At 35.2% G+C, this 72,089-nt stretch overlaps 4 protein-coding genes across 8 annotated transcripts in view; 1 reads left to right on the top strand and 3 right to left on the bottom strand.

Moving 5' to 3' along the window:
- Window positions 1-2,137, bottom strand: part of LOC140981070 (probable NADH kinase) — a 4,099-nt gene extending 1,962 nt beyond the window's left edge. For 3 of the 4 annotated variants that reach the window (XM_073447316.1, XM_073447315.1, XM_073447314.1), the window contains exons 1-3: window positions 1,972-2,137; window positions 1,371-1,616; window positions 1,148-1,228 (exon numbers count right to left, since the gene is read on the bottom strand). In XM_073447316.1, the coding sequence (XP_073303417.1) occupies window positions 1,148-1,228; window positions 1,371-1,616; window positions 1,972-2,064 (420 nt within the window). In that variant the 5' untranslated portion in view covers window positions 2,065-2,137. The remainder of the gene's footprint in view (window positions 1-1,147; window positions 1,229-1,370; window positions 1,617-1,971) is intronic. The other variant, XM_073447317.1, reaches the window with a different exon arrangement.
- A 29,925-nt stretch (window positions 2,138-32,062) lies between these two features.
- LOC140981348 (uncharacterized) lies at window positions 32,063-33,970 on the bottom strand. Its single transcript, XM_073447721.1, has 4 exons — window positions 33,855-33,970; window positions 32,850-32,955; window positions 32,527-32,603; window positions 32,063-32,335 (listed from the first exon to the last, which is right to left on the bottom strand). The coding sequence occupies exons 2-4, from the start codon at window positions 32,948-32,950 to the stop codon at window positions 32,196-32,198; spliced, it is 318 nt and encodes a 105-aa protein (XP_073303822.1). The 5' UTR covers window positions 32,951-32,955; window positions 33,855-33,970; the 3' UTR covers window positions 32,063-32,195.
- Window positions 33,971-39,063: 5,093 nt separating this feature from the next.
- On the top strand, window positions 39,064-41,285 carry LOC140980208 (uncharacterized). Of its 2 annotated transcripts, XM_073445920.1 has the most exons (3): window positions 39,064-39,854; window positions 40,611-40,728; window positions 40,817-41,285. In XM_073445920.1, the coding sequence occupies exons 1-3, from the start codon at window positions 39,151-39,153 to the stop codon at window positions 41,030-41,032; spliced, it is 1,038 nt and encodes a 345-aa protein (XP_073302021.1). In that variant the 5' UTR covers window positions 39,064-39,150; the 3' UTR covers window positions 41,033-41,285. The 2 variants fall into 2 exon arrangements, with proteins under 2 accessions (XP_073302021.1, XP_073302022.1); XM_073445921.1 differs by lacking the exons at window positions 40,611-40,728; window positions 40,817-41,285 and adding an exon at window positions 40,046-40,603.
- A 597-nt stretch (window positions 41,286-41,882) lies between these two features.
- Window positions 41,883-55,557, bottom strand: LOC140981737 (polyadenylate-binding protein-interacting protein 9-like). Its single transcript, XM_073448155.1, has 10 exons — window positions 54,834-55,557; window positions 53,052-53,162; window positions 52,923-52,967; window positions 51,273-51,345; window positions 51,075-51,187; window positions 50,592-50,651; window positions 50,278-50,325; window positions 50,123-50,191; window positions 42,178-42,239; window positions 41,883-42,106 (listed from the first exon to the last, which is right to left on the bottom strand). Exons 1-10 carry the CDS (start codon window positions 55,158-55,160, stop codon window positions 42,049-42,051), a joined length of 966 nt encoding a protein of 321 aa, XP_073304256.1. The 5' UTR covers window positions 55,161-55,557; the 3' UTR covers window positions 41,883-42,048.
- Window positions 55,558-72,089: the final 16,532 nt, after the last annotated feature.

The raw sequence follows: 72,089 nt of genomic DNA on the forward strand, positions 1-72,089 counted from the left end.
GGGTACATTCGCAAAGGCACGCTCGATTCTCTTCTTTTTCATCGATCACATCATAATATGTATTTGAATTGTATTTGCAGGATATAATAGAGATATAGTGTTATGCATTAGTTTTGCTTGGTTTTATGCGAAAACGTTGGACTTTCTTGGATGATTCTCACGTTTTAATCAGGTTTTGTAAGGGGCTACCATGGCTCGAGAGATAAGAGTGATCTACAGCATGTTTACCATGGATTTAGATGGAAAGTTGAGCTAGATCCCGTTCCTGTAGGTGGCCGATCGGGTTTCCTTGTTCTAGGGCATATGACGGCTTGATCGGGTGAAGGGGGTGAGGGCAGCGTGCATGGGCTCAGTCTGGGCCGTGGTTCAGACCCTGGTGGGTCCGTGTCGGGGCTTGGGACGGTACATGAGCCGCTGGTCGCAGGGTTTGGGTTGGATCAAATGCTTTGTGGCAAGCTAGGTCGCGGGTTAGATGTGTTCGCGTGATCTCAAGTGCAGGGGCTGTAGGCGTGGGTTAGGACGGTCCACTCTGGTGCTTATGGGTTGATCTTGTTCCTAAGTGGTCTAGTCAAGGTTAGGTCCAGGCCGGTTGAGCGTGGGGTAGAGTTTGGCTTCGATGATGGTTTGGTGTTTCTGGTCGCAGGGGGTGGCGCCGCGGCAGCAGCGCCGCGGCAGCTCAAGCGCCGCAGCGCTGGTGCTTGGTTTAATTAGGTCATGCGGGGTTTGGTTAGGAGTCTCCGAACTATAGTTAAGATTCGGGTTAAAACCGGGACTCCGGTCTAAGTTTTATCTCCCAGTTTTAACGAATTATAGAAGTTAATGCATGGACTCGAGTTTATGTCTAGGAAATAGTTATATTTATGTTTTGAGGTGTTTTTATAAGTTTGGTTGGCTTCGGTTCCAAATTTTTAGGTCCAGGGATAAAATGATCAATTATGGTTTTCAGGGGCAAAATGGTTATTTTGCATACGGAATCTCCACAAATCAGGAGTATCAGCTCACAGAAACTACAGGCAAAATCCCTGCTTATAAGAAAACACATTAACTAACCAGAGTTTAGTACTTCGCATATTCTAGAACCAAGCAACCAAACAAGTTTAAATAAATCCATTCCAACAGACAGACAAATGGCTGACATTAATTTCACCTGTTCAAAGTTGTTAGCAGTGGAGGCACAAAGATAACCAGTGCTCCTCGTAGCATCAAACTCTTCATTGAGTTGTTCCAGCTGAGAAGAATTAGAATTCAGTCTTTATGTCAGCACCAAAGTATTAAAAAAACATATTTCTTTGGTGTCGGGATTCGAAAAAGGGAGATGAATACAACTTCACATGTAATAATCCAACCAAGAGCATGGAAATGAACTGAACCTCTTCTGGTCGAGTGGGATCTGAATTCACTCCTAGAACTGGAATTCTATCATCCATGAAATGGCTTGCTTGTAATAGTGTGCCATCACCTCCAACTGTAATCACCAGATCGACATCACTGATTGCCTGGGATACATCGTTTCGAAAAACAACTTTCCAGTCTACGGGTTTTCTCTTCAAAATATTCTGGCAGAAGTTAATTGCATTTTTATGAACCAACATCCTGTCATTCAAATATCTAAATACCTGCAACATTTTTTTTGCAAAGAAACATTAATCACCGACTATTTGACTTTTGGATTAAGTGATTCACAACATCGTGACTTTTCATACCCAACTTTCCAAAATTAACTCAATCTATGTCATCACCGATCCATTAAATAACAATTCAATCCAATACACTGGACGAACTACTCTACTCTACTACTGTCATATTATCGAACAGATGGCATACTTAAACTACACGGGCTTCCCTACAAAACCTAGTCAAGTGAATCAGTACACTGATTCATTGGATAATCACAGCGTGAAACTTAACATCCAAATGCGTACTTTTTCCCAAAAAAAAAAATGGATCGAGTTCGTGTTGAGGTAAGGTTACCTTGAGGCTGTTGGAAGAGGAGATGACGGAGGGTTCATGAGACGGGTAGACGTCGAATGGCTTCAACAGCAACAGCAATCGCTTCCGCACCATTTTTTTTCCTCCGCCGAGATTATCAACGTTTTCATGTATATCAGTTAACCGAGTACTGTGTGTTCATGGCGGCGTGAGTTTTAATAAGTTATGTGATATTCATCATTGTTTTTTGAAAATTATATTAAAAGATTCAAAATGTCAATAGATTTCTAATGACTACATGAAATTTTTTTAAGTACAATTAATACGTAAGATACAATTATAAATGGCAAAAAAAGTTTTTTGATTCAAAATAGACATTTGGATGAACATTTAATTGACAAATATCTCAAACTTACATACTCACTTTCATTTCTATTAAAAAAAATCAATAAATACACTGACTAATTAATTTTTTCCTTCTCAATAAAAATTATTCATGTTCAATTGTTAATTCAAATAAATTAAAAAAATGGCAATAGTAAATTATAAAATATATAGGTTCTATTAAATTTTTTACAAATGTCAATAAAAGTTTTGTAAAATAAAACTAATTATGTGAAAATATTTAGGAATTAGTCAGATTATACAAAAATAAGTAGAAATCTATCAACTCCACAAAATTATGTTATTTAAAAAAAATTAGCAAATCTCAGTAACGAATACATATCCCTAAATATCACTTTACATGTGCATTTTGATATTGTCAACTAACGATTACAGAAGTTTTGATAAAATATTTGAGAACACACGAAATCGTGTTTGAAATTATGAAAATCCCATATACATGAATATACAAGCTTGCAGTGCTTTGATAACATTTTGAAAAATATATTGTTGGATCAATTAAAATTTTGTTGTTAAACAAACATTAGGCAAAAATGAACTATGCTAAACTAAAATAACCAAGTCCACAAGCTAATCTGAATTAACTAGACTGGACTAAGTCAAGACTAAACTGAAGGGGACTAAAGTTTATCAGTTTACCAAGTGTATCAGTAGAGGAAATCTTCATACATTCTCAAGGACATCATTTTATGTCTACAAAAGCTAAACTGATGTTCGAATAAGTTTTTCTATACAAAACTGACCTCAGCAGTGTAAAATTGTTATAGAATGTTGACGTGGACAAAAGACAAGCCAACAAACATTTTTTTTGGAACAGATCTTTTTTGAAACCTGAGACCTTTGGATTCAGAGTATATAAATAGATAAGAAGTTCAGTTTAGTAAAGCTCTACAACTTTTACGAAAGTTTCAAGCATTCAAACTTTCAAGTAACTGAACTAGTCGAGCATACTTTACAAATAATTGTACATGATCATTGAAGATCAGTAAGTGCTAGGATATCATGGTATTATAATTCATTGTATTTGATAACAGTCTGTATATTGTTATTCATTCAGTTGAGGTGTATTAGAAGTTTCAGTTTGGCAGTGTTTAAGTCCAAGCTGAACTGAGATTTTGCAAGAAAATTTTTAAAGCTCCAACAGATGATCTTATCAAAAGAAGGAGTCAACCGATGACTCTAATGTCTGTTTCAACTTTGGCAAGACAGATCACTTCATAGCAGACTGCCCTACACCAATGAAGGATAATATGAAGTCATCTGAGAAGGGCAAAAGATATTTTGACAAAAGGATATCTAAGGATGAGAAGAAATCTTTCAAAAAGAAGCATGACCAGAAGGTGCTAGTGTCCGAGAAAAGAAATTCAAAATGGGCTGACTTAAACTCTGGGTCATCTGAATAAGAAGATTCAAGTACTAGTTTCAATGATGATGAAAAGTGAAGTGCTTGATGGCCAATGATGCTGTGCTGGAATCAACCAGCAAGCAGATATTTGATTTTAGCTCAGCTAATTTTTCACGAGAAGATTTTGTCAATGCACTTTATGACATGGTTAATGAGCACCAAAAACTTTCTCAATCATTCGAAGAAGTTAAAACAAATCAATTTGACCTGCTAGACAAAAAATCAGAAACTGATTGTTAAATGTTGAGTCTTAAAGAAGAGATTGCTAAACTAAAAACAGAGAATTAAATAATACAGGAGGAGAACCAGATGTTGTAATCTAAGAATATGAAGCAAACTGGACTAGTTTCATCCTGGAACAAGTTTTGAAACATCTACTATAAGTTTTTCTTTAAAATATACTAGAGAAATTTTTTTCTAACAAGCTTCGGCCGAAAATATTTATACATATATAAAAATACTTTGCAACATTTAAGAAAACTCACCAACTAATTATTTGAAAATCTAGAATATAGTGCAAGATATAAAATCGTAAACCGTCAAACCAAAACCTAAAACTAGCATTTTTCAAAAATAACATAAACTCTTAAATGCTCTAAAAAACCACTCAAAAGCAGAAAAGTCATAAAATCTTTAAAGTACTCTTAAATCATAATAGTGCGGAAAAACTAGCAATGCTCCTCAGGTTATATGCATCATCAGTCCAGCCAGTTCAAACATAAAGTTCTCCAATATTATCAAAATTATCCTCACCTACATCATTCATACCTAGTGAGCCTAATGACTTAGCAAACTTTAACCGTGATAAAAAGTAATACGCATACATTCACATGCAACAGTAAAAATACTTTTAATAAAATAGCTTTCGTGAATATGCATAACATTTAAAACTTTTTTCCTTTCATCATATACGTATACATTTCCTTTTTATTGAAATCAGATAATTAATTGTAACTTTCGTATCAGTTGTTGGTCGATTGATCAATCTTACATATTACCATGGTACCACACGGCGGGGACATCAGCAACACTCTCACCCATCAACTTAGCCTTAGCCTTACATGTCATCATATCCTTTCGTATTGGTATTCATATTAGTCACAATCAACTCTCCTCTTTATATCTTTTTATTATATCCATCACTTATAAAAATTTATGCATATAATATTTTTCTTTTAAACCAAGCATGCAATACATCTTTTAGCATATGTCGTTTTCCATCATAAAATTTCATAACATTTCCAAATAATCATTTTATCATTCATTACAGCATTCATGGTACTTAAAACCTTGTACCTTAAAACGACGCCCCGAATTCATCCAAACTTACCATAACACCTTAAAATACATCCATAAACATTTCTTAGGCGTAAATTTAAGCTCCTCGACTAATTTCGTCATTCATTTTTAAAGTTAAACCGAAGTCTCAGTTTTAACCCGAATTGCCTCGAAACTTAACAAAACTTTAACCATAACTTATTAACACCTAACTAAACCTTTTTCTTCCCAAATCAATCCATTTAAAACCCTCTAAAAAGCCTAGACAACCTACTAAATTTTCTTGCCCTTGATCGAAAACCCTAGCCCTAACCAACTTCAAGCCCATCGATCCTAGCCCTTAACCATCATGTCCAGACCCTAACCAACCCTCCTAGAACCTAGACCGAACCCTTAGGACTCTACTGGACAAGACCTAGCTAACCATGCACTTGCAGCCCTCAACTTGTGCCCCTACAAATAGGACCATGACTAGACCCTCTTAGGACCCTTGAACACGTCCTAACAGCCGCACCCAGCCTGAGCCTTTCTAGACACCAAAATCAAAACCCTAGCCCCTTAAAAACCCAAATTTTCGTTCAACCTATTTCCCTTCTTGTCCAGCCCTTAGCCATGCCTCTATGGAGCCTTAAACATACTGAAAAACGTCCTTTCTAGTAGCCCTACCTTGGCAGCCCCTTTTGTGCATCAATAAATGAATTTAAAAGCATGAAACTCAAGTTTTATCATGTATATACCATAAAAATGAAAATAAATATGAAGGCATCACATATTTCATGCAAACATATATAAACACACATAATATGATATGAATGATGAGTCAAGAAGATTAAGACATTCATTTGCGTGTTTCACGCACGAAAATTCAACTCTTGACGCATAGAAATGTTGGCGGAGAGGCGGCGGAGAACTTGCTGAAATCTCCTCTTCAAAACTCACGTGAAAACCTTCAAAAACTTGTGGTGTGTGTTTGTGTGCAGATGGAGAAAGCCCTAGGTCTCTAGGTAAAGTGTGCGTGAGTTATGATTCAAATTAGGGCTTAGGAGTCCTTTTTTAATATAAAATACTATGATACAAGTTTAGGCCCAATAACCATAGTATAATAAGCTCATTATGCCCATTATAATATAGGTAAAATATTTTGTTTAAGATAGTTTTCGAAAATATTAGCCGAGTTCCCAAAACATCCTTATTTTTGTCAAAAATCGATTACCGGTTTAAAATACGACTCGACATGTAAAAACTATCTCAAAAAACATCATTTTTAAAATTTCCAAATAAAATATACCATATATTAAATAATTAAAAATAATCATTAATAAAAATATTTTTCTTTTATGGTCCCCGGTCTCCGTTCTTCAATCGCGTTTCGAATAACCCTTAAAAACACAGTTTTATGCATTCTAAAAGAAAATCATACTTTAAACATGTAAACATACCTACCACCTTGAACTCATGCAATTAAAATAATTTAATTAAGAATTTTTTTATTTTTCCTAAATTTTCATGCAGTTGGATTGCGTTATCGCATTTTGGACCTTACAAATCTTCAGTTGCCCTAACCGAAATGCAAGAGTTGTAAAAACCCATTGGAGACAAAATTGGTATCGATTTAAGCAACAATGAAAGCATTCTTGATACACGTACTCGACCGAAACTAGATATGTGCAAACATAAATATATTCATTTTGTTAGATCCATTTTGGTATATGAACATTAAGAACTCGTCCCTCAAGTAGCAAAGCATGTTGAAAATATGAGTAAAGGCAGAAAGCTTGGTGTTGGTGTCTGAGAGTTCCAATTCTAAGCGAAAATGGAATCCTAATCAAACCAGTTTAGATATGCATAACTCGATGAAAGACAAGTCTAATCGATACTTTAACAGCAAGCTGTTCAGAAAAGATATAGGCTGACCAATGAAGTTGGAAAGGATAAACAACATATGGATTTTACTGCACATAGAACACACCACACATATTCTTATGCTCAACCTATTTGGAACACATCAAGTGGCCGGTCAGTTAAACTGATCCAAGTTTAGGACTCAAGTAGGTATGAGTATCAATAATTATTGTTCATTTGTGATTGCAGGGCACATGAATTGAACTAATCAAGAATTCAGTTTGATACTTGGACGATGGATGTTCTAGACACATGACTGGTGAAGCTAAACTGCTATCTAAATTGACTCAATTCACCTGATCTAAGATCATATTTGGAGATGCTTTTTAAGGTAGAACTATGAATAAGGGTAAGTTTTTAATAGTAACATTATCATTGAAAACATATTATTTGTTAAAAAATTTAAATATAATTTGTTTAGAATAAGTCAATTGTGTGATCATGACTATTCAATTGAGTTTAATAAGCATGTTTGTGCTGTAAAAATACTTCTTGATTCATTATAATGTCAGGTGACAGGTGTGGCAACATATACAAAGTCAGCTGGACTACTCAACCTAGTGAACCAGTGTGCTTCATTACTTCTAACTTACCAAGGAACTGGTTGTGGCATAAGAGGTTAAATCATTTAAATTTTAGTCATTGCAAATATAAGCAAGAATGATTTGGTCAGTGGTTTGCTCAAAATTGAATTTTCAAAAGAAAAAGTGTATTCAGCCTGTCAGTTTGGGAAGAAAATTAGGTCATCTTTAAAAAACAAAAGGTGTAACTCATCAACCTGAAGCTTACAACTATTTCACATGGACTTGTTTGATCATATCCCAGCCATGATCTTAGGAGGAATGAAATACACTCTAGTTATCGTTTATTATTTCTCAAGGTTCAGTTGGGTAATTTTCTTAAAGCAACCGATCAAACTGTTACTCAACAGAACAAAATTTTCAAAAGAATTTTGAATGAAAAATCAAAAGAGATTGACAAAATCAGATCAAATAAATGAACTGAATTTGTCAAACAAACTTTTTCTGCCCTTTCAGAAAATCATGGAATCAGGCATGAGTTCTCAGCAGCTAGAACACCTCAGCAAAATGGAGTTGATCAGAGAAAAAATATGACCATTAAAGAGGCAGCTAGAACAGTTCTTGTTGATTCTGAAATTTCTCAGAGTATTTCAGAGTTTATCAAATGGATGTAAATATTGCGTTCTTGAATGGAAAACTGCAAGAAGAAGTATATGTTGAACAACCACCAAGTTTTATCAACCATCTTTTTTCTCGATTATGTCTATCACTTAAACAAAGCTTTATATGGTTTAAAACAGACTTCAAAAGCTTGGTATGAAATATTGCCTAAATTTCTAATTTAACATAATTTTGTTATGATGCGATCATGGTAGGCCCAAGCTCGGAGGAAGGCGTGGAAAGCATGAGATCTTATTTGGGAGTCATAGGAACATTATTCAAGCAATAAATGAGGAAGATTCCTGAATACCATGCGCCCGTGCGGACAAAGGTTACCGCCCGATCGCCACACTTGCGCCTCGAGAGAAAAAAAATTCGAACACCTCACGCCCGGCGGACAAAAGATACCGCCCGAGCGCTAGCCAAGAAATTTAATTCCCGAACACATCGCGCCCGGGCGGACTAAACTTACCGCCCGAACGCGATCCAGCTACGAGAAAATCTTGGATTCCTTGTTTAGAATTCTAATTAATTTGGCAACTTATCTTTTTGATATCTTTTTTATTTTGTTAAAATATATGGAAGAATTTTGTAGACATTTTACAGATTATCATTGAATATTGAATTATTTTGTTTGAGTTTTCTCTCAAAACGTTTCAAGGCTTTTGCTTTGTATTCATCAAACTTATCAAGGATTCGTTCTTGTGGCATTTGTCGATTGATATCATGTGGATTTTCATGGACAAGTACTTTGAAGGTTCGTCTGATTCTTCAATTGTCTCAGTCGTGATTATTTGTTGCTAAGTTTTATAGCTTAGAGGTGAATATCACAAATTTATACTTGTTTCAAAAGATCGGGACAACATCGATCCTTGTTTGTTATTGAATCGAGGACGTGATTCCAATTAATCGTGTTTGCTTTTCGTTCGTAAGAGGATTCATATCATGTTATAAACACTGTTGATAAGACTCCATTTAAATTTACCAAAGTAAATCATATTTTATTAGTACAAATTTATGTTGATGATATTATTTTTGGGTCAACTAACCTCAAACTACGTGAAAAGTTTGTTTAACTAATGCAGGAAAAGTTTGAGATGAGTATGACAGGTGAACTAACATTCTTTCTTGGTCTGCAAGTGAAACAATTTGATAATGGTATTTGCATCAGTCAAACTAAGTACACAAAAGAACTACTCAAGAAATTGAATGAAAACATGTTCTGCAGTAGCAACTCCAATGAAATCATAACTTAAACTAGAAAAAGATGAAGGGAGAATATCAGTTGAGGTAACAATGTATTAAGGCTTAATAGGTTCTTTATTGTATCTAACGGTCAGTCGACCTGATATTGTATTTGTTGTCTGCATATGTGATCCTAAGCAATCTCATTAATTAGCTGTCAAGCGTATTCTTAAATATCTTAAAGGCACACAAAATGTGGGTTTATGGTATGTTAAAGACTCTTCTTTCAATTTTTTTGGATATCCAGATACAGATTATGCGGGGTGCAAGTTTGATTGAAAAAGTGTTAGTGGATCATGTCATTTTGTAGAGAATAGACTGATCTCTTGGTTTAGCAAGAAGCAAACTTCCATTGCAACATCCAGAATTGAAGCAGAGTACTTAGTTGCTGGAAGATGTTGTGCTTAATTGCTCTAGATACAACAATAGTTGAGAGATTATGGGATCATTGCACAGGAGTCGCCTATCTTTTGTGACAAAAGAAGCATCATAGCAATAGCCTACAATCCGATTCTACACTCTAGGACCAAACACATTGATTTCATGCATCACTTCATCAGAGATCATGCATTGAAGAAATACATAAGGCTGGAATATGTATCAACTAATCAACAAGCAGTGAATATTTTCACAAAACAACTACCAGAGTCTAAGTTTTTTTACTTTAGAACTATTTTATAGCTTATTGACTTATCTTAATGCTTAATTTTTTGGGAATATTAAGTTTTAAGATGTCAACTGATAAGACAGAAGTTAGTTTACCTTGAGCTCAACTAACAGTCAGTTTAGTTTCCTAAACTGATTCTTCGTACTTTTGGGCAAACTGAATTTATCATTTATTATACTGATACTGTGACGTCTACTACTAAAATACTACTAGAAATTTTTTTTGAAAGCTCTTTTCGAAAATACTCAAACACATGATGTAGAGCCCAAAATCAGTACACATAAAACTCATGTATTTATTAAATTGTTAAATTACTTATTTAATTTTAAAATGATTTTTAACGATGCATGATTTACGATTTTCACGTTATTTTAATTTATTACATGTTTAATTGATGCACGTCAAAATATTTTCTTGAGTTTTATGTTTCAAGCGAATATTCGATGCGGGATCGGGAAAAGAGACCGGCGACAATTTAGGCGATTTATGAAAATGCGATATTTTATTTCAAGTCAAGAAGATTGATATTTTAATTGATTTATGGAATTTCAAGCATTTCAAAGCCTAATTTAACTTATTAAGTGATTTTGAGATTTTAAACTTTTCAAAAATACTAAGTTGAGTAGTGGGGATTTTAAACCTTGTAAATTATTTTATTAAACCTTTGAGTGGGGTTAAATAATTAGATTAGTATTGTTTTTATTCCTAATTATTTAACTAAGCTTGTCTTTAGCCCTTAATTAATTAATTAAGCACAATTTTCACCTAAACCACACACACACAGAGCACACACACACGCGTTGGTTTTGAAGAGAAAACCTAGGGTTCTTGAATTCTTTCAGCAGCCACCCTTCCCCTTGCAAACTTCTGAATATTTTCACTCATTTTTGAGCAAAAACCGTGCTGCAAGTCGTCCCGATCGGTTCTCGCATCTCCTCGCTTCGTTATTCGTCGTTTCGTAAGTACAATCATCAAGGCATGTATATTCTTTCATTTTCTCATCGATCTTGTTATACTAAATATTTTGATACACATTTTATGTAAAAATCCGCATTTGTTGTAAAAAAATTTGAGCGTTGATGCTTGGAAATGATTTTTGGATCAAAATTTTTGAGCTCAAAACTGAAGCTGCTGTCATTTCGAGTATTGTGAATTTTCTGTCGAGTTTCTGGAAAAAATTTCAACATGTAAAACATATTACTTTTTGATACCTTCGATTTTACAGCAAATTTGTAATTTTTGGACAAGAAACGAGTGAGTTATGGTCATTCTCATGTGACTGCTCAAACTGTGATGTTATAAAAATGTATTTTCATGCTTTCTTGAGTTTATTTGCTTGCAGGCTTCGTGGGAATCACAGAGTGGTCATTGTTGCGTTTAGGTGTGTTGAGTGTAGAGATCATACGATATTTGGTGTGTCGTTTCGGGTCTCTAAGGGTGTGGTTGCATTAGAAGTTGTAGGGAAACTTTTGTGCAGATTTTTGGTTGGTTCGCGCAGGGTTAGTGTTGGAAACTTAATTTCGGCTGTTTGACAAACCATTTATCTATTAGACGAACTGATCAAGTATTCGTATTAAACAACTTGCCTAACTTAAGTATCACGTGAGGTATCAAGGCAACCGAATCCAGCTGAACTGAACTTTCGAAGTTAACTGACTGATCAGTTGAACCTAACTGGATTCCTGAAGACAACTGACTGATCAGTTGAAAACTGATCAGTTGATTCACTCAGCACAAGCATATCAGCTAATTTCATCAGCTGATCGCTCAGCCATACACGTCATCAAATGAAAGGGATGTTCACCCGACATCAGTACAAGCAGACTGCAACTCGTAGTTGAACGCCGCATTTCAGAGTCTACAGTGTACGATTGTCAAAAGAATATCTACGTGGCAATCAACGGATATAAAATTCAAATATTATATCAAGTTACCGTTGGAAGAGAAGCCTATAAATAGGCGAACAGAGCAGCTGAAGAAAATTAGATACAAGAACAACTATTTTACTCAAGCTGTTACTCTGCTGAAATCAAAAGCTCACTCTTACTAAGTTCTATCTGTAGCATTCAAGGCAACCTTCTTTGAGCTTGTTAGCACACTGTAATCTCTGTTATATTGTTAAGTTGTGCTAAGATCAGTCACGAACTGAAATCGCCTGTTGTAACTAAGAGTTTCAGTTGTGGCATTGATAAGACCAAACTGAAGTGGGTCAGTACAAACATTGTATTCGATCAAAGTCTTTTAGTAGAAATCCTATCTTCGTGATAGAAGGGGTGACGTAGGAGTTATTCCATTCTCCGAACATCCAAAAACAAATCGCGTGCTTTTCACTTTAGTTACCTTTTATTTTAGTTATTCTATCTTTCATTCAGTTTACTTCCGCAACTGTTTTCTCAGTTAAACTAATTGTCATCGACTAACGAGATATTAAGTATCAGTTTGTCATTAAACTGAACTCAACTTATGAAAAACGAACATAATATGTGAGTGTTTATTCAACCTCCCTTCTAAACACATTTCACCTCTTAACCGATCCTTTCAAGTGGTATCAGAGCGGTTATATCTCGTCTCAGAATATCTACACTTTCAAACTGATCATTATGTCTTCTTTCAACAAGATCCCTATGTTTTCCAGAGAGGACTTCGATGACTGGAAAATAAGAATGCAGGCTCACTTAACTGCACAAGATGATGACATGTGGTACATTATCACTAACGAACCGATGAAGATTCTGAAAGCCAATACAGCAGTGGCTATTACTGAAGGGGCACCTCACCGTATTGAAAAGCCCAGAGATGAATGGACAACAGAAGACAAAAAAAAAGCAAATCTGGATAATGTGGCAAAGGATATACTGTACAAGACACTGGACAAAGTAACCTTCAGCAAGATCAAGATGGGTAAGACAGCTAAGGAGATTTGGGAAAAGTTGATCCAGCTGTGTGAAGGAAACGAACAAACCAAAGAGAATAAATTTTCTGTTGCTGTGCAGAAGTTTGACAACATCAAGATGAGAACTGGAGAATCGATGCATGATTATGATGAGAGAGTCAGCTGCATCATCAATGAACTCAATGCACTTGGAAAAGTATATACCAACAAAGAAGTTGCATTAAAAGTAATCAGAGGTCTTCCCAAGGAGTGAGACGTAAAGACCATGGCAATGAGGGAATCCAAGGATCTGAACAGAGTTGAGCTTCATGATCTATTCGCTGATCTGGAAGCCTATGAGTTTGAGCTACGAACTCGAGAAGGAGAGCATTCTACTCCAGCAGTCACAACTGCATTAGCTGCTGTCAGAACAGAACCAACTGGTTCAGTCAAGAAGTCTGCTGATCAATTGAGCAATGATGCTATGTCATTGTTTATTAAAAAATTCGGAAGATTCATGAGAAGAAATCAAGGGAACTTCTAGAAGAATTATCAGAGAAATAATTCTAAAGAGGAATCAAATGGCTGCTACAACTGTGGCAAACCCGGTCACTTCATTGCTGACTGTCCCAAACCCAAGAAGGACAGTCAGGGCTTGACTGAAAGAAGAAAGAAGTCATATGAGCATAGAAAGATATCCAAGGATGATAAGAAGTTTTCCAGGAAGAAGCATGAGGTACTCTTAGCTGAAGAAAGTAAATCTAAATGGGCAGAAACTGACAGCGAGGAGTCAGAACCAGAAACCTCATGCAGCTCCAGTGATGGTGAAAAGGAAGTGAATTGTATAATGGCTGGTGATACAGAAGATGATTCAAGCAGTCAACAGGTATTTGACTTCAGCTCAACTGATTTCACTAGAGAAGAACTTATTTCAACTCTTCATGACATGGTTAATGAGTATCATAAGCATGACTTATCGTTTGAAAAGGCCAGAGCAAAACAAACTGATCCCATAGACAATAAAACTAAAACTGATGAATCGGTTGATGTGTTGAGTCTGAAAAGAGAGATTGCTGAGCTCAATGCTGAAAAGAACAGGAATCAATCAATGATTTAAAAGTTGACACTTGAGAATTCAAAGCAAACTGAGCTCATACAGACTTGGAACAAATCATCTGTTGCATTTACTGAAATGCAGAACTTACAGAAATCAGTTACTTATAAAACTGGTTTAGGGTTCAGCACCCAAGATGAAATGATTCCCAACGATACTCGACCAAAACTGAATATGGATAAAGGGAAATACATTCACTTTGTCAAATCAGTTATGGTACAAGAACAAGCTGAGCCAAGTAAACTGGTTGAACAGCCTACTGAAAGTACGAACAAAGCTAGAAGATATGGTATTGGTTATAGCCCAAAAGTTTTAACTGACTCACGTAGTCAGTTATCAAAAAGATTCAGCAGAAAATATTCAAATGGCTACTCTAATTACCATAACAGCAAGCCGGTTCAGAAAAGATATCGGCTGAACAATCAGTCAAACAAAGCTAAATCACATGTTGTATCATCTTCACACTACACACCAAACGCACACAAATTGAGAAAGACCATCTGGTATACAGCAACTGGACAGTCAGTCAGACAAATCCAATTCTGGGTTCCTAAAGGACTAATCAGCTTAGGACCCAAATAGAAAAGGGTACCAAAAATTATATCTTGTATGTGACTGCAGGTAACAGGTACAATTAAGGAATCAATCTGGTACTTGGATAGTGGATGCTCACGACACATGACGGGAAATGCAGATCTGTTATCTCAACTGATCACGTACAATGGACCAAACATCAGTTTTGGAGATAATTCTAAAGGTAAAACTGTGGGTAAGGGCAAGCTTATCCATGGTAACTTTACCATTAATGATGTTTTATTAGTTGAGAACCTCAAGTATAATCTGATTAGCATCAGTCAGTTATGCGATAACGGATTCTCAGTTCAGTTTGACAAATACTCTTGTTCAGTCAAAGACTGAACTGATGAGGTTATTCTAACTGGCAAACGGTGTGGAAAAACTTACAAAGTCAGTTGGAATGATCAACCTTATGCACCAGTATGTTTCATTGCTTCAAAAATTTCTAAAAACTGGTTGTGGCATAAGCGATTGAACCACCTGAACTTTAAATCCATTGCATATCTGAGTAACCACGATCTTGTAACTGGTTTGCCCGAAATGGACTTTGTCAAAGATAAAATTTGTTCAGCGTGTCAGTTTGGTAAACAAGTAAAATCTTTTTTTAAAAACAAGGGCCGTAAATCTTCTTCCCGATGCTTAGAACTATTACATATGGATCTTTTTGGTCCAATACCAATCATGAGCTTCGGGGGAATGAAATACGCCTTGGTGATTGTGGATGATTTTTCAAGATTTAATTGGGTTATTTTTCTCAAATCCATAGACCAAACTGCTGCACAACTGATAAAACTTTTCAAAAGATTATTAAATGAAAAATCAGTTGGAATTGATAGAATCAGATCAGATCGAGGAACTGAATTCATCAATCAAACTCTTTCAAATTTTTTAGAAAATGCTGGAATTAAGCATGAGCTCTCAGCAGCTAGAACTCCTCAGAAAAATGGTGTAGCTGAAAGGAGAAACCGGACGCTTAAAGAAGCTGCTAGAACAATGCTTGCTGATTCACGCGTTTCTCAAAGGTTTTGGGTAGAGGCAGTATAACACTAACAGATCGATGATTAATAAGAATCATATGAAAACACCATATGAGATCTGGCAAGGAAGAAAAAGTGTGGTATCCTACTTTAAAATATACGGCTGCAGATGTTTTATTCTCGGTAATTGTAAAAATCATTTAAAAACCTTTGATGCAAAATCTGCAGAGGTAATATTTCTTGGATATTCTTCAGTTAGTAAAGTATATAGAGTTTTCAATAAAAATTATTTGAATGTTGAAGAAGCTATCCATGTTGTTTTTGAAGAAAACGCTCTAACTGATAAGCCAACTGATCCAGTTGAGCTAATTGATAGACTTACAGAGATCAGTTTGGAGGATGAAGATGAAGAAGATAATACTAAACTCAGATGGAAGAAATCACATCCTCCAGAATTGGTATTAGAACAACCAGTTGAACAGAAAGTTATTCCTGATGTTCAGTTGGAAGAGCCTATTGAGAATATTCAACTGCCAAATGATGAGGCTCCAACTGATACAGAAACAGTTACCAACTTGGATACAACAAACACTAAACTCAGATGGAAGAAATCACATCCTCCAGAATTGGTGATAGGTAATCCATCTGATCCGGTAAGAACAAGAAATCAGATGCTTAATTTATTTATTCATTCGGCTTTCGTATCACAATTTGAACCAAATAAAACTGATGAGGCTATTGCTGATCCAAACTGGATAAATGCAATGCAAGAGGAGTTGACTTAGTTTACCCATAACAATGTCTGGAACTTAGTTTCAAGACCACTTTCAAAAACTGTTATAAGTACAAAATGGGGATACAGGAACAAACTGAACGAAGATGGTTCAGTTGTGCGCAACCAGGCGAGACTGGTAGCACAAGGATATAGGCAGGAAGAAGGAATTGACTATGATGAAACATATGCCCCAGTTGCAAGACTGGAAGCCATCTGAATATTCCTTGCCTATGCATCATTAAAGAACTTCAAAGTCTACCAGATGGATGTGAAGAGCGCATTTTTAAACGGTCAGCTGCAGGAAGAAGTCTATGTAGAGCAACTTCCAGGTTTCATCAATCATACTTTTCCTGATCATGTCTACCATTTGAACAAAGCCTTATAAAGTCTGAAACAAGATCCAAGAGCTTGGTATGAAACACTTTCAAAATTCCTAACTAATCATGATTTTTCAGTTGGATCAGTTGATAAGACCTTGTTCAAATTCTCTAAGAATGATCATATTCTACTTGTTCAAATTTACATTGATGATATTATATTTGGGTCAACTAACCCCAAATTATGCAAGAAGTTTGCTAAGTTGATGCAGGACAAATTCGAAATGCGCATGATGGGTGAACTGATATTTTTCCTTGGACTGCAAGTGAAGCAATTGGAAACTGATATCTTTATCAGTCAGACCAAATATACGAAGGAACTGCTTAAGAAATTTGGCATGGAATCATGCTCAGCAGCAAGCACTCCCATGAGTTCATCAGTCAAACTAGACAATGATCAAGGGGGAATATCAGTTGAGGCGACATTATACAGAGGTTTAATAGGTTCATTATTGTACCTGACTGCTAGTCGTCCTGATATTGTATTTGCTATTTGCTGTATGCATGTGTGCTCGATTTCAAGCAAACCCTAAGCAATCACATTTCTCAGTCGCCAAAAGGATTTTAAAATACCTTAAGGGCACACAAAATGTTGGGTTGTGGTATTCTAAAGACTCATCTTTCAATTTAGTTGGATATTCAAATGCAGATTATGCAGGATGTAAGCTTGATCGAAAAAGTACAAGTGGATCATGTCAGTTTCTAGGAGACAGACTGATCTCTTGGTTCAGCAAGAAGCAAACATCCATAGCCACTTCCACGACTGAAGCAGAATATCTTGCTACTGGAAGTTGCTGCGCTCAACTGCTCTGGATTCAGCAACAACTGAAAGACTATGGAGTTATCGCCAAGGAATCGCCTATATTTTGTGATAATACAAGCACAATTGCTATCACGTATAACCCAGTTCTTCACTCAAGGACCAAGCATATCGATATCAGGCATCACTTCATCAGAGATCATGCCCTGAAGAATGACATCAGACTGGAATACGTCTCAACTGAGCAGCAAGCAGCGGATATCTTCACCAAACCACTACCCGAGACTAAGTTTTCTCAATTTCGCAACATACTTGGTTTAATAGACTTATCTTAATTAGTTCTCCTTGATTATAACTCAGTTGTTGATATATTTGCGCTATTTATCTAATTCTTAACTGATGTTAGCTTGTCAGTTTGTTATTATGATTCAGTTAGTCACCTATTTTTTTCAGCTAATGAGATTAACTATTGCAGAAAAATAAAAGACAACGCTAAAACAAAATGAGTCTTTATTTCAAGAAATTGTTGCGGATTACACAAAAATATTCTTTTTCAACAAAAGCTCTCCATTTTTTCATCCAACCGGATATTTCGCCAGTTGCAGTCTTCAGAAAACTATCAGAAACAGCTATTCGTTCCAGAATAGTCCTCTTCTTGTGGAGCATCAGCTGGTAGAGATAACCATCCTCAAAGAGGTTCACGGTCTCGGCGACGTGCAAACGCTCTCTATATTTTTCAGCTTTGCCAACACTCTACGAGTGTTCGCCTCTCCACATTCATAGAGGAACTGGAGTCCTTGCAGCTCCTCCCAAAAGCGAAGAATTTTATGAAAAACCTCATCTTCTATATCAACTTTTTGTTTTTCTTTAGCAGTGATCATAAACTCTTCAGCAATATCTGGAAGCCTTGAGCTACTTGCACCTGCCATCTTATCTGATGAATATTCGTAACTGATATGTTTGAGACTAATTGAGCAACTTCTATTTATAGCGCAGGGTCAAGGAAGATGAAAGGGCTCAGTCACTGCAGTAGACGATTAATCTTCCAAGCATAAGATTTTATTTAATTAATCTTGTTTAAGTTCGCTTAATATTTATATGCATTTATTAAGGGGGAATATTTGTTTTAAGAGGTTAATTGAGAAGACAGAAGTTAGTAAATCTTCAGTTGAAAGGACACAGTTTTACAACTGATCTTTCAGTCGGATATTCCACTAATCTTCTCACATACGTTAACCAATTAACCATTTTTTTATTCCAAATTAAGTGTCGTGACTATCTATCAAGCATTAAATGCTATCTTTCAGCAAATGACAAGTTGAGTCGTGGACTCATATAATCCACATATTTACTACACACGTTCTTACCACACAAACACACGTTTTTAGAGCAAAATTTTCATGAACTGACACGTGTCAAATAATACGAACAGTCGCGTACAAAAGTACTTTTCCCGCTCCATATCAGTTCTTCTTCTTACGTTTATCCAAATTTCTCAGAGCAAAAGCAAATTCAAGCCTTCTTTTTCGCAGAAAATCATTCAGCTCAAATGGCGAACCAGATTCCAGCGCATATGTTGAATGCTATGACAATCAATTTTGATTCAGTCCTATCTATTAAAGAAGCCGAGGTCAAGGATGTATTTCAGAAGCTTCAATCAGTAGGACTCCAAACATTCTTGGGACAATCTTCCTAAGAGATCTATCCAAAGGAGCTTTTCGATTTCTACTCCAGTGGATTTATCGATTAGGATGGAAGCATCTTATCTACTGTCAATGGTCAGTTGTTGACCATATCTGAAGACTCTTTTGGTGAGATATTTTTGTTACCGTCTGATGGATTGGCACACCTTGCTGATGTTAAAGATATTGAAGAGATGCAGACACAACTCTCCGCTGATGGACGGAAAATCAAAGTTTCTGATCTAAAGAAGGAACTAAAACATGAGGTTCAGTTGTTGGCTGACATTGTAGGCAAGGGGTTATTGGCAAAGGCAGGATCCTTTGCTGCCCTTACCTTGGAGAAATTTCAAGCCCTTACCATTATCATGGTAGGACGAAGATTCAACTGGAGACGACTCACCTTCAACATATTGAAGAACATGCTTCAATCCACCAAACAGTCCAAAGGATTTGCTGTTCAAATTATGCCGCTCAAAGCCAAACTGGATCTAACTCCTGATCAATTCGTCACATCAAAAAGGAGATTGGAGCACAGCAGGCTGCTCCCAAGTCTGTAAAAAGGGCAAAAATTCTGGCACAGCTGAAGACCTCCAAGAGGAAGCCGATTGTCAGTGAATCGGAAACGAAGAAAACTCCATCTCCCAAAGTTACCAAAAATCCCAGAACTCAGAAAACCAAGCAAATAGTCTCGTTGGAAGCTACTCAAACTGAAAGGCTGAAACCTTCCGACGCTCAACAGCCTATACAGGCTATTCCTCTAAAAGCCATCCCAGCTGAAGTTTCAGCAAGAGATCAGTTGCCTCAATCAACTGATCCAGCCAAGAAGGTCATCACCTCAGCAGGTGAAAAAGAGTCTGTCAGGGCCGTATCTTCTCTACAAACTATCAATCGCCCTACCATTTTTGCTTAGGCTCGACCTAAATGGTCACTATTCGAGAACTGGTGAAAACGACTTGTTCGGGTCTGAACATTCCACACATTCTTTCTGATGAGAAAGGCAAGGGCAAGATGATTGAAGAGCTCAGGCCAACAAATGCTATCTAGACCCACATTGACCTAATTTGGGAACAGGTCAATGCTTTTGCAGCATCCGAACTCAAAAATTATGAGGCTTGGATCACATACAACACTCACACATTTGCCAAACAATTGAAGAAAAAGTCTCAGCTGAAGAAGTTTATCAGGTTGGAAGCCATCGTTTTGAGGATAGTCAAAGCTGCTACTATTGTGCAGGCTTTGGAAAGAAAAAATTATTTCTTCGATTTGATGAGAGCCAAGAAGTTGGCTCAACTAGTTGAAAATTTGAAAGCCAACTACATTCCGACGAATCCAACTGCTTACAATGATCGAGCTGTACTTACTCAGTTGGATTCAGATCTTACTTCCCTGCATGTACAGATACGATTTTGGGAACAAGATCAGGAATTAGTTATTCATGGAGGATCTTCAGAAGAAGAAGAAGAACCCTCATCACCGAATCTTTGTTCCAGAACACACTATGGCCGAGACAGTTGTATCTGACAAGACCTTGGTGGTCTTTGACCAAGTCTCCAAAGAACAAGAACCTGGAACTTCTGGACATCTACCTCCTCAGTCGTCTGGTGATCTTGAAGCAGTTCTTGAAGAAATTCAAGACATTCAGAATAATATGCACAAAATACTTACTGCAGTTTCCCAGATTCAGCGAACTCAACTCGCTCATACTCTAAAACTGGAACATGCAGAGGTATTCAACTCAGAAAAGCTGAAGGCAGTTAATGCTACCGTGACCTCTCTTTCCCTTGCCATAGAAGATATTAGAAAGAATAGAGGCTTAGCTGAAAGTCTCTCTGTCACCCAAGATGTAATCAGCAAGAGAGTTGACTTTGTGGAGACATCTGTTTCCAGAAAGATAGACTTGATGCAAACCACTATGCTGAATGCAGTATCAGACGTAGCCACTTCTGTTAAAGTTCTATCAACCGATGTTAAAAGATTATCTATCAGAATGGAGGCGTTTGACAAAAAGGGGGAATAGAGACTTAAGCTACAGTCAAATCAGTTGACGAATTTAACGGAAGCTACAGTCAAATCAGTTGACGAATTTAACGGATTTATTTGTACATGGAATTATTTATACAGATTATTTCATTCTTTCATTGTACGAATCTGTACACGACAATTATTATTTTATCTACAACCGATTTGAAGGACGTCTATAAGCTTAACTGATCAGTTATAATTCGCTTAGTGTTGTCAAACACCAAAAAAAGGGAAATTGTTGGAAACTTAATTTCGACTGTTTGACAAACCATTTATCTATTGGACGAACTGATCAAGTATTCGTATTAAACAACTTGCCTAACTTAAGTATCACGTGAGGTATCAAGGCAACCGAATCCAGCTGAACTGAACTTTCGAAGTTAACTGATTGATCAGTTGGAAACTGATCAGTTGAACCTAACTGGATTCCTGAAGACAGCTGACTGATCATTTGGAAACTGATCAGTTGATTCACTCAGCACAAGATTATCAGCTACTTTCATCAGTTGATCGCTCAGCCATACACGTCATCAAATGAAAGGGATGTTCAACCGACATCAGTACAAGCAGACTGCAACTTGTAGTGGAACGCAGCATTTCAGAGTCTACAGTGTACGATTGTCAGGAGAATATCGACGTGTCAATCAACGGATATAAAATTCAAATATTATATGTTGGAAACTTAATTTCGGATGTTTGACAAACCGATTATTTATTAGAACTAACTGATCAAATATTCGATCTATACAGCTTGCCTAACTGAAGAGTATCGCGCATATTATCTAAGGCAACCGAACCCAGCTGAACTAAACTTTCGAAGAAAACCAACTGATCAGTTGAACTTAATTGAATTCTCGAAGACAGCTGACTGATCAGTTGGAAACCGATCAGTTGATATATTCAGCCGTATGCTTCCTTCAACTAAACATGTATCGGGAAAGAACATTCAACCGACAAAGAGACATGGCAGATTGCAACTAAATACGAAATGCCGCACTTCAATCAATACAGCTTAGAACAACGCATTTCGGCTAAAGCAATTAAGACGCCGCATTACAATAAATGAAGCAAACAATGCCCAAGGAATGATGAAGTGGCAATCAACGGATACAAAGATTCAAATATATCTCAAGTTACCGTTGGAAGAGAAGATTATAAATATGACAGAAGATCAGCTGAAAAAGCAACGCGCACAAACTCTCTACTCAAAGCTTGCTGTTACTCTGTAAAAATTTCAGCTCACACTCACTTGATTTATTCGTAGCAGTCAAGGCTACAATTTGAGCTCATTAGCACTTTATAATAATCGTTAAATTCGATAGTGCTAAGATCAGTTACGCACTGAGAACATTCTGTAATACTAAGAGTTTCAGTTTTTGACAGTGATAAGTCCAAACTGAAGTGGGTCATTACAAATCTTGTATTCGATCAAAGTCTTTTAGTGGAAATCCTATCCTTGAGATAGAAAGGGTGACATAGGAGTAATTGAAATCTCCGAACATCCAGAAACAATCCTTGTGTCTTTTATTTTAGTTTTGTATTCTATCTTTCAGTCAGTTAATTTCCACAATTACTTTAGTTTAACTGATTGTCATTGACCAACAAGATTCCGAGAATCAGTTTATCACCAAACTGAACTCAAAACTCGAAAAGATCAATTTTAATTGTAAGTGTTTATTCAACCCCCCTTCTAAACACTCTTGTTTCGTTAATCGATCCTATCATTATATCAAGTTACCGTTGGAAGAGAAGCATATAAATAGGCGAACAGAGCAGCTGAAGAAAATTAGATACAAGAACAACTATTTTACTCAAGCTGTTACTCTGCTGAAATCAAAAGCTCACTCTTACTAAGTTCTATCTGTAGCATTCAAGGCTACCGTCTTTGAGCTTGTTAGCACACTGTAATCTTTGTTATATTGTTAAGTTGTGCTAAGATCAGTCACGAACTAAAAATCCTGGACTAGCGCCTAAGCGCTTGACCAAGCGCTGCAACGCTACCTTGTAGGCGCCTAGGCGCTAGTCCAGGATTTTTAGGAGCCTTAGGTTGAGGGTTATTGCTTCGTTTGGGTATTACTATGTCTATGTCCGAGCTTGGGGAGGGGTAGATTAGCGGATACGTAGTTTGAATAGGAATCATTGATCTATGTTTTAAACGAGGTCCGTGTCTTCCATTTCTTGGGGAATGTTCATACACCATGTCAAGATTCTTTCTGGGTTCGAGGTCATGTTTTAGTATGTTGTTTAAACGTGGTCAAGTCCTGAGTCGTCTAGAGAGTCATAAGTTATTTAATTACTTTGGGGTGAGTTGATTGGTATGGTTTAGTTATGGAATTTTAAGTTGGTATGTATGTGCAGCCGTAGCCCAAGCGAGATCCAACGAAGCCCTCAACGCTGTGTAAGTATGTTCGACGTGCAAAAAGAAGAAAATGTTCTATTTTTGAGGTATGCGAATTGTCTTGTGACCAATTATGAACTGGTTTGGAAGCCGGAGAACGTGTCCGGGGACCTCTCCACCCCGATAAAGCATGACCGGGTTATGATCAGGATTGGGAAGCGGTAAAGCATGACCAGGGACCAATCCACCCGGTAAAGCATGACCGGGGATCTTATGTATGTGGCAGTGGACATCCATGCCAGCCCAGTACTGTGGTTTAGTCTGATCAAGCACAATATGTATGGGTCACTTTCTTTGAAACATATCTCTACGCAAAAATGATAATGATTATGTATGTTTAAGCATGTATGTTGCAAGCACGTTTATGAAAAAATTTATGAAATGATGGCATGTCTATGGGTATGTAAGTATGTTCAGGTTTTAAGTATGTATGGACTATTTTAAAATGTATGTGGATTTATTACGTGTTACTCGTTATTCTCAGTTTATACATGTTGAATCTTTAGACTCACTAAACTTGATCGATGCAGGTGAGGACGAGTTTGAGGAGACGAGAGGAGGAGACCAATGAGATGACTCGGACTGGACGGAGGACTAACCCGAGGACCGCTTAAGTTTTAAGGATTTTTATGCATGTTGAACTCATTTACTCTGATTTTAACGAATTACTTTATGTTATTTTAAACAAGTACTTGTTGCAAGTTCGTTTACATTCCAAATATTTGATCAAGCATTTTATTTACAAGTGTATTTTGAGAGATTGTTAATTATTTATGAAAAATTTTTATTTCCCGCAAATTTCAAGTAGTTTAAAAGTACAGTACGTTACACATGCATGCAATAAAAGCAGTCGATCATGTATTTTAAAAATTCATTCAACCACTGAATAAAAATAGCTGCAGTTAAATAATTCTAAATATCATCCACTCATAGTCTACTGTTTTGAAAAAACTCAACACTTGTCAAAATTACCAACATAAGAAGGGATGCAAAACGTATAAAACATTGTTTCACCCATTAGTCATAAACATAAAATGAGGAAGAATGCAAGGTCCTCGGGTAATCGTGCACACTCCCAACTCCGCTTACTCAGTCTTCAGTGCCCCCAGTCTCCACATCATCATGCTCACCTGCATCAATCACACCTAGTGAGTCTAAAGAGTCAACACACCTGAACAGTTATAACAAGTACATATACATAGCATGCAACAGTTCAAAATACTGTAGTTAAAATAAACTTCATGATCTTTAAGATGTGTGAACTTAAACATAACATAACATAAACATATTCAAAGCATATCATGTAATCATATACATGTTCATTTTCTTTTATTGAATTCAAATCATTAGTTGTGACTTTCGTATTAGCTCCAAGTCAATGGATCCATTTACGTATAACCGCGGTACCCGGCGACGGGAACATCAGCGACAGTTTTATCCATCCACTGAGCCTCGGCCTTACATGTTCTTGTTCGTGTTAGTATTAGCCACAACCAACTCATTTCCTTCAAAACATGTCATCGTATTCATCACTTATAAAATTCATGCATATACGTACTTTTTCTTAAAACCAAACATGCAACGTATTTTCTCGTATTTTCATAAAAATTCACTTTCATATTAAACATATACATTTTAAACATGCGATTTCAGTTATCAGGACGCTGCCAGGACTGCTAACTCGACCCGAGTGCAAAATGATCATTTTGCCCCCGGAAACCCCTATTGACCATTTTACCCCTGGACCTCATAATTTCGACCCGAACCCAACCAAAGTTAGTGAAACACCTTAAAACATAATTTTAACCATATCTCAGACGTAGACTCGAGCCCATGCAGTAACTTTCATAATTCGGATTAAAACCTAGACCCCGAATTAATCTGAAACTCAACCAAATCTTTCCAAACTTAAACCATGATTTACCACACATGACCAGCCCTTAAACCACATAATTCAGACCACCTAAGACCCTCAAAAACCCTCGACCAGCTGCTGGAAATTTTTCCCAAGAACCATTCGAAACCATACTACACGTGAGCCTCAAGGTTACGACTCTAACCCCAAACCTCACGCGTCCAGACCCTAGCCCATCACCCTAGGACCAAGACAAGACCTACGTGCACCTGCCTGGACCACCTACAACGAGCTATGAACACGAGCATGCGACGTCGCCCGAAACAACCAAATCTGAGTCCCACCTACACTCAAGCCCTTTCGATCTGCTCTTAACTCGCGACCAGCCGTGCTTAAGCCACTCTAGGTCACGTCTCGTACCCACCAGGGTGATCCATGGCCCTGAGCAACCCTTGCACTGCTACACTTCACCCAACACCCGATCGAGCCATCATGGACCCTAAAACAACGACTCCCGATCGCATCATCCCCCAACCAAGCACCGATCTGCTCTTAACCTTTGAAGACCACTTACTAGCCACTGTTTGAGTCCTATAGCTCTCGATCCCTGCAGCCCCTTGCACAACAAATCAAAAACGTGAGTTGGGATGGATGAAAGTCCCATATATCCATGAAAATACATGAAAAATCCATGCATAAATCGTTCGAACAGCCATGTCTATATTATAACATGCAAATACCATCAAAATACCTACTATGATGTGATCGAATAGAAGAACAAGTGTTTAGGGAGTGCCTTTGCGTATTTACGCTCGAAAACCTTGACACAATCACGTAGAACGGCCACCGGAGGGACGAGAAAGAGTTCCTATGAAATTTTCTTGGGGAAACCTAGCAAGGTGGCTGTTGGAATTTTTGATGGCTGCTGAAATTTTTGAGAGCTGCTAGACGTGAGAGGGTGGGGTGGCCAAAATATGATAGTGAGGTGATTAGGGTTTTGGGAGGGTAGGGTTTGATATAAAACAAGTGCATAATGGGTTATAATTAAAATTAATGTGGATATGTAGGAGTATAGGTCCAAAATATTTTAAAATAGGCCCATTAGACTGAATAACCTTCTCGAAAAATATTTCGTTTAAATACGTTTTTGAAAATATTTCCCGAACCCTCAAAAAGTCATCTGTTTTGCCAAAAATTGCATACCGGTTTAAAATATGACTCGATGAGTAAAAATACCTTAAAAAGTTCATTTTCGAAAATCCCACATATTTACATCATATATTAAATAATTAAAAATAACTATCTAATAAAATATATTTCCTTAACTGTCTCCGATCTTCGTTCCTCTTTCAAGCGTAAAATATTGCTAAAAGTCCTACAACATGCAATCTTAATGAGCCATGAAGTAAAACGCATATTCATGACACAATCATGCATTTAATGCAATAAAAATAATTAAACACACAATTTAACAAAACCCTAGATTTGCATGCAATCTGGTTACGTCGTTCGAATTTGTAAACCTTACAGATACTTAACTCAGTTTAGTTTTATATCAAATTTAAGTGACGTTTTAAGATTCAGTTTTCTTCTATTCGGTTTACCAATTTGTTCTAAATTTTTTTTACAACAATAGACTAACATGTGTCTTATCAGAAGAAAACTTAAAAGTCACCAATACATAATAATCTCACTTCAGTTACTTTTACTCTTACTTCATTCTTTTTCAAAACATTTTCTGCAAACTGCTTGTGCTCTTACATTTCAATTTTTATCGCAATCACTCTTTTCTTTCTAAATCTATTAGATTTATCTTTAAAATGATATCATCTTCACCAGCTTACATTTTGAACGCTATTGCGGTATATTTTGATTCGATTTACGCCATGGAAGATGAAGTTATCTCATGATTCTTCCATTTGTTAGATTCATCTTGACTGAGGGGATTCCTTTCAGCCTCTTCCTTGGATATTCTCGTGACAGAGTTGATGATTGTATACAAGAAGAGCTCAATCAATGGAGTCAATGGAGAAAGGAAGATTATCACGAACATCAACGAGCACTGAATGCTGATATATGAGGGTTTCTTTTCAACCTTGTATCAGTTACAATCCGAAGAAATCACAAGTTTCGCTAATATCTACACTGCTGACCTCGAATAAATGCAACTGAAGTTTCTGCATATGGAAAGAAAGGCTTTCAAACTCTCGGATGTCAAGAAAGAACTCAAAATAGAGTATCGGTTGCTGTAGATGTGTTGGCCAAGGGCTTAATAGCTAAATCATGATCTTTTGTTGTCCTAACTGTTGAGAAATTTCAAGTGATGACAGCCACAGTAAAAAGTATAAAGATTAACTGGTCCTTCTGTTTAACACGGAAGAGTATGGTGTAACACGCAAAAAAATCCTTTGGTTTTGTTGTTCAATTGAGCAAGTTGTTTGAAAACTCTAGAATTTCACCCAATGCAGCAACAACTCTCCACAAACTCGGGATGCTGGATGCTCAAAACATCATGGCCCTTTAGCCCAGGAATATTTTACCTGTTGGTCTGTTATAGGTGAAGAAAGAGATTGGAAAAGATATGGCTCAAGTCAAAAAATCTAAGGCTATGAAGAACAAAGTCAGTTTAGCTCATAAGCCTAAAGTCAAGAGGAAGTTAATCACTAATGAAAGTGAGTCTGATAAGATACCTTCTCCACTAGTTAAGAAGTCTAGGACAACAAAGACTAAACAAGTTTCTACTCTGAGTGACTAGCACATGTGCCTATGGAAAAGGCAAGTGAGAAAAAAGGAGAAAAAGACTGAGGCGAAGCAAACTAATCCAAAAATTACAAAATTGATGTCAAGTTAAGGCAACTGACAACGAAGTTTCTGTTAAGCCTGCAGGAAATTTGACTCTGGTTGGAATAGTTGCTCATCTTCAGACAGTTGCATCACCTACCATACTACCAGCAACACGACCGAAAAGTGTAGTTATCCAAGATCCCATTGTGTATACAAAACTGGGTTGGTTTCACAATACACTTCAAAAGGGATAGAAAGGAAACACAAAGAGAAGATGGTCGATAATGAGGAGTCCATACAACTTTTTACAGTAAAAACTCATATTGACTTGTTAATGAAGTACATGAATACGCTGATACCAAAACAGAAATTTTTGATGAATGACATTAGTTTAGGAATGCCACTTCTTCTCGAAAATTGAAGAGGAAAGAGACTTTGAAGAAATTCATTGCTCTTGAGAAGACTGCGATGAACGTTGTGAAAGCATTATTAGTGGCTCATGCCTTGGAAAGGAGGGAATACTTCTTCGATTTGATGAGAATCAATTAACTGGCCATGATTTGTGAAGAACTGAAGAAGAACTATGATCTGACCTACCCTACTGCTCACGATGAAATAGCAATGTTTACTCAGTTGAATGTGGATTTAAGCTCCTTGCAAATGAAAGTGAAATTATGGGAGATGGACCGACAATTTTCATACATGTTGACTCCAAAACAAAAAGAATTCCAAGGACTCTATCAAAATCAACAAGTTCAAAAGAGTTCTTCAGTATAAGTCCAACAAGAGTCAAGCCAAGAGTTCTTCAGTATAAGTCCAACAAGATTCAAGCCAAGCTAGACCATCATCCAGTTCGGCTGAGCCAGCAGTTGACTCAACTGAACCCACAATCAGTTTAGCACCAGAAGTTCAGCTAACAGCTGCACCAGCTGAGGATGTGTCTTTACTAAATTTTGATGAGATCCCCAAGACTGTAACGGAAAAATTACAAAGGTTTTTGAAAATGACGATAAGAGAAGTGACACATCATTTATGAAAATTGAAGAAAAAGATTTGAAAGTTTCAGTTCAAGATCAAGAGAAGCATAAATTGAAGTGTAATTTGTGCACGAAACTGTTTCCTTAGCACCATGATCAATTCCAACACCAGTTTAGCCAGTTGAAGTCCTAATTGCTACAGTCACAATCGCTGAATCATTCTTCATTTTTGAATCAGTGATGGACCAGCTGGCTCCTAACCAATCAATGGATGAAAAGTCAGTTGTAGTGGCAAATCAAACTAAAACTGTTGTGCCAGTTGAGTAAAATGTCACTCTATCAGCTGAACCAGTTGCAACTACTTCAGTTGAGAAAGTTGATATTGCATTATCAAACCATCAGTTGATCATCTTTCCTGATCCAGAAGCTCATTTGATTGTTGATTTACCTGAGTTAGAGCTTAGAGAATATCTTACTATAGATAATATTCTGTCAAATCTAACCGGAATCAATGCGCTATTTACACAAGTCAAAACATGACATAGACTAACTGCAACTGATATTGAGAATCTGAAAGACAAAGTGTTCAAAGACCTCTCAGGCCTATCTAAAGATGTCAACACATTGTTTATCAAGTTGGAGTCCGTGAGAAAGAATAGTGCTTCATCATCACAAATATCAAGTTCGCATGATGCTCTTACACAGAATATGGATTTAATGCATGACAGTTTGAATTCGAAGATAGATTCATTTCACACGTTGCTCTTTGCAAAAATCGATACCATGTCTGCACAAATGACTTCAGTCGTAGATATTTTGCAAAGATATGTGACTGCTCCTAGTTTGAAAAAAAAGGAAGAGAGCCTCAAGAACAAAACTGATAAATCTAAAGAGGAATCTTCTTCAAGTCAAATAAAAAGAGAGAAGACAGAAAATAATTGTATTTGCTTCTATCAATTTACGGAAGTTTTATAAAGTATTATATGATATTAATTCTATTAGTTCATCAGAATTTTATATCAATACAAATTTTGAATAAAGACAAATGGACTTGGTGCTTAATTTTGTCACACACCAAAAAAAGGAAAATTTTTGGATCAATTAAGGTGTGGTGTTAAACAAATTTTAAGGCAAAACTGAACTATATTAAACTGAAGTAACCAAGTCAACAAGCTAAACTGAATTAACTAGATTGGACTAAGTCAAGGCTAAACTCACACGGGCTAAAATTTATCAGTTTACCAAGTCTATCAGTTGAGGAAATCTTCATACATACTCAAGGACATCAGTACGTCTAGGAAAACTAAACTGGTGTTTGGAAAAGTTTTTCTATACAAAACTGACTGCAGCAATGTACAATTGTCAGAGGATGTTGACGTGAACAAAAGATAAGCCAACGAACATTTTTTTTGAATGGATTCTTATTGAAACTCAAAACCATTGGATTCAGAGTCTATAATAGACAATGACTTCAGATTAGTAAAGCTCTGCGACTTTTACAAAAGATTCAAGCTTTCACGTATATGAACTAAACTCAGTCAGTCAAGAACACTTGATAAAAAATTGTACATGATCATTAGGTGGTAGGATATCGCAAGTATTATATTCATTGTATTTGATACCAATTTGTATACTGTTATTCATTCAGTTGAGATGTATTAGAAGTTTCAGTTTGGCAGTGTTTAAGTCCAAACTGAACTGAGTTTTTGCAAATTCCTTGTAATATCCAAAGTCTTCTATTGTGAGCCTTCCAAAAGGAAGAATGAGTGACATAGGAGCTTAAGTTCTCCGAACATCCAGAAACAAACTTGCGTACTTTTCACTTCTAGTTTATCATTCAGTTTACATAGCCAAGCCATTACTTGATTTGCTGTAATATATCAGTTTGGCTTCTTTCCGCACATATTTGTTAGTCAATTGACATTGACAACCGATAATATATAATTTAGTTGTCAACCCGACTAAATTAAATGTAAAGAATCAATTTGTGTCTCGTGTTTATTCAACCTCTTCTAAACACTACAATCGATCATATCATATATTTATGTAATGTTAAAGTATTGTTATAATATAAAACGAGAATAATTTATGTTTTTTGAGTACTTATAATAAACCGTTCGGTATATAAAATAGGACGAGCGAGACATATATGATTGGAATCGTGAAATACCTTGTTGTATCACATCAGTATATTCACGTTACTATGTACGAAACAGTTTTCTAGTGTTTTAAACTGATTCTAGATTTTTTGAATGAAGATTTTACATAATTTTGAGTTTACTATATGAAATACTTGGTGTCAATAAAGAAAATATATCAAAAAAATGAATAATAACATAAGGGTGAAATCTAAACAAATATGATATAAGTCTGATATATATATATAATCAATTCTTAATACTTTTGTTTAAATATAAATCAAATTAATTAGAAAAAATATGATAAATTTGCGTCCACATGGGTGTGTACACTAGTATATATGAAAACTTAGTTGACCAAAATCCAAATTTGAAGGACAAAAAAAATCATTTTCCCAAAAAATTATATAAAGTCGATAACACAAATATAAAATATGTATAATTCATTTCAGCTGTTCGGTTCTACTCAAACGTCGTACCCAATGCTGCATTCTTTATCGGATTGGCTAAAGTTTCACCAATTATCGTATCATATAATATGTAGCAAACTTTTAGTCAATTGTGTGGAAAATGTGGTGAATATCAGTCCTTGTAGCATGAGGGCTTTAGTAAGTATTGTAGAAGGTTTATGATAATCTTGGGTGGCTTGATTCTTTAATTAACCTTTAATCCATGTTCTTGTAGGCCAATTACAAAATTTCAATGGCTGTTATCGATGTACAGACATGGTTGGAGCGAGTAAGAGGATAGCAGAAGTCTCATTTTCGAAATATAGGGAGTTCACACTCGAGTTCAACTATATAGAATCAGAATATTGGAAATCAGAGTTGATAAATTGATACTACATCTACGAGAAATAAGGTATAAATAGATAGATCACTGTTCGATTTTCATGAATTTAAGACCTTTGTTATTCTTGAACTCCGTAATAGCCTGATCAAAGGTGCTTCTAACATGTCCGCACATTAGCATCAGATCCTGGCAAGAATCTTTGAGTACCTCTCGTGCCGAATCACCTACAACCAAAACACAAAGATCAGCTTTTAAGTAGAAATCAAGTAATATTTAGCCTTCGAAGGGACACCAAGTGCGAAACTTTGGGGTGCACTAAGGCAATTTTCAAAGTTGTAGTGCTAAGGCAATTTTCAAAATTGTAGTACTGATATCGACAGTTTCTTCTTACAAATAAAGGGTTCAGTAACATTACCGGTTGTTTGCACCCTAATGTTTACACGAGCATCAGAAGGGTGTGGAATGCTGTAACCACAAAATGAAACTCTGGGGCTGCAAGATATCATTATACCACTTAACATCTGCTTTTACAGATATGATTATAGTGAGAAAAAATCATGCAAGACGATTGAACCAACAGTTAGAAGAATCACAATTGGAACAAACCAGCTATTAAACAACAGGGATTGAGTACTAGGATTTTTGCTGGAAAGTATGATATCACCTATGCTCTTGCTAAAACCTGATGTTTGGGTAACTACAGTTTCGGTGTATAGACCAATTATATGTAGAACTCACTCTTGATTTAGACTAAATCTCAGAGTATTCGCTAGAGTATGATCCTCATCAGTCAACGAAAATGTCGCTTGTGAATTATCATGGAATGATCCGAGCTCCATTTAATCTGAAAAAAAAAGTAAAATAATTATTACTCAAACCGACAGTGTAATAGCATAAAATCCAACAAACAAATGCAGCAACTCTAAGATTTCAATCTCATGTATATAATGGAAAATGTTAGATTTGTCGAGTAAATTGGGTTCAAAAGACATGAAATTTTCCAAGTTTAAACGCATCTCTGCAGCATAAAACTAACATACATTTGTAACCCCAATTCCACTCTGCTGAATTCTTTATACATCCATGAAAGAACATTAAGAACTCACTCAAACATCATAAGCCAAAACAAAGGTTTCAAAACAAAAGCACGAAGCATATATACAGACTACAATTGCATGTCCACACTACACAAGTATCTGTAAGACACACGACATCCAGTTTGAAATCACGACATCCTTCTGACCCCACAGTATCCATTGCTTCAACCATAGTTATGAACACCATATTTCGAACAAAATCCAAAACCTTTTTTCTTCCAGTAAGAAACTTTATTCATTAACACGCAAGTGTTATCTTGCTATTTTCCTATTATTCCATGGTTAAAATGGGTTGTGATAGACCTCATACGCAAATCAGAGCAGCAACGATCGAGAATTCCTAACAATTAGCATATAACTCTAAATCAGTTCCATTTTTTTCCATCAATCGGACAAGGAAATTCTATTTTACTCACAGTTTACATGAATCCCAACAAAAGCTGGACAAAACCCATCGCTCCTCGCCTCTTGAATTGGATTAGGAAATTGAGGGAATACACTAAACCCTTAAATCCAATTCATGAAATCGTAATCACAACGACAAATGTTTCAGCATAAATGTAAATGTTCTATATCATCAGAGCAAGTAGATTGCTTGAACATAACTCAATTTACATAAGGATATCCAATAAAATACTACTCTCACCTGATGTAGCCGTAGGATGATCGACCTTGCAGGATTTTTCCCTTTCTTGTTCGCCGTTTTTGGGAGAAAAAGGTGTTTCACGCTGAATTGCAAGGGCTTCAGCCCACAAGTAATGGTCTCTTCCTTTTAATTTATTTATTTATTATTATTATAAATATATTTTAATATTTATTTGTTGAGTAACTTAAATATTTGAAACTTATACTTCCAATTAGATGGAAAAAATACACACGATAAAATAATTTTTATTCCCACCAATATAAATTAGGGCAACTTTACAATAAATATACATCTTCATACTCAACTTTCTTTTTACTCATCATTCCCTCAAATCTTTGTTTTAACTCCACAATTTTTTTAAATTTCTCAAATTACTCTTACTCTTCATAATTATAGTACGTGGCATTGTTTTATCTATCGAGCATGTTCTTAAAGGCGTATAGTTTCAAGACATACAGCTACGCAAAGTTTCCAGCTTATATATCATATTTAGATGATCAAATTTTTTTTCTTTTATAAATGGCATATCATGCTTCTGTATAATAAATTGAACAGTTTACCTATTTGACCGGAGTACCGTCGGGTTATATCCACCGTATGTTACAGACTGCTCCTCATAGCCAACCATGCAGTCGCAACATATTGTTCTTGATGTGTATTCCTTCAACAGCACTTAGCACAATCCTATTTCATTTTCTACATCAGGGTGTATAGTAAAAAGCTCAATTTGAAACTAATACATGAGAGATGCAAAGGTTTTGGTCTTTTATTCAAACATAACAAGTTATTATTACATAGTAACCTCCTGCAGAGGAGAATGAACTTGTTTAGCTACTTATAGTAGCCGAAGTTAAAATACACATAAATTAGAAAGAGAAAATATTACAATGTTTTGAAATAAAATGAAGAGCTTGAATGATTCATTCATCTTCTTTTTGTCTTGATATTTATAGAAGTCCTTTGCGGATATAAATTCCGAACTTCAAAACTTACCTTAGCTTTTCTTTAATGTCGTCCAGTTGTGTTTGCATTATCTCTTGAGTGAGTTAAGTGGGTGATTGAATGGTCCCTCCACATTTCTTGAGTTGTCTCAAGCTCCTCTACTAGGCTTCAATCTTAGTAGAAAAATAATGAACCATCACACTCCATACTTCAAACTTCTCACCCTCCTCACTTCAAACTTCTCTACATGGGTCGAGCCATGGTAGGAAAAATATATATTTCACTTTCATCACATCAAACTCCTCTGTTTGGCACAGCTCGAGTAGGTAAAATTTAATTTTCAATCTCTCCACCTATTCTCCTCTATTAGGCTTCAGTCTTATTAAGAAAATTATGAACCATCACACTTCATACTTCAAGCTCTTCACTCTCACCACCTCAAGGTCATCTACTAGGCTCCATCCTTCACCCTTACCACATCAAGCTCATCTACTAGGCTTCAGTCTTAGTAGGAAAAATATATATTTCACTTTCATCACCTCAAACTCCTCTATTTGGCACAGCCCAAATAGATAAAATTTAATTTTCAGTCACCTCTTCTACTTTATTAGGCTTCAGTCTTTGTAGGAAAATTATGAATCATCACACTCCATACTTACAGCTCCTCACCCTCCTCACTTCAAGCTTTTCTAAGGGTCGAGCCATGGTAGGAAAAATATATATTTCACTTTCATCACCTCAAACTCCTCTATTTGGCACAGCCCGAGTAGGTAAAATTTAATTTTCATTCTCTCAATCTTTTCGCATCTATTAGACACAGTCCAAGTAGATAAGATTTAATTTTCAGTCTTCTTACCTCATCTTCTCTGTTAGGTATAGCCAAAGTAGGTAAAATTTAATTTTCGATCTCCCCACCTCTTCTCCTTTACTAGGCTCAGACCCAGTAGGTAAAATTTAATTTTAAGTCTCCTCACCTCTTCTTCTCTACTAGGCTTAGCCCAAGTAGGTAAAATTTAATTTTCAGTCTCATCACCTCTTGTCCTCTACTAGGCTCAGCCTAAGTAGAAAAATTTAATTTTCAATCTACTTACATCTTAGTAGAAAAATTTAATTTTCAACCTACTTACATCTTCTCCTCTATTAGGCTCAGCCCCAGTAGATATACTTTAATCTACAGTCTCCTCACCTCTTCTCCACTACTAGGCTCTGTCCAAGTGAGTAAAATTTAATTTTCGATCTCTCCACCTCTTCTCCTCTACTAGGTTCAGCCCCATTGGTAAAATTTAATTTTCAATCTTCTCACCTCTTCTCATATACTATGCTCAGCCTCAGTATGTAAAATTTAATTTTCAATCTCCTTACATCTTCTCCTCTATTAGGCTCAATCCCAGTAGATAAAATTTAATTTTCGATCTTTTCACCTCTTCTGCTCTACTAAACTTAGCCTCAGTAGGTAAAATTTAATTTTCAGTCTACTCATCTCTTCTCTAGGCTCAGTCCAAATAGGAAAAATTTAATTTTCAGTCTCCTCACCTCTTCTGCTCTACTAGGCTCAGCCTAAGTAGATAAAATTTAATTTTCAGTCTCCTCACCTTTCCTCCTCTACTAGGCTCAGTCTCAGTAGGTAAAATTTAATTTTCGATCTCCCCGCCTCTTCTCCTATACTAGGCTCACCCTTAGTAGGTAAAATTTAATTTTCAGTTTTCTCACCTCTTTTCCTCTACTAGGCTCAACCCCAATATGTAAAATTTAATTTTCAGTCTCCCGACTTCTTTTCCTCTCAATCCTTGGGTAAAAACACTGATCATAATGTCAGGGGTAGCCGCTGGTATCTCCAGCGCTGCATTGTTGAAACGCTGGATAAACTATCGCAGAGTTTTCATTTCTTGTTACTTCATCACGAACTGGCTTAGGTAATTTTTTGATACCTCTTGCTGCTAGCAAATCGGTGAAAGAAAGTTTTGGAAAATCTTTGAAAGACTGTATGGAGTTGGGTTGCAGTGTATTAAACTATTGTTGGGCTGATCTCACCAGCATACCTAGAAACACTCTGCACCTAACTCCATCCGAGCGCCAATGCAACAAAGCTGTGTTATCAAATCTTCCCAAGTGTTTTTCTCGTCGTACTCTCCCACTTTTGATAGTCGAAAACTTGGGGGAAGCTATTCTTCCAAAATGGTGGGAGAAAAAAGACTCTCTCTTTTTGGCACTTGAGCTCTGTTTCTCAACTGTTGCCTCAACATTCTTATCTCTTTCCACATCTATTCCATCTCAAGATTCTCCTCATTTGTGGTGGGCTTTGTGCCTTCAACTCTACTCTGATGACCCTCCGCATTCTTCTCTTCCTGGCGAAGAGCTTGTTCTTCAGCGAACATGGATTCTTAGTTCTTCTTCATGGCTTCCTCTACCGTTTTGGTAATGAATTGGTCTAACAGTTCCAAGGTCAAGTTCCCCACATTCTCATTGGGACGAGGTTGTTCAGGTCTCGTCTCCTTGAGATGAGGTTATTCGGGTCTCGTCTGAGGACGTGATGAAACTAAGTTAGTTCTTCTACTCCCTCTCCGGCCTACCATCTCTACGTCTCAGCCTCAAGCTTCTCACATACGGCGCCAAGTGATACTCACTAGAAATATAGAGTTCGGTTCCAGTAGGTAAGACTAACCCGAATGCAGAAGTCGAATTTACTTTATGCCTGAAATCACAAAGAGACCATTAGAAGGGGGCCGAGAGAGTGTCCCGGCGTAGCTCCTCCAACGTTCAAGTCAGGTATTTAGAATAAAATGAGAGAGCAGCTAGGGACGTTGCTAAGAATCAATATAGTGAATGCCTAATTAGACTCTCAAATTTGGTATTTATAGAAAAATACATGAGATCCATCATGGGTCTTCTACCTTGACTAGAGATGGGTCGGAGATCCAAAATCCGGTTTGGACCTGATCTTGATCATGTGATATCAAATTCTTTTGCTAGTTAGAAAATATTGTTTTTCGGTAACTTTTTGGGACGTACACTAGCATTTTTGTATACTCAACAACATGGGAAACAAGTTTCTTTTGTACTTGCGTCCAAAAATAGTTTGAAAGAGTGAGAAACTAAAGCTTCACCTTTAACCATTTTCATAAAAAACCGAAGGCGTATACATACACTTTTGATTTTATTCGTCTCTCCAAAAATTCTCAAACTTGTAAAATAACTCGGGAATCACCAAAAAAAAGTCCGGCCACTGGAATTTTTCAATTCCGGTTGGAGCATATAGTACACACACCAGTTTATCGGCACGTTGCCGAGCTCTGGACACTAGCATGACCAGAATTTTTACTGGAGGTATGTTTTCACGACTTCTACATATTTTGTATAGAAAATTTTCCTACATCGCAACTGATTTCTCCCAAATCACGTGTTTTCGGTCGCCGTTAAATACTTCTTCCAATGACCGTTTGGGCTATCGGCCAACATGAATGTGGACTAGACAACACTCTCATCCATATGTGTATAGACTTAGATATAAAACCATTGTAGAAATATGAAACATAAAGACTTGAACATGCTACTTTGTTGTTGATTTTATGGGCAACTTCTATTAGGTGTTCTTCAACTTTGTTGAACTTTATTTGGAATTTGGGTTTAGATTTTTAGACACTTCCTTTACAGAGTTTTCTGGGTATGAAAGGAGTGGTAAGAATTTTTTTTGAAAAGGACTGCGCACACAATTAATGATACATGACGTTATTATATTAAATTATCCAAAAATATCTCATTCCGAAAAATTATTCATAAAAAATCCTATATTTTTTTATCCGAAATACCTCTTCAAATACATTTTATTCTATGCCATTAAATAAAGTAGGCTGAAATACTCCCAGTCACATTTACTCATTTGATTTATTTTGTTATTTTTATATTTTTTTTTTGCACTTCAGGTAAGAAAATGGAGTAGGTTTTTTGTGAGACGGTCTCACGAATCTTTATCTGTGAGATGGATCAACCCTACCGATATTCACAATAAAAAGTAATACTTTTAGCATAAAAAGTAATATTTTTTATGGATGACCCAAATAAAATATCTGTCTCACAAAATACGACCGTGAGACCGTCTCACACAAGTTTTTGTCAACAAAAAAATAAGCAAAAAAAATAAAATTGTCGAGAATTGAAACCTATAAAAATAAAATTCAATTTTAATATCAAAATTTAAAAGACATTACAAAAATTGCAATTGTATTTGATAAGAAATCATATATCAAATTGATGGTAAAATGAGAAAAAAAAATTCAAAAACATGTTCTCTACAAACCATTTTCGATTCGTCTGCGGCGGCGCGTAAAACCAAAGCTCTCGCGAATCAAACCCTGAAATGATCTTCCCCAAGTCTGTCCGGCATTTCCATTTCCGCGCTCTTCTCAAGATCCAATATCCATCGAGTCGCCCCCAAAACCCTCTGCAAAACCATCACGTTTTGACATCTTCGATTCCTCACGAGTTTGGGATTTTCCATCCAATTTTATGTGTGCCTTTTTCCGTTTCGGCCCATTTTAAGCCCCGGGGATCAGAACCTCCAAAAGAGAAGAGCCAAGAATCTTTGAAACCATTGAGCTTTTACTTCAAAGAATGCGTAGGGATGTCGGAACCTACTGAAATTATCGGGAGCCAGTCCCAATGTGAAGCTGAGAAGGCAGAGGTAGTGGGAAAGCTGAAAACTTTAGAGGAGGAGGTGAAGAGTTTGAACAAAGAAAAAGGACGAGGCGATGAGGATGCTTTGAAGCTGAATCTTGAAAATGGCTACGGTAAGCCAATTCCTTTGTGGGCTCTTTTTGCTGATGCGAGTGTGAAAAAGGAGATAAATCTGGTTGAGCAAGTCGATGACTCGAGAAATCACAGAGGGCTTTCCCTTGACATGCAAACATTGGCGCATCATTTGTACAACGAAGGGTATTTAAAGGATGCGACTTTAATGCACAAATATAAGTTTGATGTTGCTCTATTTGAGGATGGTTATGGTCGTGGTTTCTTGAGGTTTGCAGCGTTAAAGTTTGCAAAAGATCACCACGAGATTGCCAAGTAAGAAGTCGTTTAGTATGTCTCGTTTATTTGTGTAATGGGTTTCTTGAATGAGTTGTAGTTACTGCCTGTGCCTCATGGCGAAGAGCTTTCGATTTGATTTTGGGGAAACGTAGCTTCTTGCAAGTTAGTGACGGAGTGAGTCTTCTAGCTTATTCGGAAACATATATGATCATCTGTCTTTTTATTAGGGATATTTGCAATCTCAGCACCAGCCTTGGTCTGCCAAAGAAACTTTGAATATCAACGTTAGGTGTGTTTGTCTGTGTGTTTGGAGTTTGTATCCAATTCCCCAGTAATTTCTGCTTAACTTTGGTAGCATTGTTAAAAATATGTTAGATGATCGAAATCTTGTGCTTGTGTGTGAGTTCTCTAAGTGCAGTACGTGTATGTCCTGCCAAGAATAGATGTTTTGTTGAGGAATAATGAAAGATCATAGTAACACTCATTGCTGCCTGAAAATTCGTGTTTGAGGACTTCTTGTGTTTTATGTCGTCTGCGATCGGATTATTTCAGCGATCGAATTATTTTCTCAAAATGGGAGGAAATGTAAATGACTAATGCCTTAATGTTAAACTCCCTTGATTTTCTTGCCATAATGATAGGAATTTCAATGGGGTGGAGGGAGGGGAAGGGAGACGAAATTATATATTTAGTACATAAAAATACTTGAACATATAAAAGAATTTAAGATGGGACGGTGCCCTGCCAGCCCACCACTAGCTCCACCACTGATCTTGCAAGTCGATATGCCAGATGGTTGTCCGCCAGTGATCTCAAGGAGTTGGCTCTTTTTGGTTGTCCATGTCTTGAAAGCAAGACTGTCTTTGCTGCTAAGGCATTGCGAAAGTTCTTCGAAATTCCAGAACATGAGGTGACTGTCCTAACTTTGTTATGGTTTTTTTGTGTACTGTCTGTTGTTTGTTATCGTGTATGATCGTTAAGTGCCCTGCTCCTCTTAGGTTTGCCAAAAGTGTACAATTAGAAAGTCGTGCAAGCACAAAAATGAGATCTGCCGAAAACATATTGACAACTTACATCTGCATGTTGTGATGAGGGTCCTCATTGCGTATGCCATGGAGTTAAGTCCTCAAGACTTGGTTGTACCTGAGAAAATCATGAATTGCGCCACTCGATTATTGAAGGAGACGATTAGTTTTAGTAGAATTGTATCCTGAGACTCTGTAGAACTTGTTCAATTGAAGTATGTACGTGTAGTTACATGAGGGAAAATGGTTGCATTGACTAATTGTTACGGATTCAATTGTCTTTTGTTTTTAATGATTAAAGTGAGACATTAAAAAGGTTTCTAATTGTAATTTATTTGATTAACGTACTGTATAACAATATATTTGTTTGGCAATCATGTGTTGCGCGAGTTTGTCTGGTACAACAATCGACCAATGAATGCCAAATGATGCATGCCTCACCCGTTCACTGGTCCTGCATACTAGTATGCGGGTATCATTTCGTTGCTCCGATAATCATTTTAAAAAACAGATACTTCATTTGAAGAATGTTTTGTGCGCCATATTCCGATGAAGCTATTGTTGAAGACACGAATGTAACTGTAATGTAATAAATTTTCTAGGATATGACTAATTTTGAAAATCACAAATTATTTTAACAGGACTTGAATGTAAAGCTCTATATAGAATTCATGTCGACTCTATTTATATTACATAATCCTATAACTTGAACCATATTGGGGATTGGTTGGTGTTTTTGTGGGGAAAAAAAGGATTGTGCTGAAAAAATGTATATAGCAAATGATATATATTATTTAAAAAAATTATAGTATTTTTTTTAATGATTTGCATTCTAATTACATTAGTAATAAATAAAAATATTTAAATATACAAGCACTTTTGGGATCCAAGAACTAAAAATAAGTCCTTTTTTTTCCGAAAATTTTGTGTACCCATATGATTATGAAATTATGCTTTCGTTTATTGAAAATTTTATATACCGATGCCTTTATCTGCGTTGCTCGAGACAGTAAAAATCACAGGGTGATATCTAAAAGAGTTAGTAAACCAGGACCAAGTTTCATAGCACTGAAGTTAGCTAGCATTTGGTATCAAGTCGAATAAAGGCATGTAAGAATGGGACCATCCCAGCATAAACTTAGTCAAGTACTCGGAGAGTAATATTTCAGTTTCGAGAAAAGGGATAACTCGGATAAAGTTGGGGATCACTGCACTTCAGGGTTGGGAATTTCTGGCCTCACAGGCGTCTTTGAAGGACTGACCCTGAAAGATGATTAGATTTCGTGAAAATCTGTCTACCTGAATAGGAAGTAGCGACAACATTATGTACTTACCGAATACGTTTGGATCCAAGAATTTCACCGCAACAGTCGAGGGCCAAAATTGCACTGTCAGCCTGAAAAATTGTGGAAAGTATCGATTTTGTTAGACCTGTAAACTCCATTCATGTACCTGTTTACAGATGCATTTTACACTCTTGCCTCGAAAAATCTTTATATCAAACGGATGGTTTACTGTGGTGGAACATACATCTTACATGAATAAACCAAAAAAGAAAGGAAAATAAATTGCTTTCTTGAATTTACAAAGAGTAACTGTCTTTTTGTTAAAGAATAGAAGAACCACAGAGAGTCTAAAAAAGGTTGGATCAAAATATCAATATTCCACTGGAAATTCCAGAAATAATCCTCATGCGAGTCAAATTAGTCAAGTCTAGATGATTTTCCAATTGCTCACAGGAAAGGACCTAGGTCATGTGTCAGACATGGTCTGTCCAACTTGATCTCTTATAACAATGTATCAGCGTTTTTTCGTGCTTTCATCTCACGAGTGTCAGAATAATATGAAGAAAGCTCTAACTATTTGTAAATGGGAAGAAGTTATTTCTGAAAAGATGGGAGCTCTTGAGAAGGGCCTTGGGAGAATGTTGATCTATCAGAACAAAAAGTTGTTGGCCATAAATAAGCATTCACCATGGAATATGACTCTGATTGGTCCTTAGAAAGATACAATGCTTGACCGGTTGCTAGCTATACACAAACTTATGGAGTGGTTTATTCTGAGACTTTTTCTCCGGTGCCAAAACTAAACATGATTCATGTTCTCTTGTCAATTGCTGCAAAACTTGACTGGTCTTTGACTTTGAATCTGTTAAGATGTAAAGAATGCTTTCCTCAGAGGAAATCTTGAAGAGGAAGTCTACATACAGGGACCGCCTGGTCTTTCTCACAAGTGTGGATCCAAGGTATGTAAACAAAAACGATCACTCTATGGTGTTGAACAGCACCTAGAGAAACCCCAGTCACCTAGAGCCTCGTTTGAGAGGTTTACAAAGTACGTGAAGAGTCAAGGATACTGACATACCGTCAATGGCAGGCCGATTACACTCTATTTACATAGGTCTATAACAAGGACAAGATCTCAACCTTGATCAATTAGTTAGAAGATATACTTCTAACCGGAGATGATACTGAGGAAATAAACCGATTGAAGCAAAGTTTATCCAAGGAGTTTGAGTTCAAGGATGAGAGGATTTGAGATATGTTCTATTAATATGGCTGCAAAGAACACAAAAACAGAGCAAGGAAACGAATAATTTTGACCGAAACGTATTTGTATTGAAATGGAAATTGATGACCCACAGTTTCCCTATGTACAAGCAACCCTCAAGAGCCAAAGCTAGTAAAACCTCAGACAAAATATAATGAATGGAATAACTAATTAATGTCTCACTCTCCAGATTTATTTCTCTCCTTCATATAGACCTTCCTTATTCTTACTAGTGCAAACATATTTTGATGATGGGCATATCTTTTTTGGTTCGGGCCAGCTCTCTTGAATCGGTAACAAGATATTTTATGGAAATTGAAAGGTCGAGTAGAGATATAATAATGTCACAACAACAGTACATCTTGGAACTATTAAAAGAAACTAGAACGAGTGGGTGGTGTGAGCCAACTGACAATCTAATAGAAGCAAATGTAAAACTTGGAGACATGAGATAGAGTTCATGCGGATACTGGTAAGTATCGAAGGTTAGATGTGAAGCTGATTCTTAAATCTCATACTCGACCAGCTATACCTTTTGTTCTAAGTATGCTAAGTTAGTTTATGCATTCTACCAGTTACAAACACTTTGAAGCCGCAAATCAACTCCACAGTAAGGTCTGTTTTTCGAGAATAAGTTTATAATGATGAAGATTGGTCACGTTCAATCATTGATAGGAGATCAACATCCGGATACTACATGTTTGTTTTGGTAATCTAACTACATTGAGAAGCAAAAAAAATATGGTTGCTAAAAGTAGTGCAGAAGATTAATTTCGTTCTGTAGCTCAAGGAGTGTGTGAAGTACTTGGTTGACAGGGTTCTAGAAGAGCCTAAATGGTCAATTAGTCTTCGACTCTCCTTACGAGATTGTACTGTGACAAAAAAATTGGTTATCAACATAGCACACGATCCCATTTCCATGACCGGACTAAATATGTCCGTGATTGATAACATTTTGTAAAGAAGGGACTAAATATGTTTGTGATTGACAACATTTTGTAAAGAAGAAACTTGAAGTAGGGATCATTTGTACTTCTTTCATTCCCACCATGATGCAGATATATCTTCTTGAAGAGATTGACGAGACAATCATTTGAGCTTCAAGTTAGGAAGTTGGGTATGATTGATAATCAAGGTACTGATTGTTATTTTATGGTGATAATTAAGGGATTGCTGTTAGAACAAATTAGGAAACTAAAATAAATCAAGTTGGTTAGAAAGGTTATGCATTGTTTTGTTTTGATTATTGCCTAAATTAGTCGTTGAATTGCTCTATGCCATTCCTATTTGCTTTTGTGTTGTTATCCTTGAACCAATAAGAAATCCTAGTTCTTTTCTATCTTTTTTCTGCACATGCATAGTGGCTTAGAGAAGTCCAAAGATACCATGGTGAGGTAGATCTTAGAGTACAGGAGTAGTCAAATAAAAGGGGGTGGGGAAGAAAGCACTGTATGCACATTTTCTCTAGCATATTCGAAGGATAAAGTTTTAGTTTTTGGGATAAATTAACATTATAATTTAGTGCTGAAGGACAATAACAAACTCTACAAAATATTAATGTTCACAATGCCAAAATAGTACATCTCCTCTATAGCAAGGAATGACAAATGAATCAACAAAACCCAAGTTGATTTTTGAACATTGATAAACGAGGCTGATTCGTATCTATAAAAAGCTGAAGTTTTTTAGAGTTATGTTTACGTATTTGAGGTAACGCATTTAATCTATCAACTCTCTAAACCACATTCTTTTGAGCTGCACTAAACATCAAGACTTAGGACGTGTTTGTGTCGAAGTAGTTAGGATTTGATGGGCTCAATTTTGAACTAGGATCCTATATTATTAGTATGATAGGATATTTCTCGGATTTAGTGGGATTTGATTTTAGTCTTTTGATCTATATAAAGTGTACTAATCCATACTTTAAAGAATAAGAAATAAGAGAATTATTTCTCCTTATATTGTCAGACATATTGTTCTATATGGTATCGGAGTGTCTAGGTTAGAATCGGCCATGAATTTCAAATCAGCCATGGTCTGTGTGCTGGTTCTAGTAGTGAAGGCACCAGTTCAAACAGCGACAGTGTAACCAAATCGCATGTGATGCCCCCAGATTCTTCTCTTCAAATAACGATCTACAAACTGAACGGGAAGAATTATTTGGAGTGGGTACAATCAGTCCGACTTGTGATTGATGGAAAAGGAAAGCTAGGACTCGTGAACGGCAAAGTGAAAGTCCCGGGTTCGACTGACTCGAGATATAAGCAGTGGCGTTCCCAGAATTCATTGGTCACGGCATGGTTGTTCAACTCGATGGAACCAGCAATCAGTAAACCATCCATGTTCTTACCCACAGCTCGCGAGGTTTGGGAGGCTGTCCGAGAAACCTACTCCAATTCTGAAAACTACTCTCAACTGTACGAGATAAATACTCAGGTATGGCAAACGCAACAAGGTAAGAAAGACGTCACAACTTACTATAACAAGTTGATAGTTCTATGGCAGGAATTGGACCTTATCGATGAAGATTAGTGGGAGAGTAGCAAGGACTGTACCCGCTACAAGGCAAAACTAGACCGACACAGGATGTTTGTCTTCCTTGCGGGATTAAACAAGGATCTAGATGAGGTTCGAGGACGTGTACTTGGGGGCAAACCTCTGCCTAACCTTCGGGTGGTGTTTTCCGAGGTCAAACATGAAGAAACTCGATGCCAAGTAATGCAGAAACATTCTGAACACACCATGGAGTCTGAAGGTTCGGCCCTTGTGAGTCGAGAGACGGGTTCTAATGGGAGATCATTTTGCGAGAAGTGCAAAAAGTCATGGAACACTATAGAAACCTGCTGGAGAATACACGGGAAACCAACCAATCTTAAGAAAACATTTGGCATCAACAGATTGAATGCTGGTGGTCGAGCTCTTCAAGCAGGTGGTGAAGATTCTGGAATGCCCTCATCCTCCTGAGATTTCCTTCCCTTCACCAAGGCTTAGTTAGAGCAACTATTCAAGTTGTTTTATTCTAGACGTGATAAATCCAAGTCCTCATGTTCCTTGGCCCAAACAGGTATTTATCTTTGTGCAAACATTGCTAATTCAACCACTAACAGTGTCTAGATTCTAGATTCCGGAGCAACAGATCATATGACAGGTTCATCGCAAGTGTCCTCCTCATATATCCCGTGTGCAGGAAACCAGAAAGTTAAAACTTGTCGATGGCTTTGTTGCATCTGTTGCAGGTAAAGGAATTGTTGTTATTTCCTCTTCTTTGACTATTACAAATGTGTTATATGTTCCTCCTCTGTCGACTAATTTATTGTCAATCACCAAACTCATCCCTAATCTTGCGTGTGGACGATGATTGAAAATGCTAAACAGGATGGCAGCCGTTACATCCTTACTGCCAACTCTTTCCTTGGCAGACGTGATCCAGACGAGTGTCTCAATTCTGTTTCCTACTCAAGTGTCGATGATATTTTATTATGGCACAGTCGGTTAGGTCATCCAAACTTTATTTATCACATTTCAAAATTCTTCCAAATGATTCAGACTCAATTCCACACTAGGATCAAAAAATTTCGGAGTGATAATGAGCGGGAATACAATATACTTGGCAAGTTTTTTCAAGATCAAAGGATCATTCACCAAAGCTCATGTCCCCATACACCTCAACAAAATGGTATGGCTGAACGAAAAAACAGACATCTCCTTGAAATTGCTCGAGCAGTTAGTTTTGAAACTAAAGTTCCTAAGTATCTATGGGATAAAGCAGTTCTAACAGCCACCTATTTGACAAATAGACTACCATATAAGATTTTGAATTCTCAATCCCCGTGAATACTTTCCAAAAAAATTTCCCAAAAGTTTATCCTAATACACGTCTTCTCACTAAAATCCCTCTGAAAATTTTTCTCAGTCTAGCATTTGTTCATAACTTTGATCCTGGTATCTCGAAACTGGACCCAAAGGCACGAAAATGTATCTTTGTTGGGTATCCTGCAAACCGACGGGGTTACAAGTGTTTTGACCCTATTACCAATTTTTTTTTCCTCCATGGATGTAACATTTGTTGAAGGCAAGTCCTTCTACACGCCTCATCTTTAGGGAGAGTCTAAAGATAGTGAAGATGACCACTTAACCGAGCTTGATTTTAATATAGAACTAAGAAACTACGAAATTTCAAACTTTAATCAATCAGACATAACAATAGAGACATGTGAGAAACAATTTTAAGGGTTGGTTTATTATACAAGGAAGAAGGATGCAAAAAAAGGTGGAGACCCTCTCATTCAACAATGCCATGAGTCAACTCGTGGACTGGATTTTGAAACTCATAATGATGCCTCGACCACTCCTGAAAACGACAGTGATCTTCTCACTGCCTTGAGAAAAGGTACCCGGTCATGCACAATACACCCAATCTCAAACTTTATCTCTTATAAAAAACCGTCATCCTCCTATTGTTCGTCTGTCTCTCAGTTAGATGCCATCAGTATTCCTAAGAATGTACAGGAAGCTCTAGAGATCATTGAATGGAGAGAGGGGATTTATGAGGAGAAAGCTCTAGAAAAAAACTCTACCTAGGAGACGACTGACCTACCAAGTGGGAAATCTGTTATAGGGTATAAGTGGGTATTTTCTCCGAAATACAACTCTGATGAATCTCTGAAACGGTGTAAAGCGCGCTTGGTTGCCAAAGGCTTCACCCAAGCGTACGGAGTTGACCACGGAAACTTTCTCTTCAGTGGCCAAACTCAATACAGTTCGAGTTATTCTCTCTGCTGCTGCTAATCTTGATTGGCAACTAAATCAGCTAGACGTGAAGAACGCCTTTCCAAATGTGCTCTAGAAGAGGAAATGTACATGAAACCACCACCTAGATTTACTGATCAGTTTAGACCAAAGGTGTGCAAGCTAAAGAAATCACTCTAGGACGTTTTTGTGTCGAAGTAGCTAGGATTTGATAGCAATTTTAAACTAGGATTATAAATTATTGGTATGATAGAATATTTCCTAGATTTAGTGGGATTTGATTTTACTCCTTTGATCTATATAAAGTATATTAATCCATGACTTTAAAAAAATAAGAAATAAGAAAATTATTTCTCCTAATATTGTCTGTCATACTGTTCAATAGGATTGTTGGAGATCCATGGTTTCAAATTTCAATTTGTTTAGAGGAACAAAATCAAATGACTATCAAATCCAATCCATGTCAAAATAAGCATTTCTATTAGTAGTTATAATTGATTTCAAATACACAAAAGATGGGTAAGCATTTCTATTAGAAGTATTTAGAGTGATTTAGAGTCATCACCCCAAGGTTGTGGCATAAATGTAGTGCCAAAAGATCGGAGATTTATTGGTGTGAAGTTACCCATGGTAGAGGCTCTGGATATTGGTTTAGATCAAAGTCACTTGGTAATTTCCTTCTGAGCAGAAGAAACGAGTTGTAGAAGGATTACATCACCTTCAGACATTCATTACCTTTTGGTCTCTTTATTGTTTTTACCTTATATCTTTACATTACCACGCTCATTAAAACTCGTATATTTTACCAAACTCTATTTACAAATAAGTTCTTAAAATTTAGTTTGAGCAGTAGCACACTGTCTGAAACGTTCCAATCTAAATTTTCAGTGTTATATTCTTATTCGAAAAGTTAATTACCGAGTGTCTAAAACAGAAAATAACTTGGAAAAAATCTTTTGAAAATCAATGAAGTTTTTAAAACATTATATCTCCACTGCCCCTTTATATCGTTTCAATTTGTCACCTTGAACTTTGTCTCATTAAATTCAAGCACTTTTAGGCATTTCAGCTCTCACCGTTACCAACTGATTAGTTCTTAATATGTTAGACTTAGAATAATAAGGTAAAGAGACAAGGAAAAAAATGAAACTATAAATCCAGAATAAGGTTCATTAATAAATCATCTACTAGTATATGATTAATGCTAGTGTTCTTGAACACCTGTTAGATGTATTTATACATTTGAATAAATTTTTGTGTTGTTACTTTTTTTAAGTTTACTTTATTCTTCTTTTTGTGCTCTAAATTTTGTTTTCGTCTTTTAGTGACATTGATAATGATATTGTGGTTTGTTCGAGGTATTTTTGGAAAAGAAATAGGTGAACCCCTGATATACCATTACGGTCTCTTGCTTTAGATATATTAGAGTCACATTGCACGTGTTGCACGCTTGTACATTCGGTTTTTTATTAATGTTTTTTAGTTGAGTTAATTTTTAGTAAAAGAGTTGGTAATTTAACTTTGTATCAATATAAGGGCCAGAACAAACAAAAAAAAAAGTGAAGAGCAATGTCGAAGACCATACCAACGGAAGAAATTGTCAGTCTCCTTTGCTCAACTTTAATATAAGTATATATATAGATAATTTTTATAAAATAGAAGTAGGTGGAGTTTTCGAAACAAATAAAAGGTAATTTTACTAAAATAAGTATTTGACAGTTGATCTTTTTAAAAAATAAAATAAATTCTGATATCTTAGTTTATTTACAATTCAATGAGTGATAAACAACTAGATCGGATAGAAGAGTCTATGATTAGACTAGAGGCAATAAATAAACTTAATGTATGGTGAAGTTATTTTCCATATTCATAACCTATTTATGACCATAAAGAACCTCGGAAAAGACAATGAAATTCCTGAATGGAAACAAGAAGCCTAATAACATAGCCACGCAAAATCAAGCCATGAAAGTAACATACCATGAAGAATTCGACAAAAGCAATTCGAGTTGAATGTGTGTGATCCCCCAAGAGCCTCATTCGAGAAACCTACAGATACAATATTCTTCAAGTCACAGAATACTTCCAATCTGAAAACTTGCAAAACCAACCCAAGCTAAAACTTTCAGCCATACCTCTCCACATCTTGCTTCAAAGAAATTCTTGACATAAAGTTGAGAGACCTGCCCATATGAGTCATATAACAAGAACATTGACATGAACATTGTTAAAAAATTTAACTTTTAATTATCCATGAGGGGACAAGATGACAAGGTTTGATTGTTCACAGGTAAACACTTGAGGATAATCCAGAAAAAAGGCTTAAGAAAATTCACATTGTAATTGGTTAAAGACAAACCTATACAGTACCCACATGGGAGTGTAATCAATTTATTCATCATATGTCACCAAGTACAGAATTGAAGAAATCATGTTGCAGTACGCATACCTTCTTATCAATATTTGTGCAGTACACTGTCCTCATGCACATGTCACGTTCATCCTCTGACTACAAATATATATTGGATAACATTACAGTTAATATGTCAAATTGATATGTGTGTGTGTGTGTGTGTGTGATTAGAGGGAAAATAAATTAAAATACATAAATATTGATTCCGTTGCCTCTGAGGAGTTTGAGCCTTTAGCCAAAACAGTTTAACTGATTATTCCAAAGCCAAGAGGGCAAAAGTTCAAGATAGCTGGAGCACTAAATCCCATATATTTTCTTAAGTTGGTCTTTGTTGCCTAGTACTTCACCAACTTGCATAGATACACCTTATATAATTATTCCAGGAAAATATTCTAGTATCCGTCTTACATGCACGTGGGTGTGTTAAAGTATAAAACTATTGACTCTGCAGACTCTCGTGAGCTTGAGCATTGGGACAAACGATTTCAATGAGAAATATATTGAGTAATTTGATCTCACCCTGGGAAGGAATGTTGGGTTCACAGGAAGAATAGCAGTTTTAGAAGGCAAGACCTTCACACGAGAGAAACCTAAGAGTGTCCCGTTGAGATGAAGAGCAGATCTAGCAGAATCTGTTCGCATTAATTCAGGTGCGATCCAATTAGCATAATAGAAATTGACCAAACAAGTAGTGTGAGAAAAAAAAAAAAGACCTACAATCGTTCAAAAACTCCACGAAGGCAAAGCGAAGCCGGGAATGTGGATCACCACAAACTCGGCAATCAACAACCTGCCAAGTCAGTAAAACCACATGAAGAAACAATTATCAAAGTCACTAACTTGATAATCAACAACCTGTGGTTGCACTATAGAGTCTTCATTTATTACTGTATATTAGTATATATTAGATTGAAGGGTGTCATTAAATTAATTCTCTTACTTATCACCTTCTAGCTTTCATGTTTGTATACGACTAGATCATGACTATGGTTCACAGTAGGGACTAAAAATTTCCCATATATAGATAAGATTATGAATTCTAGCATAATTTTCAAAAGGTATAAAATTTAAATGAAATTCGTAAATTGTATGATTTTGTGATTCTGCTAGAATGGAAGCCCGAAAGCCATCTGAATAAATCATCTAATTTCCCATTCAGGTTTTAAGACATAAAAACATGTAGGATTGTATTAATAGGCTTTTTATTAGGATGATTGTTGACCATTATGTAAATATGTGAATTTAAAAGTTCAGTGACTCATTTAATATTACATCTACCAGATGATACATACATTGCATGCGCTATATATGCTAGTTTGTATTAAAAGTTTAGCGAATTATCCTGCGCAAAGAAAGTTCATTCGAGGCGAAGAAACTAGCCCCATTGCTTCCCATAGCATAAGACGAGCTCCTGACCCACATACCGGTTTGTCAATCATATTATTGACAATTTAAAATCAGGGTGTTTTATAATAAATTGTGGTAGAAAAATAATCATCGCATTCTGCAAACGAAACTATTTTGAAAACATAAATATTTCTATTGAAGTCAGGATATGGAGTTATAAAAATGTAGTGAAGGACACTAAGGTTCATACTACACTTTTTTACATGCTTTTTTATTTCATGGTTTCAAGTGAGGGAGGAATTCGGATCCATCAAATGTGAATGAAATACAATCCATTTTTAGGAAGATTCTGGCTGCAATTGCGTGAAAGTGTTCCACTTGATAAGCCTGAAGAACTGTAACCCAATTCAAGTCATCTTGCATTCCCAATAGAAAGATACTAATTGGCATATGTGCCTAAAACAAATTGTTTATAAGAAAGCGGTCGGTATTTCCCTGAAGAGTGCCTCTTTTGAGCAGCCATAACCAAGTGAAGGCATTGTCGGTAGTTTTGATCAGATACAAAAGTAACCACACATGTCAAGAATTAGATGGTACTTGGTAGACAAACACAAATTCTTAGAGACACGTTAAAATGCATATTCATCTCTATTGTGGAAGTACTAGTAGTAAAGAAGACAGAAAATAATTAACGGGGTATCTCACTCGCTAGAAACTTCCTGTTTGAGGAACCGCTAGATTCCCCCCAACAAAAAATCAATATTCCTCGTTAATGAGCCTAGATGAATCACGATTCTCCAGTGTCAACCCACTAATTAGTTTAAAACAAGGAATCTCATTTTGTAACAATAAGTGAGTGTTTGTATCTCTGCCTTTTAAATCACAAGAATTCAGAACCAAAAGACTTCAAATATCACGATCTAAGAGAAATGCAATCCTAAAATTGTATGTATAAGGAAGTAATTAGCTAGCTTTCAACTTTACAATTCAAATAAATTATCTCGTGGAAGAGTTACTTACTTGTCCATAACCACTGAATAAGGCAGCAAGCCGCTCCTCAGTTATCTTATTTAAAAAAACGAAAAAAAAGGTCCCAATGTCATTTCTAAGATTATAGAATGGATAGATAAGTTTATAATCTTTACTCACATTGTGATCGATGTCCGATACATAGACTGTGCGCCTAATGTTGTCTTCTCTTTGAGCTCTAAATGCTCGGCCACTCATCCTCCTCCGACTGTTGTTGTGGTAGTTTCTTCTCTGAAAACACAGTACATGGAGTCAATAACTGAGTAAAGCTAAAAGTACGAGAATTCCAACCAAACGGAAGGAATGACATTTGGCACATAAAAACTAAGTACTGAGGTGTCCAATCAGATCACAGTGCAACGTTAGTACGCAAAATCAATGTTGTAAATGGGGGGAGGCGGTGGCGGGGCGGTCACTATGCCTAGGCGGTTGAATTTTTTTAGCAATTTTTTATATGTTATATATAATCATGTAATATAATTATAAATAATCATCATTTTTTATGTAATATATATAATTAAATAATGTTATGCATAAAAAAATTTCATACAATATAATATGATCTAGATAAGTGAAAATAAATATATGAATGCAAACTAACAAGATAATTAAGGTGGTGGCTGATGGCTGCAGCGACTGGAGGCGGTCTGAGGCAGGTGGTGGCTAACGGTGGAGGATACTTGAAACCAAAAGGAAATACAAAAGAGATTGAGTGGTGTTTATATTATATTTAGAATTTTTTAAATTGATTGACTTTGACTGGTTTTAAAAATTATTTGACATTGACAGTTGACTAGGATTTTAAAATCATGATCGCCTCGGCCGCCTGCTCGCCCGCCGGATAGCCTCGAACCGCCTTAGACAAAGCCATTTAGAACACTGCACAAAATATAGAAGTTCAAGCCACATTATTCAAGTGTCAAAGTAGGTAACCATGTGAGCGTCGCTAATAGAATTAAATTGTTCGTCATAAGAAGATATAAACATTTGGCAAAGATTCTTCATTCGAAAAGTATTTGGATCTGTTATTAATTCGCATGACGACAAGTTGGTCGTTTTGATTATTCGTTACAAAAAAAAACAAAAAACCAGCAAAGGAGTTAACGACGTAAAATAGTGAAACGCACAACCGTTAGTAATAATATCGAATTTCAGCGCCAAAACAAACTGAACTTAAATGTTATGACGACAAACTGGAATCTGTAATCCATCAAGCAAAGAGAACGTTAACAGATCATCTTTGTAAACTGTCAAAATCTTAAAAAATCATACTTCTACAACCGAAGTACCGAACTGTTGAAAATCCAATTAATGACAAAAAGCATGGATTGGGATTTAATTCAATATATTTAAGCGATATGACATCAGAATGAATCGTTCAAGCACTTAAACCATTCCAACAGCCAAAAAGGTAAAGCATGAAAAAACATTTTAACATTTATGCACGGGAAGAGGTGATCAATCCTCAAATTTTGCTTGATAAAACATCAAATTTTACCCATCAACAAAAACTTTCAATTTAAACCATTTATTATTATAGAATCATCTCGACTAACAAATAAATTGGTAGATACATCAGATCATGAAAATTCCACGTACAAATGTGGATAAACACATAACAAGTCAGAAACATCAGTATAAAAAACAACCATCCTGACAATCAAGGACTAAATGAGGCAAAGATTCCCAATTGAGGTCTTATCACTCTCATCTCACTGTCATAAAAGCCAGTAAGCAATTCTTCACAGATCTAATATCAACTCCACAAACAATAAAACCTGAAAAGACTCCAACAAAAAATTGCATTAACAACCAAAACAGATTATAAATCATCATTGAAACGTCAAATAATTAAACAAAGACCACCATAAAAATCAATTCAACACAGCATTGATTTTTTACCCTTCTATTGTTTGAGGAACCATGATATCCCAAATCATAATCAGATGGCACAACAGAGATAGCCTCCGTGGAACCATGATAAAAGTAAGAAGGAAAGAACTCCTCAGCCAAGGGATTCAGCTTCAGTTCCTTCAACATATCAACTATTTCTTTAATTTCCAGTTCTGATTTCTGATCGGCATTGGCACTCAAAACAGAGTCCTCAACGTTTTCAGTTACCCCAGACTCCTTAACGTTTGTGTCAGCATTATCTTCAACATTTTTTGCATCATTAGCTATGGTGTTTTTGGGTGATAAAGGCTCAACAACAGCAGAAAGGGAATCCATCTCTACAACTGGAAAATCGAAATGGCCAAAAAAACACACTAAACAAGCCCAAAACTTTGAATAAAAAGAATAGATTAATAGAAAGCACCCATCTTTTTATGCTATCGTTATCCCTCAATGCAAAAACTCAATCTTTATACCGATACAGAATTAAATGCATAAAACAACAAATGGCCCTCTCTTTCATATTTGGGTAATCTCTACGTACAATCTTTGGTGGGTTCCCGTAATTTACTAGTATGTACGTAATCCCATTTGGTGTAAAACGACAGAAACGAAAGCAAGAGTGAGGCAGAAGGTTAAGAATAAGAATGCAAGAATTTTCAATGGTTTTTCGAACAGAAATACAACACAAGTGGCAGTGATTTCGAGTGTAGGTGCATTGGAGGAGCCAACAGGTGGCTTGGCTTTGGCTTTTCTCCATATGTTGTTTTATATAACTGTTCAAAATTTTAAAAATAATATAATATTTAAATTAAGAATTATTTTTATAAACTGTTTTTTTAATATATATATATATGTGTGTGTGCTAATCTAAGCTCCTGTCTAATATGGTTAGATCACGTGAGTCTCTCATATTTTTATGTAAGTNGGGTTTATTTAGCAAATATTATTATATAGAATAAGTATTTTTTGTTAAAAGTAAAATTTACGATAAACAGTAAAAATCTCAAACTCACAAAATATATTAAATTACACACTTTTATAAAATTTTCTCCACTCAATTGTGTTCTTTTTCACAAATTGAGAAACCTATTTATAGAATTTCTTTAGAAATAATCCAAAAATAGATACATCATCACATACATCATCACACACTAATTTTCAATATTTACAACTCTTATTTTCAACATTCAATAATTTCAACTCTTTCTTTTCAACACTTCCTCTTATGATGATGATCATGATATAATGATTGTCTTCATTACGTGTTTTTATACTGCCTCGTTAAAAACCTTACTAGAAAAAACTCATTGGGATAAAAACCATAGTAACGAAAAAAGAGTACAGTCACGTAAACTCCCCCTCATGTTAACACGAACGATTCTTCATAAATTTCGTAGATTGCGCATCTCAATGTTTTATATATGCTTTCTGAATATTGTAGTAGGAAGTGCCTTTGTGAAGGATGAGTTTTTACTTGATTGAATGTAACAAATATCAATATCTTTATTCTTCTCAAGCTCTTGGGTGAATGTAAAGAACTTAGAGAGAATATATTTAGTTTTGTCGTTTTTTACGTATCCTTCTTTCATTTGAGCAATACATGTAGCATTATCTTTATATGTTATCACATGCTTCTTGTCAAATGTTAATCCGCATGAGATTTGAATATGTTCGGTCATTGATTTTAGTCACACACATTCACAGATTGCTCCATGTAGTGCAATAATCTCGGCGTGATTTGATGAAGTTGTTACAAGTGTTTATTTCTGTGAACGCCAAGAAATTACAGTGTCTCCACGAGTAAATACATATCCGGTTTGTGAACGTGCCTTGTGTGGATCAGATATATACCCAGCATCAGCATAACCAATTATGCTTTGATTGGTATATTCCGAATATAAAAGTCCCAAGTCTGTCGTTCTTCGTAGATAACAGAATATATGTTTAATTCTGTTCCAGTGTCTTTCTGTTGGATATGAGCTAAATCTTGTCAATAAATTTACAATAAAAGAGCTATCAGATCTTGTGCAATTTTCAAGATAATAAGGGCAAAAATAACAGTTAGATATGGTACTTCTGGACCAAGAATAACTTCATCATCTTCACATGAAACGGATTGGATCCTTTTCTATGTTTAATAATCTAACAACCATTGGATTACTTAAAGGATTTGATTTATTCATATTAAAACGTTTAAGGACATTTTCTGTATAATTTGACTGGTGAACAAATAGTCCACATTCTTTTTGTTCAATTTGCAAACCCAAACAATACTTTGTTTTTCTAAGGTCCTTCATTTCAAATTATTCCTTCAAGTATGACACAAATTCTTGAATTTCCTTATTCGTTCCAATTATGTTTAAATCATCAACATATACAGCAATAATTACACATCAGGATGTTGTTTTCTTAATGAAAACGCAATGACATATTGAATTGTTTACATATCCCTTTTCATTAAGTGTTCACTTACCCGATTATACCACATTCGGCCGGATTGCTTTAACTCATATAATGATCTTTGCAATTTCACAGAATAACATTCTCTGAATTTTGAACTTTATGTTTCAGGCATCTTAAATCCTTCAGAGATTTTCATATATATATATATATATTACTATCGAGTGATCTGTATAAGTAAGCTGTGACAACATCCATAAGACATATTTTAAAATTTTCAGATACCGCCAAACTAATCAAATACTGAAATGTAATTGTATCCGTAACAGGATAATACGTTTCTTTATAATCAATTACAGGCCTTTGAGAAAAACCTTGTGCAACAAGTCGAGCTTTATATCTTACTATTTCATTTATCTCATTTCGCTTTCGAATAAAGATCCATTTGTACCTAACAGGTTTTACACCTTCAGGTGTAAGGACTATAGGCCCAAAAATGGACATCTTTCCATTTTATCCAGTCCTGTCGATTTTTATATTCACCAAAAGATTTTGGTTCATGATCTTCATTGTCATTTATGATGTCAAATGTCACATTGTAAGAAAATATCTCATCAATTTCATTTATATATTTTCGATTCCATATTTTTCCAGTTTTAATATAATTGATATTGTATTCACCATTGTTTTTGTTGGTTTTAGTTCCAAGAAATATCTTTTTTCTCGGAGAATAGTGTGCGTTGTACCACTATCAGGTATGCAAACTTCCATGTGATTAGTTTCTTGTTTAGCTTTGTTCATAGCAGTTTCCATATTAGAACTTCAAAAAAATATGCAATGAAAAATTACTGACAATACATATGTAATTTATTGAAAAATATAAGGCATATCATAATTATACAATAAAACATTAGCATATCAGCACATGAAAATCAACAATATCAAAATGAGTTGAATCACTCAAACGGCCACTGTGTTCAGTGAAGTTGGTCTTTTTTTTCCCATTTATTGATTTTTTATAGAGCTTACAAAGGTCCTCGGGGGACTCGACAAATACGAGACCAATGTCTTGGAGTGTCGCATCTAAAACAAGAACTTTCAAATCATTTTGAGTGATTTTCATTAACACTCATGTTCTCATGATGTCTTTTCAATGGGTGGTTCGTGACGCCCTTTTGAGATGTTACAGAAATAACTATCTCGATTGTTTCAAAACCACAGCCGCGATCGCGACCACGACCACGACCTCAACCAAAACCTTGTCTTTGAATTTGATTTTGTTTTCCAGTTTTAAATTCAGTTTTACTTGCAACATTTACTTCTGAAAATGTTGTTGATCTAGTGGGTCGGGACTGATGATTTCTCATTAGCAGCTCGTTGTTCTTTTCCGCCACAAGAAAGACATGCGATAAGTTCATAATATCTCGCAAATCCACGCACTCTATATTGTTGTTGTAGAGTTATATTTGATGCGTGAAAAGTGAAAAATATTTTTTCAAGCATTTCCGGATTGTCGGAAAGTATAACTTCTCTTATATGTTCAAATCTTTCTTTTAATCCTTTCCATAAAGCCATTGGATTTTTTTCGATGAGATATTCACATTTTAATAATTCGTCAAGATGTCAACGCAAAAATATCATAGCTTTTGCTTTTTCTTGTGATGATGAGATACCATTTTCTTTAATGGTCTCACTTAGACCCAATGACTCAAGATTCATTTCTATATCGAGAGTCTATGACATATAATTTTTTTTCCCGTAATGTCGAGCGCAACAAATTCGAGCTTCGTCAGATTTGACATGGTGGTACTAGAAAAATAACAATGCATTTTATTAGTTAAGTTTTAAATCTATTAATATGACAATAAAAAGTAACGGATAAATTATAAGTACAAGCATTCTTAAAAATAAAGAAAAAACGCGAGGTAGATAATATTCGATAAATACAAGACTAATGAGTATAATAATCAAAATAATTATACAAAATAACTTTGAAAGAATCATCTTCTTCTTCTTCGAAAATTTTGATGAAGAAAATTTTTAGGGAGGAAGAGTAAGTTTGGAGTGATTGAATGTATTTGTAAAATCATATTTATAGGGTAAAAACTAGCTGTTTATGACTGTTACAAAATCTTAAAAAAATAAATGTATGTATATGTAAATTTTATGGTAATAATATGATGTATATAATGTTAATCATGTTTAAATAATTATGTATATCACGTCACACTATTATAATGAGGTGTCAGATACTCCTTTTATATAATACTGTGACATTATACAAATATATATATAATTATTATATAACACAATATATAAACGATGAAATAATCACATCACATTATTATAATGAGGTGTCATAGACTCTTTTTATATAATAACATGATATTATTCAAATATATATACAATAAATAAACAGTAACACAATAAAATTATATAAGCAGTGTAATAATATAATCACATCACATTATTATAATGAGGTATCATAAACTCCTTTTATATAATAACATGATATTATATATTAAATATATACACAATAAAAATAAATAACAGTAAAAATAAATATTCTTACTTTTGAATATTGTTACATTTTTTTTGTATTTTGGAATTTGGAAAAATATGGAGAACCGAATCTTCGAGTATCGTGCTGATAACGTGTTAAAAGTAAAAATTTACGGTAAAAAATAAAAATCTCAAACTCACAAAATATATTAAATTACACACTTTTATAAAAAAATTTCCACTCAATTGTGTTATTCTTCACAAATTGAGAGACATATTTATATAATTTCTTTGGAAATAATCCAAAAATAAATATATCATTATATACATCACCACATACTAATTTTCAATATTTACAAGTCTTATTTTCAACATTCAATAATTTCAACTCTTTAATTTCAACAGTTTTTATATATTTGTAATATTTCAGTTTTTATTGAAGATTTTTTTTATCTTCGGATTTTCAATAATTTTTTGAAAAAATAAATTTGTTATTTATTGTTTAATAAATAATATAATATTGACAGACAGAGTGTCTTAATTATTGAAAGAAATGCTATTAATTGATATACATTTCGATTGTATGAAATACGTGGGAATTTAATTTATACTAGCTACGTGTGCACGCTTTAAGTACATATTTAGTCGATTTTTTATATAAGTATTATTAAAAAAATAAATTTAAAATAAATTTATTTTTTTTTATTTTTAATAATTTTCTATTAAACGATATTAATCAAGTCTTATAAATATACAAATAAAGAAATCTCTCGCCCGAGCCACCGGCCGCCTTCTAATAGAGCAAATATATGTTGGTGCATTCAACGCATTTTTCATCGACTTCAGTTGAATGCAACAAATCCATTAAATATGCTTATTTTTAAATAAGACCACTAATATTAAGAGGGAACAATGCAAACAAATTTAATAATCATAGATAGTGGTTGATAGTCAAGGTCGTGTAATTAATACTTGGGCCGATATTATTAACCGTGCTAACAAACCCGTTAGTAAAATTAAATTTAAAATTAACATGTGTATATACACTGACAGTTGTAAATTGAAACTTCTCAGTGGACTAAAACCAAGTTATATATTATTGTTAGGATCAAAAACATGTTTAGAGGGGGGTGCATAGATACTTTGAAATTTATTTGGAAATCTTTAAAATGTTCTTAACAGATTTCAAACTGTTAAGAGATATTCTTAAACGACTAGACTTACTAAACCACTTGTTATAAAATAAGTACCGAAACGGTCTGGTTAGGCTAGTCATAAACACAAAGGTTGACACTTTAACAAGAAACAATCTGAAGATATTAATGAACAGAGATGTGAAATTGTGTCGGTAAAGGACACAAAATTTTTTTATGGATGATCGTAGATAAAACTCCTAGATTACCCCTTCTTCTACTTAGGAATGTTTCCACTAAAATACATTGACTTTTACAATGTCTTGTAATAGCTCACTTCAATTATAACTTATCACACTGCCTAGACTGAAACTCTTAGTGATCATTTTACAAGGCATGAATATTTAATAACTCTCGGTTTATTAGACAACACAACGAATAATGATGATGACCCAATAGTCAGCTTTGCGACAACTTAACTTGGTTGAGGTGGAACAGATTGATCCTTGTAAATCTGATATTTTCTGATATGAGTGTGCTTTTGTTGAACACTCAGAAAATAGAAATCTTAAGTTTGCTTAAAAATATTAAATATGCAAACTTTTATTTTCTTGAATCTTCAAGAATTTGAAATAGTTTTGGCAGTCTTCTTCTTTGAGATGTACTGCATATTTATAGCAGAGTGCTTCAACGGTCAAAATATCTTTTTAGCGACCATCAATAATATTTCCGATATATAGTATGTACATACTTCGTACTTATCATTAAATACTCGTTAATGCTTTCTTGATTTTAAGTTCTTACATTTGATAAAGCTGACACATCATATTCAAATAGAGTGGCTTTCTGTCATTTCAGAAATTGGTAGGATTCTGTGTATTCTTTCTATATTGAGCTTTTATCTGAGCAGCTCGAAATGCACCATCCTTTTAGGAATCCTCAATACTTTCTTTTTGTGTAGTGCGGTTGGAAAACAACGGTTTGAAGTCGTGCACTCCATTCAATATTTTGGATCGGTTATTTGTCAGAATATCTTTGCAACTGAAGTTCAATAAAGTCCAACGGTTTGATTTCTAAAGCGAACGGGTTGGAATCTTGAAATGGCTTGAAAAAATCCAGCGGTTTGAAAAACATGTATTACAATAAAATGAACGGCTGGATTTTGAAACAGGTTGATACTGTTTATTATGTCAATCACCAAAACTTAAGTGTAACAGAAAATATTCTAATAATTTCTCCTTTTTTGGTGATGACAAAACTAAGCTGTAAAGATGTAAGATCAGTTATAAAATGATGTAGATTAGAAAGATGAATTGTATTTTATTGATTATAATGAGTAAATTTGAAAATTTATTACAAAAAATATTCCTTTTATTCTATTAATCGAACCGTCACTGCCACCTCCTCTTTTTTTTCTCTCTTCTTTTGACCGCCTCATATCTTTTTCAAATTTAGCCATTTCTCTTCGTCTTTTCTGTTCTTCACGTTTTTTATAGTCGTCTACTTCACCTTTTTTGGCATCGCCATTTTGCACATATACCAATATTTCTTGCAACTGGCTGCCAATAGTGGTCTAGATATGATCTAGTAGGGCCTCTATTGCTTGTTGGTATGGTGATTTATCCTGACAAGGTAAGGTCCAAAGATTCAGACTGACATTTTACAAGAGATAGATCGTTTGTGAAAAGTCTGCAACTCTTTTCTAAAGATCCCAGATCACGCATTATGTCTTTCCAAAGTTTTCAAATGTCACGTAATGAGCAAACAACTTGATTTCGACATTGTTGACTGTTTTGGAGAGGTCCTTGCTCTGAGGGTAGACTTGATCGAACATAAATTTTGAAGAATTGTAGTAAAATTCTGAAAAGATATTCAAATTGAGATCATAATGAGATTCTTCTTCAAAAATTGGAGACTCAGATTGAAAAGGCAGATGTTGGAAAAGTGGAATGGATGAATGACCAGCTTGAGGATTAGCGGTCATGTCAGCAACAGAAATTTCCAAGTCTTCAGACCGTGGATCAGCCACTTCGTTTGAGCCAGCCTGTCCGGAGAAGATAACAATTTCTTTGCCAGGTAGAAAGTGTGGATGAAGCATTGAGGTCTTCAAATGTTTGATCACCAGATGGAGTTTTTGTCGGAGATTCCAAATGTGGTGCTCTTTCAAGATGAGGTTCCTCTCTTGTGGTAGTAAAATATTTAATCATTGGAGAAGAGGGTTCCATTTTATTTTGATCAAACTCAAATTGTGACAGAGATTGGACAAATCCATCCACAGATATCAGTGGAATTTCTAAGAGATTTGTATGAGTTTGACCAGGAGATGTAGGAGAAACGCATGCAGGATTCTCCGTTTTTTCAAATATTCATCTGGAACTTGATGTTGAATAATGTTTTCAACATCATTTTGAGCTTCTGAGCTATCGGCCAGGTTCCACTCAGTCATCTCAGTGTCAGCTTGAGCAGCGACTGGAACTTACTCTGTTGCAGCTTGACATTCTTTGACAACTACTTGAAATTCTTAGCAACGGCTATGTTTTCTTCATTAACTTATATGATTGTCTCAACGGCAGGCTATTGATTGGTCTGACTTTCTTCTGTCATAGAAAAAAGAAACATTTTTCAGCCTTCAGAAGTTGAAGATCATGTCTCTTAACCTTCACCATCATGGAGAGTGATAGTGCATCCATTTCGAGCTGACTTATTACAGATGTGTCATCTTGTGCTGTTGGAAAATTGACAATGAAATTTTCCTTTTATTTTTAATTAAGTATCGTAAGATACTTTCCTTAACTTTCAATTCAATGAAATCTCGTCGCTGAAGAGCTTCGGAGATTATGTTTGTTTCTGACCACTTGAGCATCTTCAGCTATAGAACGACCACTTCTTTCAAAGTCTCGGTCTATCAAATTGTATCGATCAGAACAACGGTGCTCTGTTTCACCCATTTGTCTAAGTTTAGCATTCATTCCTTTGCAATTTAATTTACCCTTTTCCATGGTCAAGTTGATGATAAGTTGGGTTCTTTGACCAGAATGTCCTTTCTTTTACCTTGGGATCAATGAGAGGCAGTACAGACTGGTTGGCGATAATTTCAGGTTCAACCAGCCTAATACCCTTCAAGCTAGAAATGGGAACGAGTGGGATTGGTGCTGGTACCAACGGCTCCGAGACATGCTTGATTAGTTTGATCTTCTTTGTTTTTGGCTTGTCCGTGGGTTTCTTCTTCATAGTATAATTCTGATGACAAAACTAGCTTCCTCTTTGTCTGTTTTGTCGGTGTCCTGGCTGGCTTGAAACTTTCTTTTGTTCATCCTGAAGCCTTTATTTCTTGACCTCCAACAATTCAACTCCAGTGGGTTTGTTCTTCAGATGATATGATTCCTTGTGAAGCTTCATAGCATCCACGACCTTCACTTTCATCTGTTCCAAGACATAACATAGGGGAATAACAAATCCTTGGTACTGATCTTCTTTCTTCACCATAGTTGTGAAGATGTTGAACAGAATGTCAGACCAGTTAACGACCAAATTTGATGTGACGATGGACATGACAAGAAATATTTCTGTGGTTTTCTTGTCAAAAGCGCCAGCTTTGGCTAGCAACAGTTTGCCCACGATATTTTCCAACAGCCGATAGTCCACTTTCGTATATTTCTTTTGACTGGTAGGAGCAGATAGTGGAGAGGCAGATAGTGAGAATTCTACCTTCCAATGATCAGAATTACCCTCTGAAATAGTTGAGAAGGATATGATGACAATCGTTGATAGATCAAATATTTCTACAAACAACTTCTGGGTGATAGTGATGTTGGTTCCTTAGACTATGTAGATGACTGAACTATGTTGCATTTTGCCTGTCTCAAAAAGCTCCTTCAACTTGGTCTCTGAGTATTGAAAAATACAGCCTAGAAACTTTTTAAGCCCAGTTGCCTCAAGCATTGTGAACATGTTCACCATAGATTCGTCTTTCATGGCTAAGACGGAATCAAAGTTAATAACAAGAGCGTTTTGTGAGAAGGTAGTCATTATTGATGTTTGAAAAAACGACTTCAATTTTCTGCAGGAATGATTATGAAACAAAGCGCACATGGAGAATGCAGAAAGCTAAGGAATGCGAAATGTTTGCTGAGAATCGAAAAGTTTGAAATGGTAAACATATAANACTAAGTGAATTTTTAAAATTTTAAAAGTCAAAAAGTGATTTTTGGTTGTTTACATATTAAAAAAAAATTAAATCAATATAAAATATGGATAATAATTGTTCGATCAAACATAAAATAATTAAAATTATTTTTTATTTGGCATGCTGAAATAATAAATAATTTGTTCCAATAATTGTTCTATATGCATAGATTCTTCAACGGTCAGAGTTCAACAATTAGATACTCTATAAGTTTACTAAGCGCTGAATAGCCTAAAAACACATTATTATCATATTATAAAGATATTAAATGTGTGTTGTCATTATTATGAATGAAGCATTTACAACCCCATACGAGAACATATGAGATTTCTGGCTTTTTTTCTTTCCTGATCTCATATAGAGTCTTTCCATGATTCTTGTTGATCATAGATTTGTTCTGCGAATTGCATATAGTGTTGATAGCTTCTGACCATAACCTTTGAGATATGTTTGATTCTGCTAGCATGGTCTGAGCTACATCTTTGAGTGTTATGCTTCTTATTTTAGTACACTGTTTTGTTAAGATGATCTATTAGTTGAAAGCTTATGCTTGATGTCATTATCTTCTAGATAGGTTGATAGAAGTATGTTTGTAAACTCAATGTCTCGATCACTCTCGATCCTATCCACTACAGATGTTTTCTCAGTTTGTAATCTCCTCAGGAGCTTGATTAGCTGGTTAGCGGTTTGATCTTTGGAACTGAGGAAGATCACTCATGTAAAGCTTTAAAAATCATCAACAATCACCAGGGTGTATTTCTTTCCCCCAAGGCTCATCACATGTATTGGACCAAATAGTTCCATGTGCAGGAGTTCAAGATTTCTAGCCGTTGAGGTTCTTCTTTTATTTTTAAAGGTTGATCAGACCTATTTACCTAACTGACCATGCAGAACATACTTTATCTTAAGTAAAATAAATGTTGGACAATCCTGATACTAATTTTTGTTTACTGAGATTAGCAACAAATTTGAAGTTTAGATGATTAATCTGTTTGTGCCAAAACCGGTTTTTATTACTATGAAAAGATATGAAACGTGTAGGAGTACTTAGAGTGTCATCATTTCATCTAACTTTATAAATGTTCTAATCTCTTAGATCGGTTAGCATGATGCCACCATTTGTAAATTTGACAGTGCAAGTGTGTTTTTGAAACTCAACTGAATATCCATTGTCACATAATTGACTTATGATAATCAAGTTATAGTAAAGATTTTCAACTAATAGTACAACATTAATTATTACCTTACCAAGGATAATCTTATCCTTACCAATGGTCTTACCTTCAGAATTATCACCAAATGTGATTTTTGGTATTTTGTAATTAATTACTTCTTACAATAGTTTAATATCACTGATCATGGCCTCGAACACCCACTGTCCAAAAATCAGATATATTCTTTAAGATTTTTCTTTTGTACCTGAAATAATCAGAATAAGACTTTGGTAAAAGACTAGTTGGGTCCTGAACGGATTAACCCTTTCGGGACTCATTCTTGAATTATCTAAACAGACTTGCCATTTTGTGTTCTCAATATGGTGCGGTTATGTGTAAAACCAGATGACATGCGTTGTGTTCTCTCTCTCTCTCTCTGTGTGAATGTTGTTTAGGCTGTTCATTCTTCCCTTCCAAATTGTATATCATTTGAACCGGTCTGCAATTGTAGTAACAACTAGATTTCTCTTTCACAGAGTAATGTTCGGTTAGACTTGGCTTTTTGCGTGACCATTTCAATCTGTTGTGACCGGCCGACTTGATTTTGTCTGCTTTTTAGCCATGATGGGTTGGAATTAGAACTCTTTGGTTCAATGTAACCTAGAATTTAACACCTGCATTTGTTTTCAAAATTTACATTTCAATTGGGTTGAATTTTAGGTTGACCATGTTCATATACCATGTTAGATTTGACAAAGTTAATCATTTTTTACTTTCCCATGTCTAGGCACGATTGAGTACTTGGTTCAAAATTGTTGCACTCATTATTACCAAATTCTAGCTCAGTTTTATCACCGGTTTGTTTTTGCAACTCATGCATCTTTTCTATTAAAGCATAAGATTTGTTCCAAGAGTTGGCTAAAAGTGTCGACCGTTTGTTCTCATTTAACGTTTTTGGAACAATTTTTGCATATCATCATTCTCAGCTGCTAACATATTAGTTTTTACTTTCAGACCATCAACCTTCTTTCTTTGCAAGCAGCTAGAATTGGCTGATTTATTTTTCAGGTTTTTGTTTTATGTCTTAGCTTCGTGGAATAATTGTGTAAGTCTTTTGTACTCATATATCAGGCCATGAGGTTTTGTGACAAGATCCTCGCATGTAAACTCAATTGAATCAAAATCAAATACCATGTCATTGGCAGTTTCCAACTCAACTTCAGAGGTCTCCGGCTCAACATATTTCATGAGACATTGGACTTACTCATCACCGCTTTCACTTGATGAGGTTTCTAAACTGGATTATTATGAGTCTGAGTAAGCCCATTTGTTTTTTCTTTCCTCATCAATAAGTAATCTTTGATATTTCTTCTTCTTGAAATACCTTCTTTCATCTTTGGACCGCAGTTTTTCAAAATGTTTCTTCTTAGCTTTCTTAGGCCTGCTACAATCTGCAATGAAGAGGACTAATTTTCCACCGTTAAAACAATTATCATCAGCTTGATCTTTTAAGATTTAAATTTGGACATGTTTTTTCCATAAATTTTCCGTTTTTTTAACAAATAAAGACATAGCCTCATTGATTAGCTGGTCAACAGATTTTCTGCTAGAAGCTTCTTCAACAGTGGTTTGAGTTGATGATGTGGCAGCTAAACCCTTGGTGGTTTTAGAAGTAGATGTCTCTTCTTCTGTCCTGATTCTCAGCTCAAACTCATATGCTTTAAGGTCAGCAACCAATTTATGAAGATATAGTTTGTTGAGATTTTTGGATTTTCTCATGACTATTGTCTTTACATCCAACTCCCTTTGACAAGCTCTCATCACCTTCACTGCAGTCTCACGGTTAGAATATTCCTTACCAAGATATGCAAGTTCAATTATGATATTGTTAAATTGTTCATCAAACTCATTGAGAGTTTCTCGAGGCTTTATTTTGACATTGTCAAACTTATGGATGACAATGGTCAACATGTTTTCCTTAGTCTAGTCATTACTTTCACAAAGTTAGGTTAGCTTTTCCCAAATCTCCTTCATTTTAGAATAGTTTTTTATTTTATTAAACATATTCTTATCAACTGTTTTATAAAGGATATACACATTGTCTAGATTGTGCTTTTTTGTCCTTTGTCATCCGTTTGGACTAGTGTTTCTCCACTATACGTGGATCACTTTTTGTTGCAAAAACGAAGGGATTTACTTTTAGTATCTTCATTGAATCGTCTGTGATGACATACCACATGTCATCATCTTGAACCGGTAGGTGTGTGTGCATTCGAATTTTTCAGTCTATAATTCATCTTTCGAAAATATAGGAATATTGTTGAATGATGTTATTTAAAAAAATGTAGTTATCAGAGTTCAAGAACAACCTGCTCTGATACCACGTATTAAGATCAAAAAAGTATTTAGAGGAGGGTGAATAAACCCTTTTAGATTTTTTTGGAAATATTTAACATATTTTTAACAGTTTTCAGGCTTTTAAGAGGTATTCTTGAATGGTTACTTATTGGGCCACTTGTTAATAAGTGCATAAACGGGTTACTGATAAATACAAAGGTTGATAATTTAACAAGAAATGGTATGAATATATTAATGAGTAGAGAGGTGAAACTGCGTGAGTAAAGGACAAAGTTTTGTGACAACATACTTCAGCTTTGTAATTGCTTGACTTGGTTGAGGTAGCACACTGTGTAGATTGAAAATATAAGTGATCACTTTACAAGACCTGAATATTTATGAATCATCGGTTTACCAGACAACACAACAAATAATAATGATTACCCAACGGTCAGCTTTGTAACTGCTTGACTTAGTTGAGGTAGCACAGATTGATCTTTGTAGATATGATATATTATGATAGGAGTGTGCTTTGATTGAACAGTCCAAAAGTAGAACTCTTAAGTATGCTAAAAAATCTTAAAATATGCAAACTTATATTTTCTTGAAATTTTCCTCAATTTGAAATAGTTTCGATAGTCTTCTTCTTTGAAATTTACTGTATATTTATAGTAGAGTGATTCAACAGTCGAAATCTCTTTTCAGCTATTTGAAAACATCCTGAAATGGCTTGAACGACTTTGATTTCTATATCATACGGCTTGAAATCCTAAAATGGCTTGAAGAAATGCAACAGTTATTGCAATAAAATGAGCGACTTGGTCTTGAAACAGCTTGATATTATTTATTTTGTCAATCATCAAAATTTTAAGGTAATATTATTATAAATATACGTAAAAGTTACGATAAATTCTACTGAAAACACATCTTGTAATTTCTCAAAATATCAAATTTATCGATTATGAAACTTTGTATTTTGTACAAACATAAAAAATATTCATGGTAGTTGCTTCATGTCCATTTCATGCCCCTACATTTGATTATTACTAAAAAAAATTGGAGCTGATTATTATAATTATTTAGTGATATGCTATCTATTCGATTTATAATAGTCAAGACTCAAGAGCCATTAGAATATTGGTCGTGTGAGTACAAAATAATTTTTATTTTTTAATAGTTTTAAATTTAACTAAACTTTTACCTACGTAAAATTAAAATATTAAATTGAAGTTGAAAATTTTAAGGATGCTTTTTATATTTTTAGGATTAAACGGAATAATTATTTAAGACTCAAGAGCAATTATTTTTGTATGCGTATTTTAAATAACTTCGATTCAAAAAATTTTGTGTAGATTTTTCGTAGTCTTTTATAATTGACTAGAGTAATTGTTTTTCTGTAGGTTGTTTTAGTTATTTTTATAATTTATGGTTATGATAACCAAATTGCCCTTATGTTTAAGGGTAACCCATTAATTCCTTGATATATATTATTTCTCTCCTCCCTTCGTTCTCAACTAAGGGTGTAAATGAACCAAATTATCCAAATATTAGTAAACATTTGAGGCTCGAATTTGGCTCGAATTAAGTTTATTCGAGTTTGAGTTCGAATTGAAGCTCGAATTTTTTTTATTTTTTGGCTCGAGTTCGGCTTGAAATCTTTGAACCTATTCGCGAATTATTTAAACTATTGTTTGTATAGTAAGGTTCGAGAATGAAGGTTCGAAAACTCAAAACGTCCGAAAATCTTGAAATGTATATATTTTTTATATATAATTATATTATATTAGTAAAATATTAAATTTCGCGAACTATTGAACAAAATAATTTTAGCTCGAGTTCAAAAAAATAAGAACATGTTCGAGTTCTGCTCGAGTTCAATAAATTTGAATACAAATCAAATATTTATCGAGCCGACTCGAAAATTTTGTGAACCGGCTCCATTAGTTTACAATCATATTCCCAGCGGTAGGCAATTCAATCAAACCCAAGAAGAAAATCCCCAAGTTGGATTGCAGAAATGCTTGCAATATTGATTTTGATGATAACCAAACTTATTTTTGTGTTTATAATATATTTACTCAAGTGTGTAGTTGTGAGGTCAAGTTGGAAGCTGGAACTCAAAATGAGCCAAAATGAAAATCTGATGATTTGAAGTGTTTTAGTGAAATATCATAGCTCGATAATGAAAATAACCACCAACCAAAATGAATGAACAGAAAGCTCATTTTGATAAAAATCATAATTTTGTTCAGTTAGGCTAATTTGGATGTTATCTTTGCAAGATGGCTGATAAATGCAAGTTTTGCACTTAGTTTATGATTAGATTCCAATTGAATTATGCTAGTTTTGGAAAAAAAATTATGCTATGTTTTGATTTAATTTTGTGTTTGCAGGGATATGTGTGGTACCCCAAACCTCGCCACGTAATCATACAATATATGATATAATATCTAGTGTATCAAAGACAATATAATAATTAAACACATTATTATGGCAGTGTATCAGAGACAATATAATAATTAAACAACACACAACTGGAATACGATAATAAGTTATATTGTCTTTATTCACCATCAATTACAAAAATTTTTTGACTAGACACACCTAGTATGCTGCAGCAGAAAATAGCATTTGGACAAAGTTGGAGTTTTTGTCAAGAAACTCAAGGATGACACACTCATAAAAAGACGATTATACTCAAATTTAATTCATACATCATCAAGAAAACTAAGTGATGGGATCGGTTAATATAGTTAGAGTGTTTAGAAGGGGGGTTGAATAAACACTCGGTCCTTTTGAAATGTTGTTAAGTATGAATCAATCTTTTATTTGACTGATCCTGAAATCTTGTTTGTCGATATAAATCAGTCAACTAATAAAAGTTCGGAAACAGACTGAAATATAGATCGAATACCGAGTGTATGATATTGCAAAAACTGAATAGATAATGAACTAAGACACACGTATTTTATAGATGTTTGGAGTCTTCAAATGCTCCTATGTCACCCCTTCTATCTCTGTAACGTCCGAAAAACCAATCTACGTAAACCATATGCATGCAAAATTATTTTAATTGCTTAATTATTTTATTTAATTACTTTTAAATGCTAGCATGATATTTATTATATGATTAAACACATGATTGCATAATTAAATGATAATATGACATGAATGCATGAAATTAAAGATTTTATCCGAATATTCGATAATAGGCAGGAGAAAGGAGACCGTGGACGACCAAGAAAAGAATATGTATTTTTTCATTAAGTAATGGAAAGGCTTCCTAATATGATTTAAAAATGATTTAATTTTTCTAAGAATATTGGAGTTCGAATTATTTTACGAGTCGAGCTCGATTTTTCTCGGGAAGCCGGTTTTAGGCAAACAAGGATTTTTAAAAGATCAAAAATATTATTTTATGGAAACTAATTTTATTTGGGCTCAATTTAATTAATTTAAGTAGGCCCAACTACCCTTAAGTTTCCAAGTCCAAAACCAAAGTCCATTATCATGTTAATTATTTATAAATAAGTTACCAAAGCTTTCAAAA

This window comes from Primulina huaijiensis, chromosome 7 (assembly GCF_012295235.1).
Source record: "Primulina huaijiensis isolate GDHJ02 chromosome 7, ASM1229523v2, whole genome shotgun sequence".
NCBI lineage: Eukaryota > Viridiplantae > Streptophyta > Magnoliopsida > Lamiales > Gesneriaceae > Primulina > Primulina huaijiensis.

What these genes read in the sequence shown, in the direction of transcription:
- LOC140981348 (XM_073447721.1), bottom strand. Translation starts at nt 32,950, where the DNA reads ATGGAGCTCGGATCATTCCATGATAATTCACAAGCGACATTTTCGTTG. An exon ending in AGATTTAGTCTAAATCAAGA is followed by an intron (nt 32,604 to 32,849) that starts GTGAGTTCTACA and finishes GATATCTTGCAG; the next exon opens with CCCCAGAGTTTCATTTTGTG. An exon ending in CATTAGGGTGCAAACAACCG is followed by an intron (nt 32,336 to 32,526) that starts GTAATGTTACTG and finishes TTTTGGTTGTAG; the next exon opens with GTGATTCGGCACGAGAGGTA.
- LOC140980208 (XM_073445920.1), top strand. Translation starts at nt 39,151, where the DNA reads ATGATCTTCCCCAAGTCTGTCCGGCATTTCCATTTCCGCGCTCTTCTC. An exon ending in GATCACCACGAGATTGCCAA is followed by an intron (nt 39,855 to 40,610) that starts GTAAGAAGTCGT and finishes TCGATATGCCAG; the next exon opens with ATGGTTGTCCGCCAGTGATC. An exon ending in TCGAAATTCCAGAACATGAG is followed by an intron (nt 40,729 to 40,816) that starts GTGACTGTCCTA and finishes TGCTCCTCTTAG; the next exon opens with GTTTGCCAAAAGTGTACAAT.
- LOC140981737 (XM_073448155.1), bottom strand. Translation starts at nt 55,160, where the DNA reads ATGGATTCCCTTTCTGCTGTTGTTGAGCCTTTATCACCCAAAAACACC. An exon ending in GTTCCTCAAACAATAGAAGG is followed by an intron (nt 53,163 to 54,833) that starts GTAAAAAATCAA and finishes CTGTGTTTTCAG; the next exon opens with AGAAGAAACTACCACAACAA. An exon ending in CTTGGATCCAAACGTATTCG is followed by an intron (nt 42,107 to 42,177) that starts GTAAGTACATAA and finishes ATCATCTTTCAG; the next exon opens with GGTCAGTCCTTCAAAGACGC.